The sequence below is a fragment of the Miscanthus floridulus genome, chromosome 4 (assembly GCF_019320115.1).
Source record: "Miscanthus floridulus cultivar M001 chromosome 4, ASM1932011v1, whole genome shotgun sequence".
Lineage (NCBI taxonomy): Eukaryota > Viridiplantae > Streptophyta > Magnoliopsida > Poales > Poaceae > Miscanthus > Miscanthus floridulus.
Genome location: NC_089583.1, coordinates 6,481,841 through 6,551,975, shown reverse-complemented (window position 1 = coordinate 6,551,975; position 70,135 = coordinate 6,481,841). Strand labels below are relative to the sequence as shown.

Below are 70,135 nucleotides of genomic sequence, written 5' to 3'. Positions count from 1 at the left end.
CCCACCAAAAAATACCTTTAGTCCCGGCTGGCAACACGAGCCGGGTCTAAAGGACATTTAGTCCCGGCTGGTAAGATCAACCGGGACTAAAGGGTTGGACCTTTAGTCCCGGTTGGTATTACCAGCCGGGACTAAATGTCCTTTAGTCCCGGCTCGTGTTTCCAGCCGGGACTAAAGGGTCGCAGGCTATATATATCGAACTTCTGTTCTGTTCATCTTCGATCTCGCCTCCGTCGCTCAGCCGTCCGCCTGGCCGCGCCATCCGCCGTCGTCGAGCTCATCTCTGCCGCGCCACCGTCGTCGTCTACCCCCGCCCGGCCGCGCCATTCTCCAGGCCTGCATCGCCGCATCCCGTCTCCGCCGCCGCACCCGACCCCACCTTCCGTCGCCGACGCTTCCCGCGCGCCCACGCCGTACGGCCTCCGTCGATCGAACTCGATATGATCTGCGCTGCTCTCGATCGGCTTTTTTTTTAGATTTTTTTTTACAAAGTCTCGGCTGTATGTTAGATTAAAATAAGTACATGTAGTTTATTGTTAGTTTTTTAGTTATTTTTAGATAGTTTTTGATATATTAGATTTAAATGTATTAAAATTTAATTAGTATTTTATTTAGATAGTTTTTTTTAGATAGTTTTTTATTATAGTTTTTGATATATGTTAGATTAAAATGTATTATCTTACTAGTTTATCTAATTTCATGTTAGATTTATTTAATTGGATTTAGTAATTATATATTCTATCTCTTTATATATATTATATCTAGAGATAGATTCTATATGTATACATATGTACTTAATTATTTCTATATGTATATATACATGTACTTATTTTCATGTGTTGAGAGAGAGAAAATTGTATCTAGAGAGACATTCTATGTGTATCACATGCATATCTAGAGATATAGATCGACATATGCACTTATTTCTATGTGTTGAGAGAGAGAGAAAATATATTGTATCATTCTACGTGTATATATATACATGTACTTATTTTCATGTTGATGAAATATTATGTGTTATTATATTTAATTGGATTTAGTAATTCTATATGTGTTATCACATGTACTTATATTATGTACCATAGTAATTCTATCTATGTGTTATCTTGAAGATACAAATGGCTGCTCCGAATGATAACTTGAGTGATGACATAATGGCGGATATTATCAACGCCGGTACCAATGTGGATGTAGATGACACGAGTCAGTACTTTGCTGATTATGAGGATATCCTGAATATGCCGGTGGTTGAAGATCAACAAATTGTCGCGCAAGAAAATACTAGCGAGGTATATTCGATTATCTATCATCTCTTATAGATGCATGCGTACGTATATTTGTTGTTAATCATTGTGTTTGTACTCATGTAGCCGGTCTCTGGATCTACATCAACCACCAACAAAAGTAGGAAAGTCCGAGGGCCAAAAAAGCCATTAGAGGGCCGTTTCATAATATCAGAATTCGACACCGACACCGGCAAACCATTGGGACCACATGCTCAGACATATGTCAATCAATGTGGGTTCGTTGTAAGGGATAGGATCCCAGTTAGTGCTCATGAATGGAAGCAGAAGATATCCGCTCCTAATGTTAGTTTTGTATCTGATCGTGACAAGAACCTAGCTTGGAGTGATATCACTCAACATTTCACATTACAAGCAGATGATGCTTTGAAGGAGCTAGTGAGGGATTGGACAATGAAGAAGATGGCAACATTGTTCCAGAGTTGGAAGAAGACATTGTATAAAAAGTTTATCTTGAAGAATGCTACGCCGAATTTCAATGCTAAGGCGTTTGTCAAGTTGGAGTCCCATTGGGATGCCTTCGTAGAATACAAGACATCCCAAGACAGTGAGGAACGTGTGATGAGGAATCGGCAGAATGCCCGACAGAAGCAATACCATCATCGCATGGGATCAGGTGGTTATAAGAGTGCTATTCCCAAGTGGCAGAACCTAGAAGCAGAGATTACTGCCAAGGGAATCATACCTGAAACAATAGAGAAGAACTGGCCTCAACGCGCGAAGAATTGGTTCTACGCTCATGGGGGAAGCCTAGACCCAGACACTGGCAAGCTAATTTTCGGCCAAAAAATTGAGAGAGCAACACAGAGACTAGCTCGTGCTAGGGAAAAAGCTGATAGTGGTGTTTTCAAGCCCAACAGAGAGAAGGATGAATTGACATATGCACTAGAGAATCCCGAACACGGTGGTCGAACAAGAGGCTATGGGGCGGTTCCGTGGCTACACGCATTCCCAGCAGACAAGGATACCTACAGAAGCCGCCAAAGAAAAAAGGATGAGGAGGCAGAACGAATCCGTGCATTGGAGCAATTTGTTGATGAGTCACGACAAGCATTGCTTGAATCACGTGAACGAGAAAAATCTCTTGAGGCAAGAATGCAGAAGGAGATCAAGAGGCAAGTGCAGCTAGTAATGAGTCAAATGCAATCGCAATCAACGCCGGGAGTCACCATTAGCCCCGTTGGTCAGATGAAAAGTAGTTGTGCTTCTACGGAGCTGCCAGTTATTCAAGACGACGCTGGGTTGCGCTTCCCTATTGATGACATTACTGAGCCTCTAACAACATGTGAGCTGCACATTCCAGATGGTAATAATGCATCAATCATGGTGGCTGTCGGGGTTGTATCTCCAATAGACCGAACGAAGACACCAAGAATCCATGGGTCAGTTATTCAACCTGGATATGCTAGCGTCTCGGTCGATAGAGTGCTCAAAGGTTACAGCAATGTTCCTCTTGACATTGAAGGCGGTGATGGGGAGAAGACACTAGGGGAAGCAGAAAAGATATTTATTCAATGGCGCAAACGCTTCATCATCATTCCTGGGGCGCCACCGCTTCCCCTACCTCACCCTAGGTACGAATGAAAGTGAATGAAATATTATTTTCCATTAATTTTCTATTGGCTTAAAAAATAATTGACACACAACTTGTTTTTGTAGCAGGGTCTCCCCCCAGCCTAGCCTAATCATTCATTCCCCATCTCATCACAGCGTCGCGGGGGGCGAGGCGACTTCATCCCCACGGCGATCGCCAACTCCTACACCGGCCCCATCGCCTCCACAACGATCTCCAACTCCTACACCGGCCCCACCGCCTCCACAACGATCTCCAACGCCTCCATGCCGGTCTCCACCAACACCGGCCACATCGCCTCCACGCCGGTCTCCAACACCGCCCCCACCCCCTCCACAGCGACGCACTACAAAGACGTCTAAGGTCCCGGCGGCAAAGAAGACCCCGAGAAAAAGAGTTATTTCTCAAGAAATACTTTCTAAAAAAACTGATGAGCAAATAGCAGCTGAAGAAGACAAAAAAGTGAAAGATTTTTTTATAGATACCAAAAAGAAGAGTCAAGCGAAGCTTAAGGAGAAGCCGTACTTTTACCTACCACGAGAGGAGCTGAGGCAGAAGGTCGATGCTCACAAGAAAAAGATGATTGAACTTCGTAAGCCTTCGCCACTATCAGACTATGACCGCTCCCTCGTGAAGTCACATGATGCAGATAAGAAAAGGAAAAGAGCATCAGGGAAGGATGTCCCATAGCTCGGACAACAGAAGCAACCAATGCAAAATCTTGTTGTTGCTAATCAATATGGTTCCAACATAGAAGTCTATCGACCAGACAACTCTGGAGAAGTGTCGGTTCAAGCCCTTAATGCTTTTTTTCAAGATACTGGTTTAACCTTGGATCAATTGACGGGCAAAGCTCCAATCCAGAACCTGGAAGTTGATACCTGGAAGACTTATAAATATGGCAAAAGTCTGTACAACCCTGCGGCTCTGAATGAATTGGGTACGCAAATGTACTTGCTCAACAAGTGGTACATGCAGACGTGTGGCAGGGGTGAGCAGTGGATCTTTGTCAGATTTAGAGACCATCATTACTTCCGTGGCGATGACATCTTACATATTAGTTTCGAAGAATTGCATCAACTATACCATATGGACGCTCTGGACAAATCAATCATTAGCTCCTTTTGTTTGTAAGTGATTCTTACTTTTATTTAATAAACTCACTTCCATGCGTACGTGTATATAATTATCCTCACATGTAACTTATATTTATATACAGATTCCAGATGTCAGAGCTCCAAAGAATACAAGACACCAGTGTTGGCTTCATTGATCCTTATATCGTATTCAAAACCGGTATTATTGTCAAGGAGCGATGGGTATCTGAAGCACAGGAGAATATCATAATGTTCTTCGTGAAGCAGCACGACAAGACAACAATACTTTTCCCGTACAACTTTGAGTAAGTGTTAATAATAATGTAGTCTACATATTTTATGTAATATCAATACAACTTATATGCATGTACGTGTGTGTATAAACCAATGCAGTTTTCACTGGATACTTATTGTCATTGAGTTAAACTCAAGTCGGTTACTAATCTTTGACTCGTTGAGAAAAGAACGGGCACTATACCAAGATATGATAGACATTATCCAGGGGTAATTTCGATCTCTCGCGTACAACTATTATTGAATAGACTTTGCCATAATTTATATATTAACGATCGTACATTATTGGTCGCACAGGGTTTGGAAAGAGTTTATTCGGCAACATCGTAAGGATTGCAAGGCACCACTTAATGTAGTTGAAATACCAGTAAGTTGTACTATATACACTTCCCCACGTGTTTAATTACTATATCGTACTTCAATTTACGTGTGAGATGATGAGAATAATCTTCTTCTCGTACAGTGGTGTTTGCGGCAGGAACCAGGTAATAACTTGTGTGGATACTACGTTTGTGAATTTATCACTGCGCACATAAGAAGAACTCCTAAAGATGTCCTCAGAGTACGTATATATCAATTTTTATTTATTTTTAAATGAATATATATACATATATGTGTATTAATACTTTTCCTTTTATTTCAAATGCAAGACTGAATGGTTGAAACGAAGGGTCATGCAAAAAGACCATCTGAAAGCAGTTCAAGAGTCAATAGCAGGATATCTTCTAGAAAAAGTGCTAAATCCCAACGGCGAGTTCTACTTTGATCTTAAGGAATAAATGATGTAAATTAAATGTTTATTAATATCGTTATTTTCGAGAACAAGATTATGAAAGTGTTGTATATATACATATATATATATATATCTATAATATATATAGTTTCATACTTTATTCGAATATAATAATGCTCAAGATGAGAATTAGATGTAATTATACGCATGCGTGTATTTATATTAGCAGCGTAGAATACATACATAAAAACATATTATATATTAAACAAATACGTATAACTGAACTGAAAACAAATTAAACAAAAAAAAAGAAAAAGAAAAAGAACCTTTAGTCCCGGTTGGGGTTACCAACCGGGACTAAAGGGTGAACCATTAGTCCCGGTTGGTGTTACCAACCAGGACTAAAGGATGCGTCAGGTTCGCTCGGCTGGAGGGCCTTTAGTCCCGGTTGGTGTTAACAACCGGGACTAAAGGTCCCTCTTTAGTCCTGGCTCGATGACCCGGGACTGAAGGCTCCACCTTTAGTCCCGAGATTGTTGTCCCGGCGCGGTAACCGGGACTAAAGGCTGTTACCGCCCGGGACAACAAGTCCATTCTGTAGTAGTATATAAATATATTTCAGAGATCAATAAAAGAAACGGTTCTCCCAAATCTTGTTTATTTACATTCAAATTTTAACACGTTATCAGCACTTTGCTCTACGTGAACAAGGAGGAGAACGCTGTGCCTCTGTACCATCACCGAACTCGATACCGGAGATGAAGTCAACATCGATGATGCAGAGCCGTCCGTCCTCGAAGGAACAGTGCCGGCGTCATGCTCCTTCATCATTGTTTTTACGTCAGAACAAGGAGGCAGAACTGGATCCTGCCGGCCTCCATGTTCGATGCAAGCACACAGGGCACGCAGGCCTTCATCGTTCCAAGACTGGAAAAGAAACGAAGATCTGTTCTTCATCTTATCCATAGGAAACTAATGCGTACATCATGATGGCTGGCCGAACAGTCACCATCAACATGGATCGACAAAGAAATCGATGACCGTTTTCATCGCAACACCGTGGTCGTCCTCCACATCGAAAGAAAGAAGATGAAAGACGCACTCAGAACAAAAGACGGTAACCACCGGCTATGATTTTTCTTCAGTTTATCATGTTCTTACCTCTCTACGGCAATGGCCGCGAGTCCGCGCATCCGATAGGTCGTGGTGGGCCTGCTCGCTACACCAGCAGCGGCGCTCGCGTGGGCCAGACCAGAGACGGGGTTGCGTCCCAATCCTGCAGCGGTGCCTGTACACTTGGCCGGCGGCAGTTGCCGCGTGCCTGCCCGTACAGCAGGGCTGCGCGCCAGGCCGGCCGCAGAGCCCGCACGCGCCAGTGGCCTCGCGCCACGGCCGGTGGCCCCGCAGCGGCCTAGAGACGGCCCCCTGCTGCTCCACGCCGAGCGGCCTGATACTCCTGCTCCCTGAGGCTCGCGGCCGGCAGCCTCCGTGCCCCCCATAGTCGGCGGCCGGGCCTTCCCAGAAGCTGCCATCGGCATCATCCTCACGGTCTCTCGGCCTAACGACAATTTTCTCCCGAGGAGAAACCGTCGTGAGAAGGACCGGTCGACTGGATGGATAAGGCTGTGCAAATTTTGCAGAAAAGACCTTACATTTTCTGCGAGTTAAATAATTATCCTTCTAGATAATTATGTTCCGTGCCTTTGTGTTATAGCCAAAGGTTACAACATTAATCACACAGCCTATTCAATATTTCACTATGCTTTATTTGCCTCGTGCAAATATATTTTCTGGAGCCTTAAGTATTCAGAAAATTTCATAAGTGATAAGTTTTGTTTGCTTCTGAGCCCTCGGTTCAACGTAATTTTTTTAAAAAAGTTACAAGCAAATAAAATTGTTGTTTTAGATTGGAAATTGTTTCAGTTTAGAATTGGTACTGTTCAAAGAGTTTGCCCTATGACATTTCAAATAAACATGTACTATTAACATTACATATTCATAGGGCTTGTTCAAATTGATAAACCCAATAAACATGTGTTATTATTACATTGTTCAAAATGTTTGTCCAAATTGGCAAACCCAATAAACATGTAATATTATTATCACGACCTTTGCATTGCAACTACTTTGTTATTTGCAAAAAAAAAATCATGTTAAGCCCATTCATGCTTTATTTAAGGCTCATAGTGCTTACATTATTAATGCAAAATTCATTAAGTGTATTACCTCATTATTTATATATAACACAAATGTTCCACATTGTATGTTGGCCATATACAAGGTAGCGCCATAGTTGCTACTGTGGGATCTACACTAAATTCTTAGTGACTATCCTCAATGTGCGTACCCAACATCATAAATTAGAACATACGGTCTACATCTTTTCACAAGATGACTATCATTAATCAGCATTCCTATTGGCCATACATAAGGTAGCACCATAGTTGCTACTGCAGGATCTACACTAAGTCCACAACTTAGTGACTATCCTCAACGTGCATACCTAATTCGTTTGCGGATTAACTAAGGTCTACATCAATCTTTTGATGATTACCTTAAAATGTGTTTATACAAATTGCATACACCACTTGGCATCTACTGTTCAACAGACTATGTCCATATTATTAGAGGTCTACATCTTTATGATGACTATCTTTAATGTGTTAGCATAAATGAGGTTTACACTATTAGTGAGATAGATCTTGTCTCCTATTTATTTTGCATTAATTAATACAGCATCACCATAGCAATTTTAAATTTACCCTTAGCGTAAATTCAGAAAATTTATGGTTTAAACCTTGTTAGAATAATAGCCAGCATAGAGTTTGATCTCTTGCTCTTAATGGCCATCATTATCTAACATGGTCAATGGACGTAATGTTAAACTTAATGTTCTATGGATTCATGGCAATATTTGATGCTCCTCATAAGAGAGCATCACCACTTATGATCAATTTAAATACGGAGTTTTATTTAAATAAAACACCATATACATCCAGGTCACACGTATGCTCAATGGGTGCAAATCGAAGCACTATATGGCTACCTTTCAATGAGTGATACGAACAACACAAGGCAGTCATTCTGTCAAATGCCAACTATGATTGGCCATAACTTTATCTCTAGGATCTTAAGTCCACTTGAGAATATAATTATGTTGTTCCAAAATATCCCCAACATTGCGTTTTCGCGAAACCACACAACTTACCAAATGTATTCTAGATTAATTCCTACATTACTTTAGGTCTAAGTGTATGATAAACTCTTATCGAGGAATCATCATTAGCATTATAGTGATGCTCTATCATCTGAAGTATATTGAATTTTTTAGAATCATACAAGTTTGATGCCATGTAATAATGCCATCCAAAGAACTTTAATGGTAAAATTTAACGCAAAAAGAAGTAGCAGCCCCGTGCATTCTTTAGGATCAAGGCATTTCCCAAATATGACAGAACTATATTTTGTCCCAATTGTGTATGTTACAGCCACACAACTTGAAAATATCATGCCTAAACATTTAATTGATCGGTATTACAAATCCATTAGACATAAATATCCGGCTCAACTATAAAGATATGAAGCATGCTTCTATCTTCAACCTGACACCACCAGGAAGGCCAGTTGTTCACAACAAGTTTCATGAAGAAACCAAGTAGCAACCAAACACTTAATTAATAAGTGGGTCTTATGAGCATGGAGAGCACGATCATCGAATTTTCTTCGCTTGATCCATTTTGAGGACCAAAATTTGTCTCCCATTTATAAACATACCTAGTATCTACGTCCCATTTTGGTGTTGTAATATAAAATGTTGTCATCAATTTCAATAGAATATCACAATAATGTGCCATCACATTTGATATTCCATTAATTAACCTGTATCCAATGTTGCGTACAAATAATTCTCTCTTGATGTCAACAAGACTTGGCACATTTGCCTTGGTTATTCAACTATAGAGATAACTTGAGAATTATTGTCAATTCTATTGGTCATAGCACCAATATGAGCCACTCCATTTCTTGAAGAAATTCAAGAACATACATGTGACTCTATTTACCATTTTATGGACCATAAAGATACTATGTAATGCACATTTATGCATCTATAATATAGTTCCAGGTGTGTCTCTTAGTCATGAGAACCATCACTATACCAAACTCATTGCTCAAAATCTTTAATTTAGAGCAAATTATCCTGGACGCGGGATCAAATCCATTTTATATGGAACTGTTTGGTTTTTGGGTACTATATATCAAGTACCTTATGTCCATACCAATAATGGTTTTATTGAGTCTCTTATTGAGAATCAAATTGCATGACATATTAAAATAGAATTATAATTACCAAAACTAAGTTGTTTTCATGCGGCCTTACACACCTGCATCGTTAATTCAAATTCATCAAGCTGCACTTATACAACTCCCTTCGTTGCAGTATGTACGTGAAACTTTGGCCACAGCCAAACATTTCCCATCTGCGCATCGAGTATGTTTTCACATACCCATATCACCACCCCAACATACCAATGGGCATTATGGATCCCAAGAGGTAACTCTACATGGGATTTATAAATTGCCCGTATGTTGATCATATTTGAGGATAATTCTAGACATTAGGGGGAGATTTATACCACATTAAGAATGCCAGGAATCAAAAGAGCAATCCTCACATCCACGTACCAAAAATTCTAAACCTAATCATTTAGAATGTCTTATATTTGCATCATATTGCAAAGAATCTGCCAGAAACATTTACTGATAATAAGGGTGTCACAAAATCCTCTTATCCTACTTATAATGCGCCCGAAAGAATGGAGGTACTAATTAAAACCATTCAACTCCCACTTCCAACGAAGAGGGGGAGAAGTACGGTCGCTCCTAAGGATAATGCTCCAAGTAAGCGTCCGAGGATACCAAGGACAATATCCTCCAAATCAGTAAATTCAAGCCAACCTCAAGTTGGTAGACACCCAAAATGGATGAGCATCCAAAACCCGGATCAAAATCCATCCGGATCAACGGTGCACTCGAATTCTAATCCTAGGACATTGGAACACCCTGACTCCATATGAGAAATGACTCAGAGTCCAAAAGGATTAACATTTTTACATGCTATATTGATTTCAAGAACTAAATCAATCATTTAAAGACTACAAATTGTCGCGGCATATACTCCTCAAAGATTGCCTTTTTATCTTACTGGATTCAATGAGGAGATTGCTCTTATTCAATGATGAGAAGTATTACCATAGTAATATCTTCCCTCACAGAGTTTCTTTTCAGAAGCAAGGTGGTGAACAATGAGAGCTTGTAGCATATGGTTTCATGCAGAGACCCAGCATAGCATACCCTATGGTATGTGTGAAAATGAAGTTTTCCAAATTCAATAATTGGCGGATCAAATGAATTTGATAGATTTGGACGTATAAGTCCCAATGGACTTCATATTCTGAATCCAAATACAAATCGCAACATATATTGTGTATAATTAAGCATGATTGCGTATATTGGTTATTTTGATATCATCATGATACAGAAATAATTATGCAATCATTTGAGATACAATTTCCATCATGTGGATTCGAGATGGAGGATTTGGGTAAGACCAAATATTGCCTAGGCTTACAACTTGAGCACCGTCCTTCAGGAATTTAGTGCATCAATCAGCCTATATCCAGAAAATATTGGAGAAATTCAATATGGACAAATCATATCATAACAATACCTCGATGGTTGTTCGTTCTTTAGAAATAGAGAAAGATCCATTTAGACCACGAGATATTGGAGAAAAGATATTGGGACCAAGGTTCCATATCTTAGTGCCATTGGAGCACTTATGTATCTTGCAAATAGCACCAGGACTGATATTGCATTTGCAGTGAACATACTAGTTAAACATAGTGCCAATCCAACTCATCGTCATTTGACGGGAGCGAAGCATATCCTCAGATATCTTAGTGGCACAAAGGATCTTGGTTTATTCTTTAAGAGAAATCATGATCCCAATATGATTGGATACACGGATGCTGGTTACTTATCTGGTCCCCATCCCAAACTAGATTTGTATTCTTACATGGAGGTACAGCTATTTCATGAAGTCTTCTAAACAGACTCTGACGGCGACCTCTACTGATCATTCTGAAATTATTGCTCTATACGAGGCATCACGAAAATGTGTATGGCTTCGCAGAATGATTAACCACATACAATAGTCATGTGGTATTGGTTCAATTGAATCACCTACAATTATCTATGAAGATAATTCCGCTTGTGTTACATAGATGTAAACATGTTACACAAAGAGCAATATCACTAAGTATATTGTTCCTAAACTGGTTTATCCCCATGAATTACAAGAAAGTGGGGAAATAAACATCTTGCAAATCCAGTCATGTGATAATCTTGCTGGCCTATTTACTAAGTCCTTACCAACTTCTATGTTTCAAAAATTGGTACATAGAATTGGTATGCGTCGACTTTGAGATTTGCCAGAATCAGGGGAAGACATCTCCTAAATATTGATCTGTACCAGCATCATATTATACTCTTTTCTTTCACAAGTTTTACTTATAAGGTTTCTTGTCAAAGTTTTTAATGAGGTAATATTAACATAAGCATGTGTCATATTTTCTATTTTCCCCACTGGGGTTTTTGTGGGAAATATCAAAGACACATATTGCCCTCACAACTCATTCATGGTTTTTCCCTGAGAAGGTTTTTCATGTGAGTTATCCAAGAGGCAATACCAATAATATGTCGTCATATTTTCTCCTAATTTTCCCACTGGATTTTTACAGGAGTTTTAGCGACATATCACTTTATATTGCTCCTCATATTTTTCCTGAAAAGGTTTTTGGGGGAGTTATCTTTATATCGTATCTTCAATATTTTTCCCCACTGGGATTTTTAATGGGATACCAATGACATAGTGGTTTATTTAAATCACAAATAAATATGCTATTTTCTCCTTATTTTCTAATAAGGTTTAAAGGAGTTTTTATGGCATATCATATATTCCTCAGATTTTTCCCATTGGGTTTTTCAAGGAATTTTCAGCTTACAGCTGCATTGATCTCAAGGAAGATTCGATCAAGGAGGAGTATTGTGAAACGGTGTCTCTCAACAGACACCTGTTTACGAAGTGATCTCATCTATCAATTACAAGATTAGTGGATAGGATTAGACAGTTAGTTTTACTTCAAAGGGCATGTCCTTTGGGAACAGTCGTATCCCTTCGTGACACCCCTTCACTTATATAAATATATTTCAGAGATCAATGAAAGAAACGGTTCTCCCAAATCTTGTTCATTTACATTCACACTTTAACAATTCCAACTAAAAAAATTAGCCATGTTTTTCAACTCCTTTTGGCAGAAAGCATATTCAACTAGAAGCGAATTCATGCGACTAGAGTTAATTAGCTAAAGTAGAGTTTAAATTGAGCAATTAAGGGCCTATTTCGATACAACTAGTTGGGACTAAAAATTAGCTCTAATTAGTTTTAGTTAGCTAGCTTTTAGCTCGCAATTATCCAAACAGGTCCTAATTCGAGAACGTGTAGAAGATGATCGTCTCTTTCTCGGCCCACAGCAGATGAACAGCGGCCGATGAGGCCACTGGTAATCTGCCTCGCCCTGAATCGAGATCGTTTGTCTCGGCCCACAGCAGATGAACAGAGGAATTCGGCCTTTGAGCCCACCGATAATCTGCCTTCTATGGCCCGAGCTAATCGCTGCCGACGTAGCCTATTTACCATGGTCAAGTCAACGCTGGGGCCACTGCCGACCCCGTGGACCCGGTACGCCTAGACCAAAAGATACAAGTAGTGAGGGCTTCCCCATTGCTTTTTCTAATAGCCCCAAATGCCATGTAATCGAATATAAAAAATAAATGCTATATACATGTCTTAGTGGCTTTCAAAAGCTACATAGAGTTAGGAAGAAGGTGGTACATGCTAAAAAAGAAAAGAGAGAAAATAAAAGTGAGGTATGATAAAAAAAAAAAGTTTGTTTGTAAACCACAAATAGTAATAGTACACTTAATATTTTCTAGTCTATATGAATCACTTTATTTGTACTAAAACCACTAAAAATGGATGACTTTATTTGTACTAGAACCACTAGGAGTGTTAGCCTGTATTAGCCTCCATTGCCCTGAACCACATCACAACAGCAACAAACTTAGTCTGAACTGAATCCATCTATGTTCTCTGGTGAGTTTCTATTGAGAAGAAAATATTCTGTCTGTTACAGGATCCTAACCAAATGTTACAGGAACCCAAAATCACCAACCACATGGCCCTGCATCTAAAGCTCAGTTTCCCACCCTCATCAGCAAAAACAGGTCAAACGACTAGACTGCTCCATTCCGAGCACCGACAGGCTCACAGGCCAGGACACCCCAGCTTCCCTTGAGCCCGAAACTTCGGCATGTAACCAGAGGTCAAACTATGTATGTACTACATCGGTCATGCCGCGATGGATTTCCTGGCCCGAAAACCAAAAGTTCTATGTACAACGGTGGTGTGCCGTCCCCTCCTAATCCACGTTCTGGATCTCGCCCATCATTATACGGTTGCTCACCACGTTGAACCCCAACACCGCCGCGCTCACCTTCTTCCCCTTCTTGCCTTTCTTCTTCCCGACGCCATCCAGCTCCACGTCCGCGCTCGTGCCTCCTCGGGCTGCAGCGGCAGCGTTTGCACGCCCTGCGCCGTCACCGCGGGTACCGTGCGTGCTGGGAGCTTGGAAGGCCATGTCGATCACATCTGCTGACAGGAAGGCCTTGTAGTTGACGAACTTGTCGATGAACTGGTGGCTGCGGTCAAGAGAACCAATGTTCTCGTGAAGGAGCATTTCCGCTTCAGTAGTTGATTGCTTTATGCAGAACTCAAGGAAACTTATATCTGAAAGGGGAAGTAAATATCAACATTAACAAAAGTATTACAAAAGATTGAATTATCCTAACTTGAAAGAAGAGCTAAAGGCACAGTTCGATACCATTTGTTCCAGTGAGCCTGGCCCATTCACTCTCACACCAATCTCTGAAGTCCATTGCCTCTGCATAATGACAGTTGTTAGAACTTTGAACGTGATGGTAGTCTTTAAAGAATGCGACTAAAAAGCTTTAGCTATACCAGTCTGCTTGTTTGCAGCCTCTGCTTTCCCTTTGCCAGATTGGTTGGCAGTAGCAGAAGAAGAAACTGGCAATCTGCCTGCCTGAGACTTTTGACGATTCAGTGGAGATTGATCCTTCATCATGGAACTTCTGCTCTGACTTGACAGAGATGGAAACTCAGACCTGGTAAAATAAAACATAAAAATTCTCAGAAACTATGCAGATCCATGTATCCTTCTTTTGCGATCCAAAAACACCAATGAAAATAGAAATAGCTATTAAAAGGATCTTAAGTCTCAAACAGACTAGATAAGGGAAAAAAGCTTAAAGTTCAATTTCAAAAGAGATACTCTCTGCAATTATTTTCAGTCTGTAGTTCAATCATATTTTGCTAATTTAGTTTATTAATAAATTCACTAATCCTTTGTAAGCATAAAATCCAGAACAAAACGTGTAATAACATCTTGAAAGCAACACCAAATAAATTAATTCAATTGTAAGAGCTTCTGCTAATTTAGTTTATATTAATAAATTCACTAATCCTTTGTAAGCATAGAATCCAGAATAAAACGTGCAATAACATCTTCAAAGCAACACCAAATAAATTAATTCAATTGTAAGAGCTGCTGCAAGACATACTGCTTTTTATCTTGTTTGGAGTGCTCAGAAGGGCCCCAAAACAAATCATCTTCAGCACTTGACTTGGAACGACTGGGAGCATTGGAACTCATTTGGACAGGGGCAACTGCCTGTGATGGAGATGATCCAGAAGCTTGCCAGGAAGAAGTATTCCCCTGACTTTTTTGGTTCGGGGCCACCTTTGCTGGAGTTGGTGAGGGTGCTTGTTGCTGGATAGAAGCGGTTCTCCTTTCTTGTTCTCTCTGGATATCTCTCAAAGACAAAGGTTTCTGCACCTTTGCTGAGTCACTAGACCACGCTGGAGCAGGCACAGAGCTAGTCTGATCACTCTTCCAAAGAACAAAATCTCCAAAGGATGGACCACTTGGTGGAGCTGGCAACATTTCTAACTCCTGTTGTGCTTGCTTGGCAGACTTTCCCTTTTCAGAGGGCATGGAAATAGCTGGTGGATCAAAGGAACCAACAGGTGATGGAGCTTTCACAGTAGAAGCTTTGGCTTTTGCTGCCTTCTTTTTGTTCTTTTTGTCCTTGGCCTCAATGAAGTCATTATCATCAAGAGCAGGAGCATCAGGCTGAGGCTGAACAGCAGCAGGCGACAGAGGGTAAAATGCATCATTGGCATTACCTATGTTCTCATTATCTGCAATGCTTGACCTCGCAAGAACTTCTTCTGCCAGCAAATCATGCAACTGGCTTCTTTTATTCCTCTCACCAGCACTTTCCATGCTTCCCAATGATTTACTTGAACCCCCATAATGTTGCTCGGAAGATATTGCCATGCCATTCCAAGGAATTGAACGGACTGAAGCTGCTGGCTTAGCAGTGTCAGTAGCTAATCCTTTCTGTGCACGCAATTGTTCCTCAGCTTGGATTTCCAGCAGTGACTTAGGCCTGAGACCCTGAGTAGGTTGTTTCCATGAACGCTGGCTTGCCATGCTATGAGGATCAGATGATAGAGAACTAAACTGCGATTCAGCTTTGTCAGCATCATATTCCTCTGGAAGACTTTTGGGGGGTAAAATCTCATTTTGCACTCTGATAGGTGAACCCCAAAATAGCTCCACTGTATCATCTGGTAAATCATGCTTATTACCACCAAGATCAGAACTGTCAACCTCAGTTTCCTGCCTTGGCTGCTGGGCTGAAACCGCCTTTGATGCTCCTTTGCCAGCATCTGCAGCAGCCTGTTTTTTCTTTTGCTTCTTTTTCTTTTCTGCTTTCTTGGTCTCCTGTGTATCAGTAACTTTTACTTCAGTTGCCACAGCTGTCGCAATGCCAGAAGAGGTATTTTCTGCCGACAGATACAATTCTTGAACCTGACCAGAAATATCAGATAATACATTTTCTGACTTTGGATCTAGTGGTGGTTCATGTAAATCCTTAGCTTCATCTGAAGCACTCCCAATGATCCTAGTAGATCCAGAATCTAAATCCTTTCCAGACATTTTGTTTTTTTCTGTTAAAGTGCCCACTTCGTGCGATTTAAACCCCTCGTTTCTATCTGCAACTTCCACCAGCTTTGAGTTTACCATAGTTGATTTCAATTGTAAGTCGACATTCGCAAAATCTTCCAACATTCCAGGACGGGAGTGATGCTCTTTTGGAAGTGCACCCACAGCAGTTTCATGGGGCACCGGCAGTGTAGTTACAGAGATTTGCGATAAAGCTACACCATCCATATTTCTAAAATTCATAATTGACTGACTAGGTTGTTGCCCCACCTGCATACCATGGACAGGCAATTTTCGATCGACTTCGATAGCCTCTTGCATCCTTCTAAGACCAAGACCCATAGAATCATCAGACGGCACAGAAGTATGCTTCAATGTATAAGAATCATCAGTGTGCTGATTGGGATGCACGTGAGGTACCATCTGAGAAAGTAGTTGCTGCTGCAACAATAGCTTTTGTTGCTGCTCCAGCTGCAGCTGCTGTTGCAGTTGTTGCTGCTGCTGCTGTTGCTGCTGAAGTTGCTGCTGCTGCTTGAGCAATAACATCTTGTCCAACATAGAGAGTTGTGGCTGAGGTGTCAAAGGTGTCTGTGACTGTGACTGCAACTGTAGTTGTGACAAAAGATATTGCTGATGAAGCATATTTAACAGCTGTGGATCTTGAGATATCTCGGCAAGCTTCTCAGGTGGCAAATGAGCCAAAGCTGGTCGGTTTTGTGGCATTAAGTTGTTCTGGGAGTTCTGCAGATCTTGACGCATATTAAGAGCCCCTTGGGCAAGATCTCCACCATGCATGTTAGGATTAACATTTCTTGCTTCAGGGTAATTGGGCCATAGTGGCAGTCCAGAATTACCAGTAGCAACTTGAGGTTTCTCCTTTGGTTGCAGCATGGCTAGTAAATCAACATTCTGAGATTGCAAAGATTGGCAAGATGTATCAGCCATGGGATGTGCTTGTGATGCTGGAGCAGCATCTCCTGTCCAATATGAAACAGGGTTTTGCAAAGAATTTTGTCTCTCCAACAGTCCTTTCTGTGCCAAAAGATAGTTCATATTGACCCCGCTCTCACCTCCACGCACAGAAATGTTGCCAAAGCTACTACTGCCAAGTTCATTCATACCTAGTTCAAAAGAAAATAATGTCAGACAAGGAAATGACAGGTAGCAAAGAAGGTTAAGGAACTAATATGAAATGAAATAAGCACAAATAGAACTCTTCATGACAGTAACGAACCTCCAGTTATAGAGATAGTATCTGCCGAAGCATTCCGCACACTATTGGACATAAGTGACTCCAGGAAACGATTTTGAGCCTCAACAGCATTGTCTTTCCTGCTTGGCCCATTGTCAAATATTCCGATGCCAGCTGATCCTGCTTGCATGCTAGAGCTGACAAACTCCCCTGTAGGTTGGGTCTCTGGAGCTAGCATATCGCTTGGCTTTGAAGTGGCAAATCCTGGTGGGGGCCTTGCCTTTGCTCGTAGGTGAGGCATAACATCCCCAAGCATTAAGAAAGGAATATCAGGGGGTGCATTCACTGGACGGACCAGCAAATCAATGCCAAAATAACCTGCCTCAAACCAGCCAATAATGTCGGCACCAGAAAAAGGGCCTTGAATTTGACCTTGTGGATCTTTGTAGTATAGAGAGAGGCTTTCTGGATTAGGATGAGGCTGCACTGGACTGGCAAAGTTATCAAAACCCATCATGCCAACAGTTTTAGTTTCTTGATTTAAGAAACTAGGTATTTGATGCCCAAATTCAGATGGCCCAAGCTTATGTTCTCCAATAAACTGAGACCTTTGTGGAACAACATAAGTAGATGTCCCAGGACGCATTAACTCCCCTCTTGCTGTCGAATCAGTATTTCCAGCAACACCTGTTAAAGATAAATATAAACAGCTTTTAAGGGGATAAGAACAATTGCAAGCTTCAAACTACATCAACACTATGCTACAGGAAATAGAACAAATGAGTTATTCAGTAATGTTATTTTCCTCATCAATTATACTTTTGTTTTTCTTTTATATGTAAGGGCCTTGTGTGAATCAACAGCTTAAAGCCAATTATGAGATTAATAATATTCGAAACACAAATGCTCAAAACATGAATAGTAGTTCTCAAATATGCATGGCCACTCTACGTGATCTCTTAAGCTTGTTCAGACATGTGAGATGATGTAAACAACATGTGTAAAAAGAACCAGGCAAGGCACCTGAGATTTCCACACCTCCTGGCTGCTCTTCTCTACCAGCTGGAGAAAGTTAAAAACAGCATTCAGTGAGAAACTATGCAGTAAGTAGTATATAAACATGCCAGCGTATCAAAAATAAATAGATAAACCATTTCTCAGTAAAATTTTGGCTGCTTTGATGCCATGATTACCTTTTCCAACAGAACCATCTTTAGAAGCCTGATGGACACCACTGTTTACGATATCCCCTTTGTCAATTGCTTTTAGAATGGCCTACAAATTTAATTCAACAGTGAGATAAGAATGTTTTGATACAACAAAAATAAGAAACTACTGAGGAAATAATAGCATAATTACCGCTTCTTCAGCAACAGGAGCAGATAATGCTAAAGGTTCCAAAACATCTTCTTGCATGAACACAGAGAGTTCCTCCAAACAATCAACAGATAACTTAAAATCAGTGACATCACAACTTCTGTATATGTCAAGCAACTTCATCCTACTATATCTGAATGCCGAACGATCTGATACACCACCAGGTCTGTCAGAAAGTAGACCAAGATGGAATGGTCGTGAAGATCCACTACTGATTGCACTTGTACCAGATGTGAACTTCCCACGGTTGTTTGGAAAATTTGCAATATCATTGTCTGGCTTCCCCCTACCATATCCATAAGTAGCAGATGATTTCTGCGAAGTCTGAGAAGGATAGTGAGGCAAATCTCCACGCCCACGGCCCGCAGAATAACTAGATTTCCATGAACGAGAAACATTGTCATCCTTTTCAGTATCCTTTTCGTAACTGTTGCCATCCTTTCCATAGTGAGAGAAACCTTTTCCACGGGAAGCATCACCCTCTTTACCTGAATCCCCCCACTTATCATTGGTACCCCAACGTGCAGCCCACTTCTTCTCACGGCGCTGGTCATAACTCCCTTCCTTATTATTGGAATCACCCCAGCGCTCCTGTGGAACACGATGACCATCCACAGAATGCTTGGAGGTGTCATCTGACCATCTTTCCACTTTGCGTGCATTGCCATGTTCCTTATCTGTCTCCCTCCAGCGACTCCACCGATGGGTCGAATTTGGTTCCCTTTCATCATCGCGCCAGCGGTCACGACGCCCAGTTTCACTATCAAGCACAGGAGCCCTGAAAACATCCTTTTTCTTCGTGTTGTAGCCTGGGTCTTCACCAGTTCCTGATGTCTTTGAAACATCTGAGCGGATACCCTGTGAAACAGGATCCTGCAACAAACAAGCAATCATATAAATCACTGTATGATATTAATATACACCTAACCAAGTACCCTATTACTGCAATCGTCGTGTATTAGTAATAGTATGATTTTCTCCTCGAGGACTAACCTTGTTTTCTCCCACCTTCATAAGCCACTGAGGAGAAAGGGGTATTTCAGTATCAAGGCCTTGCTTCTCTGCACCAACCAAAAGCTACTTCAATATGACAGGAGAGAAGTACTATAGTATCAAAATAGCATTAACAATGAGGAAGATTACGCTATAAACAACTTATTATTATTGCTGATGCAACCTTCATCTATTCTAAGTTGATAACCGATACTTTATCGATTCATCAGACAAGAGAAAGATGTAGTAAATCTTCACATATAACTGATATGCATATATTTGGACAGAGGAGATTTGCAGTGTGTTCTATAGTTCAAGCAGATTCTTCTTTTACAATGAGAATGGTATAAATAAATTGTAAAGGTAGTTTAAAAAATCCAAGCGCAATCTAGTACCTTCTGTACACACATCAAATGAATAAGCATTAACTAAAACTGCCGTAGACGTAGTACCACAACATAAAGCTACAGAGAACACGGCATGTTCTAAGAAACAGGGCTGAGACATTGGTTTTCAGCTACATTATGCATCCTAAGAATATTAACGGGTGCATCAACATCACCACACCGATCTGCATGTAGTGAGCAATACACACACAACAACAAATCTACACAAAACATATAGACATCAAACATAATAAGAGGGATCTCTACCAGCATCAACAACAAAAATCAGAACTATTACTGACTGAAACGAATCCAATCAGTCAAATCAGCGCCCCAAAATCGATACAGAAGGCAACCTGACCATCGCATCCAGTCCACCCAAATCGAAGCGAACTCCCTTCACTATCCTAGCACCACCCCCTTGACGCATCTAAACACCTGGCGCCACCGAGCATCAATGGCCCAGCCACGAACCCAGCACCTGCAACAACAGCACCAAAACCCACGGGGGCGGCGCCATCCAACACCCGCCGAAAAACCCCGCAAACCCCAAACCTACGGCGCGGATCGAAGGGCTGAACGAGAACCGAATCGAGACCAACCCGAGAAGCGGGCCTGAGCTAGGGTTTCGTGTGGATCGAGAAGGGGGAGGAGCGGTTACCTCTGGCGATCTGGGGCGGTGGAGGAGTGTCGACGGCGAGGCGGCGACGGAGGTCGGCATTGGCGCGGTCCGGAGTGGCGGCCATGGGCGGCGGCGGCGGCGGCGGCGAAAACCCTAGAGCTGCTGGTTGGGAAGGTTTGGGAGCGGAGAAGCGGAAGCGAGCAGAGGAATGGGGCTATTCCTTCCACTAGGATAAAAAACCGGGCGCAGACCACACGGCACACGATTCCCCAAGGACTCTTTTGCGTCCAGGCCCCTTGGTATTCCGTAAATAATTTAAGTATTTATCTTTCGTCTTCGTTTTGATATTCTTTTTCTCTTTTGTGTATAAATAAAAAATGCCAAATACTTTTATTTATTAATGTTTTACAAATAGGTATTAAACATTATTTTTATTTATGAGTGCATGTAAGTAATGTATCTATGTTTTGAAGTTGACAATGGAATTATTACCATGTATTGATGTTTTTTTGAAACATAAGATACATATACATATGATGTGGCGGATGTTTCGAGTTGGACTCGACAACATTCTTGAATATGGGCCTTCAAAAAATAGAAAGAGCCCATATTTGGCGATTTTATAAGAATAGCTAAAAGGGACTTTTACTGTATAAGCCAGCTAAGTGGGCTCGGTGACTATCCTTAGCCTGCGTGTGTGCTAACTAAAGACCCACGTAAAAGGCTACGAAAAAGCCCAATGTTTTGCGCATAGGGTTTGTTTGCTTCAGACTCTGGCCTAGACAATGCTGGTAGGCAGCTTGATCCAGCCCAATGTCTCGGAACACTACTTGGGCCAGGCTCATTTTATAATCCACGAAGCAAACAAAGCCCATAAAAAGCGAAGCCCGTCCACTTTTGGCAACGTACCAACAATCGCTAAAGTTAATCTAAAAACAATCGTTAAAGTTGGCCAATAGTTCTACCTTTAGCCTATAACTTTTACACCCATTTGTCTTTTAGGTCACTTGTCTAGTTGACTAGATACTCAGGAGGGCGGGGCAAGATTGAATTTTAGTTTTGACCCGCATGTGCCTGTTAGACCCCAACTAAACAATATAGACTCTCTAGTCCAACTTGCAATCTTCTACACATTACTAGTAGTCAACTCTATTGTGTTAACGAGTTAACTCACAACTTGACGATAACATGCCTTACGGGTCATGGGTATCAAGCCTGTTCGGGAGGCCGTAAACGATCGTGGATTATTTACTGCTGACTGGTTTGGTGTGAGAGAAAAATATTGTTTCTGGCTGGAAATTTACGATCGTTTACGAGCAAGCGAATAGGCTGACGGAGGATGAACCCGATCAACAAGCCATGGGATGGTCCGAACCAATGACTTTGAGTCTGATGTCTACTCGAGGAATAACCAACTAACCTCACTACGCCACACAATCACACCACTCCTAAATGAAAAAAAAAATCAGGAACAGAAGAAAGAATTGAATGAAGGTCTTGATCCACCATCCACTTGACCTCATTTATTGCTAGAGGTGCATCCGCTGACAACACAAGGGAATTTTCCCTCGCATATCCACCCAGGCCTTGTTTAGATGCCATCCAAATTCTAAGTTTTTTCACTCTCTCTCCATCACATCAATTTTTAGCCGCTTGCATGGAGTATTAAATATAGGTAAAAAAATAACTAATTACACAGTTTAGTTGGAAATCACGAGATGAATCTTTTGAGCCTAGTTGGTCCACGATTGGACAATATTTGTCAAATAAGACGAAAGTGGTACTATTCATCGGGTTCAAAAAAATTTGCAAAGTGAACAATGCCCCCACACTCCATATGGGCTAAAATTAGCATGTGGGTAGGGCATATTCATCAGTGAGCCATGGTGGGCTCGAAGGCCTCCTACCCGCCGCAAAGCCCCTCATTGTGCCCCTGCTCCATTTTTTATGCATAGAAGAGAGAAGGGGCTGGAGGCAAGATGTTGAAGATGAAGCCGCTACTTCACTTTGAGGGCCCGTTTGGCACGGCTCGCAGCGGCTCCGGCTTATCTGACAAAAACACTGTAGCAACACTGTAGCAAAAAGCCAGTTTTCTCTCTCCTCCCCTCCCCTCTCACTGACATCGGCGCTGTTCATCGAAGCCGGAGAAGCCAGTTTTCCTGGCTTTTCCCCGTGCGCTACAGTGTTTTTGCTACAGTGAGACAGAAAAGGAGGATAGAGAAAACCGGCTTTTGCTACAGTGTTGCTACAGTGTTTGTCAGGTAAGCCGGAGCCGCTGCGAGCCGTGCCAAACGGGCCCTGAGTCTGTGCCCACCCCTAAAGAGGGGAGAAGGGGCCATAATAAAGAAGACATTGAAACTTTTTTTCCTTAAATTGGAGAACTAAAATAATGCCACATGAGTAAAAGATTGTTTTGGCGACATTGTTGGTCTGCTTTGTACCAAAGGGAAAGAAGTTATTTGTGCTACTAGAATATTTTTTCTTAAAATTGAACATTACAATTTTGCTCCACTAAAAAAATCCACACGTGAGAGGCATATGGTACTGTCGTTATCCACTACCCAAGTGGAGCATAACGACTCCTGGCAACATGAACCATGAACAACATGGTTGTACTCCACTACACTTCTCTCCACTGCACAATAAAGATGGGGTAGTCGTGACGTGGCTTTCGCTGATGCCATGGCGCTAGCATATCACAGCCGCCTTCTCCTCCAAATTGATGTTGTCTAGGACCTTGATGCGCCATCCATTGGAGGTGTTGATCTCATAGACACAAGGAGTGTGTGGACCAATGCAAAGGCCCTGGGTTAGATACAACAACTTCACATAGAGGGCTCCACGCCTCCTTCATATAATTCAGATCCTTGGGTGTGTCCTCAAGTGCCCATGTCCATCCAGCTTAGGTACATGTGCCAATTTCTACGTGATAAACATTTGGAGAGCATGTCTGGTTATGCGTCTGTGTTCATTGGTGGCTTGTTGGGTTTCGTCAATAGCTTGTAAAATCTCTCTCCTAAAAGATAGAAGAGAATTCTGCGTCAGGAATCCTGGACTATTTATAAATCACGCTGAGCACCTTTATATTTTTTTTCTCTCTTATACATTTGCATTGGAAATCCTGCCCTCACTCTTATATCTTCCCTATGTCCTGCACTCTAGATTGTCGGATTAATACGCATGTGCATATTTCCCGCGTGATTGGTTTGATTTTCTAGGTGCATAAAGATTGAGAGTTATACATAAATTCAGGATTGAGAGTGGGTTCTGAGAACTCTCAGAGATGCTCTTACAAGACCAAAAGAAAAAAAAAAACAGGCGATGAACGTCCTCACGCACGTAAAAGGAAGGAGATGAACGTCCTTACGCATGTCCCACTCAACGATAGCAGTTAGCGCTCGCTCCCCACAGGAACAGGACGGCACGGCTAGTCGACAAGTCGACCGTGCACAAAAGTAGCAGTTACACCTGCACTTGCCCCGTGACGAATCCAAATCCAATCCACTACTTGCAGTCTCTTTTTGGCGTAAAAAACGTACTAGCTTGCGTCCAAAACGAATAGTTACTCCGTAGCTAGCTTGTCGGCACGCCAGGTGAGGAAACAGGAAACCACCTCCCGGAACTGGAACCTGGCTGGATCCTTGTATTTCCCGTGCGCCGGGAGCCGTACGTGCGAGAATAGCAAGTTTGGTTTGCTCTTGCATTGGAGGCAGGCAGGCGTCGGGGGCCCGCTGCCCGGCCGCGGGGACCGGAGGTCTCGTCGTCCCAACCGAGGCCGCCGCCGTCGCCGTGGCTGCGCCGCCGCCTTCCTCCTCCTCGTGACGACGGACGTGCCCGGCAGCAAGTTCGTTCTTCGTTCTGCGATTACATACACATGTTGCTGACCCTGCATTCCGAACTCGGCGAATTTTACCCAACAAATTTCGGGCTTGACATTCTTTCGGTTCTGTCCTCCCTTTGCATTGCTCTCATGATCTCATCAGCATCATCTGGTCCGTTCTCCAAGCAGATCGATTACACACATGCATGTGCCTACATCAGCAGACGCAGAGAGATCACGAGGATCCATCCGCCGAAAGCAGCCGCAGGCAAGCTCCGACGATCCGGTTCCAACCCGGGCAATCTGCACCATGTCCTCCTCCAATGACGACCCCCCCACGCCGTCGCACGCCGCGAGACGCCTGTCGAGATCGCACGGCGGCGGCAGCCATGGACACGGCGCGGCGGCGGCGTCGCAGATCGCCGTCGCGGCGGCCGGCGGAGCGGCGCTGCTCCTCGTCGTCCTCGTCGTCGCCTGCTGCTGCTGCTGCAGGAGGAGGAGGAAGAGGGACGCGGCGCAGCAGCAGCATCAGTGGCCGCCGCCTCACGGCGGCATGAGGTTCTACGCCGACTCCTCCGGCTTCAAAGGTGAGACGCCGACCGCGCGCATTGCTGGGCCTGGCCATGGATCTTTAATTTGACCATGGCAGGTGGCAGCTGCAATGCAACGCAATAACCAATGGCATGCGCGCGCAGGGAACACCTCGGGGTACTACTTGCCGAGCGGCGCTCGGCCGCCGCAGTGGCAGAACGGCCAGGTGAGTCCGGCGCCACCGACGGCGGCGGGCACGCCGGGCACCACGACGGGGCATCACGGCGGGCCGCTCCTGCCGCCGCCACCTCTACCGATGCCCGCGGACACGGCGGCGTTCAGCTACGAGGAGCTGGCGTTGGCGACGGGCGGGTTCTCGGAGGCGAACCTGCTGGGGCAGGGCGGGTTCGGGTACGTGCACCGCGGCGTGCTCTCCGACGGGAAGCAGGTGGCGGTGAAGCAGCTCAAGGCCGGGAGCGGGCAGGGCCAGCGCGAGTTCCAGGCGGAGGTGGACACCATCAGCCGCGTGCACCACCGCCACCTCGTCGCGCTCGTCGGCTACTGCATCGACGGCGCGCGCCGGTTGCTCGTCTACGAGTTCGTGCCCAACCACACCCTCGAGCACCACCTCCACGGGAAAGGCGGCCTGCCGGTGATGGAGTGGACGACGCGGCTGCGCATCGCGATCGGCGCCGCCAAGGGCCTCGCCTACCTGCACGAGGAATGCGACCCTCGGATCATCCACCGCGACATCAAGTCGGCCAACATCCTGCTGGACGACGACTTCGAGGCCATGGTCGCCGACTTCGGGCTGGCCAAGCTCACCAGCGTCAACCACACGCACGTCTCCACCCGCGTCATGGGCACCTTCGGCTACCTGGCGCCGGAGTACGCGTCCAGCGGCAAGCTCACCGAGAAGTCCGACGTCTTCTCCTACGGCGTCATGCTGCTCGAGCTCCTCACCGGCCGCCGCCCCGGCGACCGCTCCTCCTACGGCCAGGACGGCCTCGTCGACTGGGTACGTACGTAATAATAGCAAGAAAGCATGATAGATGTGTGTCTTCATCGTCGTCTGACCGACCTGTGGCACGACACGACGGCGTGCATGCAGGCGAGGCAGGCCCTGCCGCGCGCGCTGGCGGACGGCAACTACGACGAGATCGTGGACCCCAGGCTGCGGGGCGACTACGACCCGACGGAGGCCGCGCGCCTCGTCGCCAGCGCCGCCACCTCGGTGCGCCACGCCGCACGCCGCCGCCCCAAGATGAGCCAGATCGTCATGGCGCTGCAGGGGGCCATGCCGCTGGAGGAGCTCAACGACGGGGTGCGCCCGGGCCACGGCACCGCGTTCGGATCCGGCTCGGGGTCGGGGTCCGCCGGCTCGTCGGGCTCCGACTACGACGGGTCTGGATCGTCGTACACGGCGCAGATGGAGCGGATCAGGCGGGCGGCGCTGCCCAGCCCGGAGTACAGCGCCGACTACCCCGGTTCCATCCCAAAGTTCGGCCATCCGTCGCCGACCAGCAGCGCCAGCTCCGTCGAGCGGGAGGACCGGCGGCATCGGGGAGGCCGCCGGTGAGTGACAGCTGCCAGGTGTGGGCGTGCCACAGGTACAATTGGTCGTGCAGCGCGTTAGGCTTGCCGAGATCGGCCTTTTCGCTGGGCTGGGCTTCAGAGGAAAAAGAAAGACCGATAAGTTCTGGCTGAAATCAACGAGTGAAACTTGTAGGCATGCCTTGTCACCTGGGTTTTCTCTGTGTACATGGTCTTCGTATAAGTTTGTGACCTATGCTCCTTTGTGTTAAAACATGCCTGAATTTTAGCTTTCTTTTAAGTCAAAAAAATTGCTTTCTTCAGTTATTACATATATTTTATATTAAAATTGTAGCTTTAATTGTTGTAATTTATGTAGACAATAATCTGTAATTTTTTATTCTAAGAATAAAAAACTTGTTAGACAAAAGCATAAACTTGACAAAATCTAAGCTATAGTGGGATAAAGACAATTAACATTCTTTTAATTTACAATTGTTTCTATAGTTAGACAAGAACAAAATTTGATATGTTATGATACAAAGACAAATCACAAATCATAAAAGTAACAATTTAGTTGTACTAGTTGGTTGTGCAAGAGTGTTGTCTGAAATTATCTTAAAATTCAGACACCTAAAATATAGGAGAAGTGTGAAAATATATTAGGATCATGCCCGGGGCGTACGGAAACAAAATGATATTATGATAGCATAATTTGAACATGTGTTCTACTATTATACTTATCTAGTGTATATAATGGCAACCACAATACATGGCAATCTCAATCTCCGTGCACAATTTCTTGTTCTAAGTGTCATAACTCAATACGATCAGCATGTGCTTGCTAAATATAACAAGATTGCTGAATGAATTTCACACCTTTCCTAATCACATATATAAATTCTCATTAAACTGAATTGTTTGTCATGTCTTTCTACTTTTGCCAGTAAAAGTTCCATATGTATACTGAACATGGCCATACCAAGATATAAAAAATACCTTAGCTACAATATCATTATATTGAGCACAAGAATTTATTCTATATTTAAATATTATTTACGTAGTTGCTTTGGCAGCTGGTTGTGCCCATCAGGCATCAATGTATTGATGCCAACCACTGACTTGTCCCGGAGAGTTTACAAATGTTAGCCTTGCCAATAAAATTGCAACAATTTATAGGATCTGATAGTCTCATTTCACCTTTTCTCATTCTAAAAACAAACATCTTGAGGAATTTATAATGAAAATTCTCCGGGTGTTAGCTTTAATTATTTTGTTTTCAGATGAAATATGACTAAATAATAGGCAATATTCAAATATTTCGAATTAGTTAAGGAAACCAACTCGATTTTAGAGAGGTAATCAAAGAGATGGTCTAGAATTGAGCGCCTTACGTCCTCTTTAGTGTTCAGAACAATCCAATCTAAGAGCTTGTTCACTGGTTCCTCATATTTTTCCCATTCTACGAAACAAAGAAAACAATAATTAGCATATACAAACACCGATAATTGCTTTCTGAATATGTTGTGTTCCTGCTAGAACCTTATGGAGTCTACCAAAAGAAAAAGACCGGATACACTCCATATTGTAATCTCCATTCTGATAGTTTTGATTACGTCTGGCAAAAGAAGGCTCACTTGAGAACAGTTTTGTGATTCCTGTAGTCCTCGAACCCAATGCCATAATCCACTTCTTTTACAATAGTAACATCCATCTCCTCTGCCACACGTCCGGAGAGTGGCATAGTTACCGATTTTTTTTACAATTTGGTCCTTTTTTAAAAGTTTCTCACGAATAGACCCTTGGCGGAAAGAATTCAGGAAATGGACCCTTAGCTCGGCGCCATTGATGTTGGCGCCAGCGTCTCTAGCGCCGAGCTCGTGGGCACGATCGAAGACCTGCCAGGGGTCTCGGCGCCAGAGTGACTGGCGCCGAGCTCGGCGCCGTAAATCTTGGCGCTGAGCTCGGCGCCAGTCACTCTGGCGCCGAGCTCGGAAATATCTAACGGGCCCGCGCCTTACCTCTCTTCTTTTCCCTCTCTCGCCCTAGCCGAGCACTGCCGCCGACGCCGCCGCCCTTGCCCGCGCCACCGCCACGCCACCTGCTCTCGCGCCCGCGCCCGCCAGCGTGCCCGCGCCCACGCCCCGAGGCCTCCCCCCGCCTCGCGCCGCGCCTCGGCATGCTGTAGCGCTGCGCCGCCCCCCGCGCCGCGCTGTTGCCCGTGGTTGGCCGCCGCGCCGCGCCGCCTCCGCCGCCCTCCACCGCTGTCCTCGCCTTGCCCTCCACCGTCAGCCGCAGCCCGCCTTGCCGTCGGCCTCGCCCCGCCTTACCGCAGTCCACCGCCTCCTGCGCCTGCATGCCCGCCTTTGCTAGAGCAATGAGCTCACTCAATCTGGCAGTGTCGTCCTCATCCTCGTCTCCCTCATCAGACAACACAATCGGTGATTAAATAGTGCGACCAGCTCGCAATCTATGGTCATCTAACTTCTTCTCCTCATACCTTGCACAAGCCACCTCTGGGCATGTTCCCCGCTGCAACCAATCCCTTCATGTATAAAATGCAATCGGTTAGCAACGCGATTATATTATATTTAAAACCAGGCAACGAAAAAAATGTTTTCAAGCACTTACTGACACATAATGTAGCAACATGCTCGTTCAAGACCTGCATCTGTACTCTTGTCTGCTCCCTTGCCTCATTCCTTGCCCTCTCCTTCTCTAATGTCATCCGCTTCCCCAATTCCCATTTGTTAAGCCCAACATCGATCGGGTTACAAATACCGCGCTGTCTAGTAAACTCACGCATCTTTTCTTTGTGATGTTTAATGAATAGGTTGACTTAGTCAGGTCCATATCCCCTCTTCCGTGCAATTAGTTTCCCCTTCTTCAGTTCATCCAAGAACTTAGCTTGATCATCATAACATTCTCAACTGCATTTCCTAGTGCTCTGTTCAAAAGAAATATTATATCATATATGTCTTAGCAAAACAAACAAAATACGATTTCATGTTTACCGAAAAAATAACGAACCTCATCATACTCAATCATATAGCCACAATAATGGCCTATTCCAAGCTCCGAAGGGACTAGGCCATATTTGGATTTTACAGCACATTCGCACATGACAGGAGGTGCTTTGTAGATTACCCTTTCTTTCTTCTTTTCCTTAATCCTCCACGGTTCTTCCGCCCATTGGTTCTTAGGACCATACAACCACTCCTTAAAACGACACTTCGCCATTGAAAACACCTAAATAATGAGACATTAGTACATGAACACATATAGCTCAAGATTTCAACACATACACTTTGCACTTACTTCATGCTTGTTTGGACACACAAACTCTAACGTATTCTTAGGGTTTATCACAACTCGATCTCCGCAATCGCACAGAGGAGGTTCCTCGAGTCGTCTAACTGCGGCTATGTGCTTCTTCTTAGCCGTCATTGGCGGAGGGTCAGGGGGGGTGGAACCCACCGCTTGAAGTGCTCACGTGGATGTCTCCCTCTAAACCAATCGTCAAAAAAGAGGTACCTAGGATCAAACTTGTCTACACCATCGATCCACTGAAAGAAAAAGCACCTCTCATGATCCTACACAACAAGATTCCAATAAAATATTAGTAGCATACTTACACAAATACAGAAAAATGATAGTGCAAACAATTTCTTATATTAAACCGACTACATGTGTAGAAGCAACGCGCCGCTGTGTCCGGATGTTTCGATTAAAAAACATGGGCTGAGAAACCACAGTCACAGTTAGGGATAGGGAGGTCAGGAGGGACGGGGGCATCTTTGCTAGACGCGTCGGGGTATAATTCTCGAGGACGACCCCATTTTCGCCAAAACTCCTCCCGAAATATTTTTTGCATCTAACAAAACGGATGTAATTTAACAAACATAAATCAAAACATCACAAATAAATATCAATGAGAACCATAACTACAATACAACCAATTTCGTTCTAAGAACCGAAAGCAGTTAACATTAAACCATAAACCTAGGGTTTCTCAACAATGAACCCATAACATAACTACATGCGCCTAGGTTTGCTAGCTTTTTCCACGCCTTGGAATCAACCTACGGTTGTATAATACATATATTGAGGGATACAATGAAACCCTAAGTGATGACGATTCTTAGGTTCAAAAATCCGACTAATATATATCGAATCGATGCGAAAAAAATAAGGAGGGGAGCGAGGATACCTTGCTCTCAAAGATCTATGGATCAAATAAAGGTTTTCAAGGTCCAATATAACGATTCGTGAGGTAGGGTGAAGTGGGGAGAGAAAAACCCGAGAGGGAGGAGAAAGAAGAGGAAGAACGCTCGGGCAAGAAGGTTGGGCCAGAGTTAAATGCAGGGAGCTCAGCGCCAGTCACTACGGCGCCGAGCTCGGCGCCACGTCTTCGACCGTGCCCAGGAGCTTGGCACCAGAGACGCTGGCGCCTAGCTAAGGGTCCATTTCCTAAATTCTTTCCACCAGGGGTCTATTCGTGAGAAACTTTCAAAAAAAGGGCCAAATTATAAAAAATTCGGGCATAGCTACAACCCTCCAAGGCTGAGCGCAGGCAACCATGGAACAGATTGGGGGATATGTTCAACATAATGCAAATCAATCATCACAACTAATTGAGCAATAATGACATAAAAGAATCACAATCAAAAGTTACATTCAATTATAGATAAACCAAGATCACAATAAGCATAGCATTTCATCTGTCACAATAAGCATAACCTTTCCTCTGTCTAAGAATATTAAGGGGGTCACCAATTATTTCGACAAAATGCTTCCACATACGTGTTATAGAGAAAAAAAAAACCAGATATCGACAACAAATGACATAATGTCTACATGATCAAAAGCGAATGTAAACATTTGAGTAAATTTCATGCTTCTGTCTATATTAGTTGTGAGGAAGCTAATCAACAGTTAATGCGAAATTACAAAGATGACACCCAATCTGTACTTTAAAAAACAAAGAGGTCATCCACTAATGATACCATGACACATCGATATGTGGACTACCAGTGTTTGCTTTGATATTTCCAAGCAACCGATCGATCCATTTAGTTTCTATTCATGATGATAGCTGCAAGTTTAAAATTAGCATCAGGTCTATGAGACAGCCTTGCCAATGTTTAGATTGATCAACAGTCAAATTTTCATATGAGATATGATGAAGGGCACGATCCAATACGTCGCTATGACGCGAACTATTTCAACTCGTATGAGCACTGGTCATATAAATCCGGACGAAAAAAACTCTCCACTACCCGATGGCTAGGGGAAGGTGGATAACAAAATAAAATAAAAATTTTAGCTCTTTAGTATTAGATATAGATATAGTATAGATAAGATTTAATTTATCCTAAATCAAATTTATCTAACTATAAACAAGATTATAGAAAAAAAACTCCGGATGAATCAAATTTATCTAACTATAAACAAGATTATAGAAAAAAAACTCTGGATGAATAAGAGTATAATTTTTTTAGGTCTTTAGTATTAGATATAGATACAGTCCCTTCGTTCTTTCTTCTTCTTTTCCCTTTCCCCGTCGCGTGCGCTCCAGATCCCGTACCTCCAGGCCGGTGGCCCCGGCAGCGGGCGTGGCACCGGAGGCGAGCACGGCTCCTCCTTCGGATCGGAGCGACGGACGAGGAAGAAATCGCCGTGAGGTAGGGCTTGCCATGGCCGGCGCCGAGCAAGGAAGAGAAGCCCTCCATGGCCGGCGGCGGGTGAGGAAGAGGAGCCACAGTGCTAGTCCTCCATGGCCGGCGGCGGACAAGGAAGACAACCGCTTCTTTTAAAAAGGGGAGGCGCCTCTAAAAATCATTTTCTGTACTAGTGAATTAGGATCCAGATTCTCTCAAGAAACGTTTCAGATGATGAACCGGAACTACTTTATGAATTCGTTTGGCTAGTAGACTAGATTTTGATTCAAAAAAAAGTTTTTAACAAAAAAATATATAAATGAAAATATTCTTTAAAAAATTCTGAATCTTTTTAGGCAAAGAACAACTTATACACTGCTCATTTTATCTTATTGTATTCAAAAAGTATTAACTGAAAAAAAAACAATCGCTGAGAGGAGAAGGAGAAATCACCATCTAAGCTGTCCGAGTCTTTAACGCATGAAAAGTGAATCGTTCCGGCTTCGAATCCCGCGTCCGTCAAACCGTTTGGCACCCATTCTGCTGATTCACGTGAGAAACCGAACTGATTCTTGTGTCCAAACACACCTTTAGTGTATGATTACGCATTTACCATCCACCCCTTTTGGATCAGTCAAGCTGATTATTAATTACCATCATTTGCCCTTGATTATTTGCATAAGAAAAATTCATAGTTTCTTCTTTATATCTTCTGATAAATATACATCCTTAGGATTTTCCACTAATCTGATCCATTTATTAGTAAACCATTTCCACGTAGCATTCTCCGTGTTATGGTGTTTTCATAAACACTAAACGGTAAATAATTAGTCCATTAAACAGGCTAAACCATCAATTAAACGAGATAAATGAATGATTGAACGGAAATGACCTATCACTGTGTACCATTTACATGGTGTTTAGACGTGCTACACGACTATTTAGGCAAACAGTGGTGCTAAGTCGTGCGCCGGATGTTTTGATTTGTTGTATGTATGTATGATATCATAATAAAAATCCTAGTTCATCCACCTTTTTCCCTCAAGAAAAATGATCGTGAATTGCTTTACACTAGTGGGATAGTTTTTTTTTTCTCTCAAACACGCAGAAGAGTCGTGTGTATCTTTGTATTATAAGAAAAGAGAGTGCTCAATACAAGAACCCCTCTTACTAGGACCAAAGCAAAAGGGGGTACTAACGGGGAAATCATTTGGGAACTAATCTAGAATGCAAACCCAAGTTTCGGGTACGCGGAGACATGGCTTGATGGCCAATCAAATGTAGCACAATAGCTACTCCCTACGTCCATCAATATAACTATATTTTTTTCATGCAAGAAACTCTTTAATTTTTCTTTTATGTTGTAATATTATATGAAATTTTTATCGATCGTTAAAAAATCACATAATCTTAACACTATTTTCAGTGCAAATGGTTTGATGAATTTTTCTACATAAATGTGCAAATAAAAGTAAAAAACTTATAAAATTTGACTTTTGTATATCAAAGCATGCCTTACTTTGATGAACTAAGGAATATCCATTTTGATTGAGGAAATAAACATGGTTAAAATTCCCATGAACTGTGATAATCGACATGTAATTGCTAATTGAACAGTTCTGACGATAACATGAAGTCATCTGGGCATGTGAAGGGACGGTTAAAATCTGTCAGAAAATTATGAAACTCCGGAGTGATAACTTTGGACTATGTCCACACATCTAAGAATCTGGGAGATCAATTCACAAAGGTCTATTACATAATGTGATAGAAGGTGCATTGAAGGAGATGGGCTTGAGACCCACATGAAGTCATTCCGTAGTGGTAACATGTTCTTTGTGATCGGAGATCACGTAAAATAGGATGGTGAAACAAGCTAGTTGATTGATTGTGATGGAGAGGCTCTTTATATCAAAGGTCCATATCATTTGAGATGCATGTCTCTCCTATACTATATGGCAGGTTTGAAGTTACCTTAATATGACCCGAGTGGCTTGTTTACAACAAAGATGTTGTCCTAAAGAACATCTTAGAAGGAACTCAGATTGGGCATTCGGTTTAGACCGAATGTTTAGTCGGTTGTTTTGGTTTTCAACAATGAAGAACCGATCGGTTTGTTCCTAAACTAGAAACCGCCAGGGTTCGGTTTTGGTTAATTAATTTTATTTTTTGTTTAAAACCTAACCAACTGAAGTGTACTGTATAAAAAGTAAAAAATGGAAAACAATGTCGTTCGACGTCCTCCCTTCCCTGCTCGCAGCACCTGCTCCTTGCACTGCGCCAAAATCGAAAACCGAAAAAACCGATATGTTAGTCCGTTTCGGCTTAGTTCGCTTCGATATGCGGTTTTTGGTGATTTTTTTTGCCAAAACTGAGAACGAACACATCTGTATGAGTTCGACTGCTAGTCATAGACTATAATATTTGGGTGGTCTCTAGATACTCATGAATGACCGAGGAGTTTGACTTGTATGCTCCAACTAGAGGTGATGTTTTTGCCAGCCTAGTATCAGTAAAAGAACTTTGAGAAGCTTATTTCGTACAAAACTATCAATTCAAGACATAGTCCATTATTTAGTTTTGAAGAAATGTAACCTTTGTACTATGTGGATGTTCAAGTTAACGGCCTCCATCGAAAAACTGGTATATCAAACATCAGTAGAACTGAGAGCATTTTCTATGCCTTAGAATTTGGTGGGGATTGTTGGATTTAATTTGGTGTACTTTGTTGGGTCCTTTAAGCAATGTAGCTGACAGTTTGATGAGTGTTAAGTGCATGATGACCATTATGTGTTAGTGGATCATGATGACTATTATGTTTTAGTGGGTCATGATGTTTTAGTTGTTTCCGTTACTAGTAGTAGACAAATAATTTGTCAGTTTCATAAGTTACTTGTAACAGACAATGTCATGATGGAACTACCTCTTCATGTGCCTGGCTCTTAATCTTCGTCTTCCTCGGTAGCTGCATAAAAAGGGTACTACTTCTCTTGTTCAGGAGAGAGAAGACACAACCAAGAACACCACCTCGCTGCTATCGTGCTGCTTGAGCTTTCCCGTCCCGGTTCTTGCGCACACAGGAACATGGAGAGCAGGCCTCCGAAACCACATCGACAATCAGACTTTTTGGGGAGCGTCTTCAACGTGATTACTCGATCATTCTTCCTGACGGTTGTGACTTCTTCCTGCTACTTCCCGACGGGCCGGTCTCTGATGGTGATTGGCATTGCTATTTTTATGCATTGCGATGAGCGGGACGACTACATCAACAAACGCTGTGTCGACAGCTAAAAATGGCTCTAGTGCCGCTAGGTATGCTACTGCAGCAACCATCTTTCTATTTTCTATGTTTGTATCCATGATTGGTATGATGCTGATCACACATGTACCTCTCTGATGTCACAAACATGCTGTTATAATTTTCTGGATTAATTAGTAGTAAAATTCTCTAAATATCTAATAAAAATAGCTCCTCAAAGTAGATAAAAAGCTAAAATGTCTATGATACCCTGATTTATTTTTTTCTTTTTCTTTTGTTTTCTTCGTCTATTTTCTTTCTTTCTTTAACTTCAGCTTTCTTATCCTTATCCATCGGAATTCTTTTTTACGAGTATCCATCGAGAATCGAGATCCCTTATCTGCACGCCCCCGTAATTTTTAGGCCTCGGTGCCTTCGCCTTTCTCGCGTGAGAGATATGTCTCCAGGGGTGGGGAAAAGGTGGACACGTACGCTAGGTGCATGCTGTGGCCGGACTGGTGCTACGTAGTAGCTGTTGCCTTGCGTTTTGCGTGCTTGGGGGATGTTTGTGCCGCGTATCCCTCTGTGAAGCCACATTCGTGGACATGGCACTCTCCACTCATCAAAAGTGCAAGAAGAAGAGTTCCCTCACGACAAGGAACGAACCAAGCAAGCCAAGCCACCCACCGTGAATTAATGCAAGCATGATTACGCATTTACCATCCACCCCTTTTCGATCGGTCAAGCTGATTGTTACCATCATTTGCCCATGATTTGTTTTTTGATAAAGACCACATATATTATGCATTATGACAATTACAACTTGTTGGGAAAACCTTTCCCAAGATACAAACTTGGTACCATGTTTGGTATAAAAGATACAGTCCAAAGAAGACTCATGCAAGGGAGCTCCACAACATAAGTCCGGAGCAAACTAGTAAAAGGAGATCGGCATCGGCGCTTCAGCAGATACAGAGGATGTCTTCGTGGGGGGCGCTAGGCCTTAAGAGAGCAGGATTCACGGCAAAAACATCGGGATTCTCATTGTTCACTCTGATAGTACAGTTAGCACTGTTCGAGGATGTAAGGTCTTAAGCCGTTGATATGTTATAGGCTTTACCGGACTCAAGATATCAGTTTTGCATATACCAATGTCAAATCTGAGCACCAGCATCGGCGAACCCGAACAGCGGTAGATGCAGTGCCACTTCTTGTCTGCAAGAAAAAAGAGGATCAGATCAGCAGTAGAGCAGTATGTATGATGCCAAAATAAATATTCTAGTCTCTTTACCTTTTCCCTGAAGACAAATGATTGTGAATTGTTTACACTAATAACGGGATAAATCATAGCGGAACAAATCTAGAATGCAAACCCAAGTTTTGGGTACTGCGAGACTTGGCTTGTATGACCAACCAAATGTAGCACATAGCTACTCACTACGTCAATCAATATAATAAGTATATATTTTTTCATGCTCTTATTTTTCTTCTATAACGAATTATATGACTTATCAGAAACTTTTAAAAATTCAACATAATGTAAACACCATTTCCAAAGTGATTGGTTTGAAGATTTTCTCTACAAAAATGTGCACATAAAAGTCCAAAACTTAAAAGTTTGACTTTTCTATATCAAAACATGCATTGCTTTGATGGACTATAAGGCGTACCATCTATTTTTAGAAAATAAAATAAACACAGTTAAATTTTTTCATAATCATAAGAATTAAACTAATGCAAACAAAATCGCAGAAGAAAGGAATAAATCAACAAAAGAAAAATAGCCATGGCGCAACTATAGAGAATCTTTATAAACCCTATAAGGGCAAAATGGTCCCAACAAAAGCCCTGCTTCCCGAGAATAAACAAAACGACCTCCCCCTGCCAACCTCCCCCGCCGTCGTCTTCTCCACCGCCGCTCTCCTCTCCACCCACGTCCTCCCCGCAACGCCGCCAAAACCCCTCCGGTTCTCCCCACGCGCGCGCCGCCGCCGCGAGATACGGGGCGCGATGTGGCGCAGCTGCGTCTCGCGGGGCCTCTCCAGGGCCAAAGCCTCCGCCTCCAGGCTCTTCTCCACGGCATCGGTACTCCTGATCTACCTCACTCCGCTCGATCGACCCGGTTTACTTTTTCAGAAATTTTGTCCCTTTTTTTGTGTTCGTTGATCGTGGAATCGGCGATTTGCTGTTGTTCAGACGGATTTATTTGGATGGGAAACTTGCCTATTTTCGGAGTATTTTGGTCTGTAGTGTGATGCGATGGGAATTGTTTAGTTCCGAAAATGCGAGGATTGACTCCATTCGTTCATGGGGTTTGCCCGTCTGCAGTCGTCCTACACGGTGGTGGATCACATCTACGACGCGGTGGTGGTGGGGGCCGGGGGCGCTGGGCTACGTGCGGCGATCGGTCTCTCCGAGCACGGCTTCAACACCGCCTGCATCACCAAGCTCTTCCCCACGCGCTCCCACACCGTCGCGGCACAGGTGAGGCTACGCCCTGCAGCATAACTTTCCTACTATGGCTGCTGGTTCAGTGAAAAATGGAATATTGTTTTGTGCAACAAATCAGAAGTGCAGGTAATGAAATGGATATTGTTTTCCGTTGGCATGGTCTGTTGATAGCTATTGTCTGCTTCAAGTAATCACTACTGTTTTGTTAGGGTCCTCATTTGGTCAGTGGAATGATTTTAGGGTAGTATGCTAATTGAATGATTTTAGTTGTCTGGATCTCAGCTACTACCTTGATTGCATACATGCTGTTGCAACTAGTAGAACAGAGACATGGGCCATCTGCTCTTAATCATACACTTCCTTGAAGAGGAAGGAGGATGTTGGCCTTCAGAACTCGCTGTCAGTTATGGTCAAAACGTTATGCATAGAGTTTTCAGTTTTGTGTGGAATAAACAAAGCTGTTTCCCTATATGATATCTGATTAGAATATGGAAGTTTGTATAGTCTGCCACCTGAATCATTTTGCCTGCTGTTTGTACTTTCAAGCTTCGTTGCTGCCATTCTTTGTATAAACGTAGTTGGCATGCAGGGGCAGGAACCGTTGTGTTATCAATGTAGGTGTAAGAATGCATGGAAGTTTTAGCTTTTAGTCATGGCACAGTTTGCTCTGTTTGTATTCCCTACCCTAGAAGATCAGAGTTGCCTGTAATTAGGTGACAATTGTTTTCTGTGGACATGTTTGTTGGCAAATATTTTTTGTTGGGCTCAATTTGGAATGAGACTGATGCAACTACCATTTGATTGTGCTTCTCATTTGTTCAGTGCCATGATTTCTTTGTAGTGATGTTCTAATTGAATGCTTAAGGCCTTGAGCTTGTCAGATGTAGTTAACTGGTGCTGAACTGCTAGCTTGAGTAGTAGCGTGCATCTATTTTGTTTCAAGGAGGAATGTGCCATCTGCTTTTAATCCAGCATTTCCTTAAGGAGGAAGTCTGGTGTTGGGGTTTACAATTGGCATTCAGTTACGAGCGTAAAATATGATGCACAAAGCTGATATATATTTAAATCAAAATTAGTTCCAATTTTCCACATATTGTTTACATGTGACTAATGTATGTATGGTTTGCCATCGAGTTACTCTTGTACTCCATTGTTGTGCCAGTTATTTCTAGTTAGGACTTTTCTTTGTTTCAGACTTCGTATAACCCTACTTCACATTGGTCAACCCGCAACAACATTTTTTTTTTAAGTTGGCCTAAGGTTGCACAAAAGTTTTTCAGCATCGGTGCATGGTATATTTTCCTCTAGTACCATGCACTGCCAATTTATGAGCTTCAGTTGTGCTCTAACTTGCAAGAACATGTTATGCAGGGAGGCATAAATGCTGCGCTTGGAAACATGAGTGAAGATGATTGGAGGTGGCATATGTATGACACTGTTAAGGGAAGCGATTGGCTCGGTGAGCTACTTCATCACGATTTTACCCCTCATCTATTTTTATGTTTTAGTGGAAAGGAACTGACATCTTTGGTTCATAATATATTTTCCTTAGTAAGAACAGGGAAAATCTTCAAGCAACTATCGAATTGTCCTATGTTTTGACATTCGTTTTTTATTTGACATTCTCATCCGTTTCCAGGTGACCAGGATTCTATTCAGTATATGTGCAGAGAAGCACCAAAAGCTGTTATAGAACTTGAGAACTATGGATTACCATTTTCTAGAACTGAAGAGGGAAAGATATACCAACGTGCCTTTGGAGGACAGAGCTTAGATTTTGGCAAAGGTCGTTGTCTGTAACTTGTTTTGAAAAGCACCCTTTTACCTTTTGTATTCTGCATTTCTGCTTGCTCTAACTGTGTATTATCATCAGGTGGACAAGCCTACCGTTGTGCCTGTGCTGCTGACAGAACAGGACATGCTATGCTACACACACTATATGGTCAAGCGATGAAGCACAATACTCAATTTTTTGTGGAATACTTTGCATTGGACCTTCTCATGGACAATGAAGGTAAGATATTTTGCACTGCAAGATCTATAAGGTCAATCAGAGGAGCATGTCTTGAAGGCCCTGTTAGTTGTTTTATTTTAAATTTCCCAGCATATGTGCTCCTTACCCCATTATTGCTATGTTGGCCTGTTTCAATCACTATGCTTTTTTCATGAACCTTGGTTTGCTTATAATTGTTTTCTTTTGTGGTTGTTGAAAGCCAGTAGTTGGCAGTACTTGGTTACTCCTATGTAATTGCACCTTTGTTCACAATGCAATTCATGTCCCTGTATTTTTCCTGCTGCTATTTTGATTGGATGATATAGGAAGCTCATTGCAACTTTCAAGTATGGTTATAATTCATATATTAATTACTAGCAACAATATTCCAGGAAAGTGTCAGGGAATCATTGCCTTAAACATGGAGGATGGAACTCTTCACCGTTTCCGTGCTTCTAATACAATTATAGCCACAGGAGTAAGGGGTCTTCCAATTTTGAAGTACTATTTTTTTTTGTTTGCATCAACTCTGGTGATGAATTCTCTTTTGCTTTATGAACGCAGGGTTATGGCAGGGCATATTTCTCAGCAACCTCAGCACACACTTGTACTGGAGATGGCAATGCCATGGTGGCACGTGCTGGTTTACCTCTTCAGGCCAGTCTTTTCATCCAGGGTTTCATTACTAGTTATTGGTCCATGTTCCTGTCCTGATCATGCTTACCTGATACATGCAATTGCAGGATCTTGAGTTTGTACAATTCCATCCTACAGGCATTTATGGTGCTGGATGCCTGATTACTGAAGGTTGTATATATTCAACCCTTCCTTCCTGTGCTTAGCTTAGGCAATTCATTTGTTTGTGAACAATTAGTCCCTTGATAGTGAAGGTTTTCTTTTACTGAGAATTTGTGTGTCCTGTTCTCATTGTGTCACCAGGTTCCCGTGGTGAAGGTGGCATCCTTAGAAATAGTGAAGGTGAACGGTTCATGGAACGATATGCTCCTACTGCAAAAGATCTTGCATCTCGTGATGTTGTTTCAAGATCAATGACAATGGAAATTAGGGAAGGACGTGGTGTAGGTATGTGCTACAGAACTAGATTTGTGTTAGGTGCCTATTTTTTTTCTTCCTCTGCTTGGACTTGGAACTTATCTTTTGATCTGATTACTACAGGGCCATTGAAGGATCACATTTATTTGCATCTGAACCATCTGCCGCCTGAGGTTCTCAAGGAAAGGCTTCCTGGTATTTCTGAAACTGCTGCTATTTTTGCTGGTGTTGATGTCACCAAGGAGCCCATTCCAGTTTTGCCTACTGTGCACTACAATATGGGTGGTATCCCAACAAACTACCATGGGGAGGTTTGTATTGAGCATGTAATGGACATGATTAGTATGGGTCAAAACCTGCTGGTATTATAATAGAAAATATTCTGCTATTCTGCATAATAGGTAGTGGATATCAAGGGTGATAATCCAGATGCTGTTGTTCCTGGTCTAATGGCTGCTGGTGAAGCATCCTGTGCATCTGTCCATGGTGCAAATAGGCTAGGGGCAAATTCGCTTCTTGACATAGTTGTTTTTGGCAGAGCTTGTGCAAACAGGGTAGCAGATATTTCTAAACCAGGCAGGTTCCTTATCTTTACTTGGTTGTTTGTTTCCTTTTGCTCTTCCTATGCTCCTAATATCCATGTTGCACTCTGACTCTGTTATAGGTGAGAAGCAGAAACCTCTGGAAAAAGATGCTGGAGAAAAGACCATAGCCTGGTTGGACAAGCTGAGGAATGCGAATGGGTCATTGCCAACTTCCAAGATCCGTCTCAACATGCAACGTGTTATGCAAAATAATGCTGCTGTGTTCCGTACACAAGAAACACTTGAAGAAGGTATTGCTCATGCTCTTTGTGTAGTTCCTTTTACTACTATTACGAGCACTTGAAGGAAGCATGATGAAAAAATAGTATAGATAAATAAACACTGCTAGGAGTGCTTTTTGGGAAATTTATTCACCATGTGTTCTCACTGACCTTCTGTCTATTAGGTTGTGAACTGATTAGCAAAACATGGGAAAGTTTCCATGATGTGAAGCTCAGTGATCGGAGTCTCATTTGGTATGTTCTTCCTCATGACGAAGCGTCAAATTCATTTGATTTTCACTGTTGCGTTTATGATCCATTTTTCTTCCTTTGTAATTTTGTTATTTGTTTTAACAGGAACTCTGACCTGATAGAGACCCTGGAGCTGGAAAATCTTTTGATAAACGCATGCATAACTATGTATTCGGCAGAGGCTCGGAAGGAAAGCAGAGGAGCTCATGCTCGTGAAGATTTCACGGTTTGAAGCTATTCTTTTAACTATATTTTGATGTCATGCTTCTATGTTATATTGACAGTAATTTTTCTACTTGCTTGCAGACAAGAGATGACGAGAAGTGGATGAAGCACTCACTGGGGTAATTATCTACTGTTCACTAAGCTACCAGAAATAATAATATCAATAAATTTTCTGCTGTTAGTTTGTTGCACTGTTTGACATGCCTTGTCAGTATCATAGAAGCCAATCTGTAGACACTAGACAAACCATAGATTGTGTAATTTGTGTTTGAGCCATGGTTTTTGAGGCGCTGTGGCGACGCGTGGCGCCCTACCCCCTTCACAACGCCTAGGCGTTTATGGCGGACGCCGGCGACGCCATATGATCATCTTAATATATAATGCTACTAAAATTCAGAAGCAAATCATACCTTAATATTGCCAAGTCTTAGCATGTAATACCATAACAAATAATGCTACCAGTACCAGAGTGCTAGTGCACAACGTAAAGTAGCAAAATAGCAAATCTGAAATCTCTCATCACTCAATAAGTCAATAGCAACAAATTAGTCTCTAATAACATAATATAACTTAATGACTAGTGCTGCTAGGGCAAAACAAATATAAGTAGCATAACTGTAGATCTGAAATCTCTAGTCAGTATCATCTAGGGATGATTATTCAAGCAGTTTTCCATCTCCACTCTAATTGCAGTCGTAGTTTTCATGCACTTCCTTGTATCTCCAAAGCCACCCGCCAGATGTTTCTTCAGCCTTTTTTATCCCTCCGGTAAGTGAGGCACCACATCTTTGTCTTGAAGGTTTGGCCAGTACCCATACTTCCATCCTGGATCCGTAGAGTTTCCCTTCCGAGCTAAATCAGTCCTGGGATCATAATTGCTGATGATGGAAGATGGACTTGCCATTGTGCTATCAGCTGTAAAAACAAAGAACTCGAGCACTTCTGGTCACCTCTATATAACAAAGCACGAGAGACAGGGAAAGAAACAGAGGAAGAGGGAAAGAAGCAGAGGAAGAGGAGGGAAGCAGAGGAAGAGGAGGGAAGCAGGGCTGCAGAGGAGACCAGAGAGTAGGCAGGGAGCATACGAGGCGGACGGCGGACGGGCAGATGGTCGACGGAGGTGGGCGAGCAGGTGCGGACGGACCCCTGGTGGACTCGAGCAGCCAGGCGGAGATGCAGGGGCGGACTCGCGGGAGGTGCGCACGGCCGGTGGACTCAGCAAGGAGCGGTAAGCCTCCGCCTCTGCCTCCGCCGCCAAGAAGCAGGGCCGCCGCCACCGCCGCCTCTTTTCCTCTCCTCTCTCCGTGAAGCTGCAGCGGCCCACATCCGCGGTAAAAGCCCCTGAGCGGGAGATTTGCCGCGCAAAAGCATATATGCGGTCGATTCCTGCCCTTTTCCTTCTAGCGCGGACGCGACGCGGTCGATTTCCCGCCCAGCTTTCATCGCGCTCGGTCGATTCCTGCCAGTTTTCATCGCGTCCGCTCGATTCCCCGCCCGATTCCGCCTTCCTCTCGACTTGCTGCTCCGGCGTCCACCACAGGCCTCTAGGCGTTCGCCCAACGCCTTTCCATGCCTAATCGACGCCTAATCTCATATGGCGGACGCCATACGCACGCATGCCGTGGCGACCCCGACGCCCAGCACCCTGGGCACGCCATGTCGCCTAGGCGACGTCTAGGCGAAGCCTCAAAAACAATGGTTTGAGCAAATTGAAAATGTAGGAGTCCCTGTGAGCGACTAGTAACTAACGGCATGCATGAAAAACTTGGCACGTAAATAAATTCAATAATTTGTATCTTTGGTGGCAGAAATGCATGATCTGAAATATACTGCCCTTTCAGTAGCGTTATCCTGATTCACTGATGTTACCTGTACACAGATACTGGGAAAACGAGAAGGTTCGATTGGCATACAGGCCGGTGCACATGAACACATTGGACGATGAAGTAGAGTCATTCCCGCCAAAAGCACGTGTCTATTGATCGATTCAAGCCTCACACCTCAGGAATTCCCTGTAAGGTGTTAATAAAGCAGATGTGCATTCCTGGCTGAGAACATGACCTGAATTTGTGTCCCTCATTTTCTGTGTTTCTGTATTGTTTAGTTCGCTAGAAATAAAGGGTAAGATAGAATACATGCTAATGCCTGACTGACATTTGTGTACATGAATCTTTGCATGGGTTGATACTTGATGCTCTGCCTGGTTTTTTGAACTCATGATTTATGAACGTTTGGTGATTAATGTATAAATTTGTTAGAGCAGAAAACCAGCTCTCTAGTTTAGACAGTATATGTATTCCTTGTGGAGAGCTGCTGCTACGTACTTGTACAACAGCTACAGCTAGAGACTAGAGTGTATTTTATTGGAGCAGTGCTTGGTTGAGAGTAGTCAATCTAAGATCGTTTTTTTAGCAGAATCTTAGATCGTTTTTGTTAAATTAAATGTGTAAGGCGGGGAAAGTTCACTTTTAGGTCTCGTTCGGTTATCTTGGAATGGACCTGGGAATCATTCCAGCTTGATCAAGCTTATTCAAATTTTTCTAGGAGATGGTTTCTGCACAACCGAAGCCTTAGCCTTAGCCTGTAAACAAGTATTGCGAGAATATCAATCGTCTGAACATTGGAAGTGGTACCTGGTTTGTACGTAAGGCCAGCGACTCACTGCTGTTAAAGTATTGAGTCGCTGTTAAAGTATTTACTGCTGTTAAAGTATTTCTTTTGTAGGTGATGGCCAAACCATTTCTTATTAGTAGTTCCAAAAAAAAGGTACTGTTTAAAAAAAAGGTACAGTGTGGGTAACTAATGCTCACAGTATCCATTATTCATACAACAAACATAAGTAAGAAAGGCCAACACACGAACACTGCCTTTTTTTTTTTTGAAACAGAAACGGTCCAGCCCAATTGCATTCAGCATCACTAGCATTGCACGCCACTTTAAAATTCAGTAACTAACTTATATTTATCCGCATATTTACACAGTTTTCATCAAAGGACACATATCGGTACTGGTAATCACTAAGAAGTAGTATCAACAAGCAATTACTTTAATTGACAGTAATAATCCCATGCATGGAGGGAGGTTGGGCAATCCTCGCCATTGTAGTGTTTATTTCATCATTCACTTTAGCACTGTGCAAATCTTTAGTCATCTTCTCAAAGATTTTCAGTCCAGTTGTCCCGCCATCATTACCTTCTTCAAACATCTTCTGCAAATGGTTTTGCTTCAACTTTAATGCCCCCAACTCCGCCTTCACTGTTAACAGTAATTCAAGTTCATCGGCATCGTCGTCCATGTTTACAGAATCATCCAAACTTTGATACTTAGGTTCATAGCAATAGATTTCAAGATTTGGATTTCTCTCGATCCCCGGTCGCTTGATGTCATACACAACTTTCCAAATGGTAACGTGCCATCTGTTCCCCCAGAGGCCACCCATTCGGGCCCCTGGAAAAATAACATGAAGTGTAAACTATAGCACATAATAAACTTGTTAGCTGAAAGAAATTACTAATTCAGCTGAAAATTTCCTTATGATTTCTAATTCATCACAACTGTAGATGGAAATTATATGCATAGAGCATAACCAAATATAAACACGGCTCAATACTGCGTGTGTGCAGCAACAGCCAGCAGCTGCTGCCGATCAGTGCCACGGTTTTCTGCTATGAAAAAAGCAGCAGCTGAAGCCACTTGTAGCTATTCGTACAGTGTTTTTGTGAGAAATAAAGCATGCAGCCGCTGCAGCAGCACAACAGCTTCTTTTTAGTGCAGCCGAGTTAGAGAGAAAACCGTGTGTATTAGCTAATTATTTGGCTCATTTACTGTTGATGGCAAGCTTACTCGCTGGCCCTCTGAAATGTGGTAGGTATTATACTATTATACCACTTAGCACATGAATTAGAGAGAAAGATGCCTGGGACAAGGAAGACAAGTATGGTAAGAAGAGAACTGATAAATTTGACGGACATGGGAAGAACGATAAGGAACAGGAATCTAGCAATGGGGTGATCAAGAAGGAAAGACTGTTCAGCAAGAGAAGCATCAGGACGACATTCATCCAATTGCAGCTTTTCACCCTAAAATAGGAATGGTCAGTGGCGGAACTGTGTGGTGGATCTCCACGCCATTATTTAAGCGCCTAAACAATCTGTATTAGGCCAACATACCAATATTTTATAGAAGCAACGAATAAAATGCATAATTTAGAAGGTATCTCAAATATATGCTTCATTATTCAAGAAATTAGATAAAAAATAAGATGTTGTACAAAATAAGGCTAGCAAGGAATTTACCATGCCCAAAGCTTGTACAAATGTGTTTTCTCTTTTTGGGTACATAAATTGTACATCACTCCATTGGAAGGCCTGAACCTTGAAATAGGTTAGCTGCAAACACAAACAAGTTGAAATTAGGAGGGGAATGTGTTTTTTTAATGTTAAGTGGAGTATCTAAAAACAGATGCATTTCTAAATTTAATACCTGTCGTCTTTCACTTGTTTCAGGAACCCCATGCAAACACATGGATCCTCTAGACGTTCCCGTTAAAAACCATGTCATCTCTGTTGTAACAATTTACATCTTTCACAAAAAAAAACAAGCAAAAACAAAAGAAAGATATTGATATACCTGAAGAAAAATACTGAACTCAGATTTGTGCAGTGCTCATTTAAGCTAACACTTCGACGCCTTGGTTTATGGTCATCCTGCTCAGTTCTTTCTCTAGAAGTCAATTTCAAGATATTGTTAGCTAGCGAATAGGTGTAGACCCTCACCCTCAACCTCACACACATGCACATTTGATAAGATAACAGCAGATTATCTAATACATACTAGGGTTGGTCAGCTGCTAAAATGTCTTGTGCACAATCCCATATCCTCAGGATTCTCCTATTATAAGAACCATTTCAGTTGCATAACATTATTTCTTGGCATATTAGTGATACAATAAAACCTTACCCAATGCCTTCAAGTAGATTTTCGCTGTTATTAGAGCTCATCTTCCTTATGTCTGGACCAATTTTGCTACAAGACCATATCAGCCGTCGTACATGGCACCAAGTTAGTCACTGAGGGAGGTAAATCAGACTTTCACACTAGTTCACGGAGGTCAATTAAACTTTATAAATAGTTTGTAGAAATAATTTTTCATAGAATAAATATGCATTTAACAATACTAAAATCTAATTTAATATTAGAAAAGCATAGATAATTTGTTTTAATCAGAAAAATATGAAACACATTTCATTTTTTTTTCTAAAATCATGCTCCTAAAATTTGTATAAATAAGTTTTTAAAAAATTATCCAAATATTTTCTACAACAAATATGTATTTAAAAATATTAAAATTTGATTTAATGTTAGAAAAATCATAGAAAAATTATTTCAACTTAGAAAAAATATAAAACCAATTATATATTTTTTTCTAAAACCATGCTCTATATTTTTCTGAACTAGGTATCATAATCTAGGTCATGATTTTAGGAAACGCATAAAGTCCAACATCTAGAGACCGTCCAAATTGCTCCCTGTTGAATCATGTGTTACCGGTGCATGTGCAAAACCTACAACGGCGACGACGAAAAAGGAAGTGGTCGCGCCCATTTGGATATTGTCAGCCAAGTCACAGAAGTAGGTTTGGGAGGCTAAGAAGTCGCATGCTAATTGTTGTTGATGATTAGCAAGGCATTTCCATCGAGGATTTTTTTGTAGTTTGCATGGCGATCCACACTGCTGTACACAATAATTTATCTTGGTTCGTATCCTCCGTGTCGCATTTGACCTAGTTTCAAATTTTAGAAGACAATAAGATTCAAATAATTCTAAGAATGGAAAAGAAGGTAGAGCATGATTTCATGAAAAAAATAAGAAACTGGTTTCGTATTTTTCTGAGTTAAAACAAATTTTATAATAACAAATTAGATTTTAATATTTTAAATACATATTTATTATAAAAAGTATTTGAATAATTTTTTAAAAAATATTTCTATTATTATAGAGTAAAATGCACGCCAGGACCTTAAACTTTTGGGGCATTCCCAACTGGCATGGAAAAAAAGAAACTGGTTTCGTATTTTTCCAAGTTAAAACAAATTTTATAATAACAAATCAGATTTTAATATTTTTAAATACATATTTATTATAAAAAAGTATTTGAATAAAATTTTAAAAAAATATTTCTATTATTATAGAGTAAAATGCACGCTAGGACCTTAAATTTTCAGGGCATTCCCAACCGGGTCCTTAACTAAAAAAAAAAAGCGACCATCTGTGTCCCTAATTTATTGACGCCGCTCACCAATGGTCCAAAACCCGCCATGCCAGCGCCAGCATCAGACGTGGCCATGCCACAGTGGCACCTGGATGCTGTGGCCACGTTGGGGGCCTATAGCGCGTTGCCGGGCACGGGACAGCGACGAGCGCCGGGTGGACACCGCGCGCGGCGGAGCTGTACGCCGGCATGTCGCCGCCCTGCTTGAGCGATAGCGCGTGTAGCTGGGACAACGCATGGCCGGGTTGACGGAGCCGAACAGAGCGATAGCGCGTGTAGCTGGGACAGCATGACCGGGTTGACGGAGCCGAACAGGTCCGTGTAGTCCGGTACAGTCCTGGCGCGCGCCGCGGCGGGCAGCGGCGAGCCGATCCCGCCGTCCGACCCCAGCTGGCCCTCGGTGACGACACCTTGTCGAAGAGCTTCTGCTGGTACTGGTCGAGCGCGAGCAGCTCGAGGTCGAGGTGGGCTGCATCTCGACGGTCCCTGTCGGCGGCGGGAGGACCGTCGAGATGCAGGGAACGTGGTGCTAGCATTGGGGCGCGGGAGGAGGTTCCCGGCGTGGTGCCCCGAGAAGGCGAGCCGGGTGGTCCCGGGTGACGCCCTCGGGGAGGAACGCCCTCCACGACCAGTCGGAGCACCGCATGTTCACCACGGACGCCACGCCCTCCAGTCTCAGCTCGGCCGCCGTGCGCTGTTCAGTCCTCCCCGCCGAAGTAGGGCTGCAGCAGGACGATGCCGACGGAGGCAGTGGCTGCGCCCGCGCCCGCCTGGCGGCGCGCCACGTGGTGCGTGATGTTGCCGCCGGTGCTGTCCCGGCCAGAAAGCAGCGGGAGAGGTCGACCGGGACGGCCGGCCGTCGGGGAGGCCGCCGTTCGCGAGGAACCGGAGCACGTCCGTCCCGTCGTCGTAGGCCGCGGGGGTACCGGTGCTCGATCGGGGGCGAGGCGGTAGTTGACGGACACGACCACGGCGCCCAGCTCGCGGCAGAACCGGCGGCACAGGCCATCTTAGGGCGCCGAGACGCCGTGGAGAGCAGCGCGAACGCCGCGAAGCCACCGCCGTTAGCAATAATCCCTGAGCATGTTCTTTACTATTGTTAGCTAGTTAGTTTCCTCCCTGTTTTTAGTCGTAGCTGAAACTGCGGCACGTCCCAGGCCATCGGGATGGCGGTGACTGCGCACGAACGTGCCGCGACGTTCTCGGCCACTAGGGCCATGTTTAGTTTCCCTGTTACTTTAAATTCAGTAATTAAAGATCAGAAAAGCTGCCGCTTAGCAGCACAACTTGCGTGTGTCCACTTCGTGTTCGTGTGCGTAATCCTCTCGCCAGTTCGGATTCTATCAATTGGTACCGGAGCCACGGTTACGCCGTCGCCATGTCGCAGCCACCGCCCAACAAGCAGAAGGCTTTTGGCGACAGCTCCGGCGAGAAGAAGGAAGCCATGCCGTCGCGTTCGCCGCCTCGACGTCGGCGCGGTCGCTCCAGCCGCTCGCGCACCCGGGACACCGGGGAGCGCATCATCGAGCGCGTCATCGAGCGGCCGTCCGCGAACGTTGCGTGGCCGATGCTCACCCGGACAAACTACTCCGAATGGGCGTTGGTGATGACGGTGAACTTCCAGACTCTCAGGGTCTGGGAGATTGTCCGGGACGGCATCGACGACGACCACGACAACGACGAATACCACGACGATCGAGTTGCCATGGCCGGGATCCTGCGCTCGGTCCCCACAGAGCTCTGGAGCACCCTTGCCCGCAAGCCCATGGCGATGGAGGCGTGGGAGACCATCAAGAGTCTGCGGATCGACGACGAGCGCGCGTGCGGCGCCAGCGCGCAGCAGCTGCGCCGCGAGTTCAACTCCATCTCCTTCAAGGAAGGGGAAACCGTCAGCGAGTTCGGCCTCCGCATCGACACGCTCGCCACCAACCTCCGCACGCTCGGGGACGAGATCACCGACTCCGAGGTGGTGAAGAAGCTCTTGCAGGTTGTCTCGGAGAGTCTCAACCAGGCGGCGGTCTCCATCGAGATGTTCATGGACTTGAACACGGCCAAGGTGGAGGACGTGATCGGGAGACTGCGTGTCTTCGAGGAGCGCAGCAAGCCGAAGCAAGTCACGGATGCCATGGGGCGCCTGATGCTCTGCGAGATCCAAAAAACGACTGCTTAGACTTCGTAAAGATCGAAACCAGCTAAACGCTGCCGGCCTCGGCCAATTGTCCGACTCGCCCGAGGCCCCATCGCCGCGAGCCTCGGCCGACCCTCCGCTTCGCCCGAGGCCCCTCACCACGGGCCTCGGCCGATTCCCCGTCAAAGGCCTCGGCCGGGCCACCGACCCTCTGTCTCGCGCAAGGCGGACTCGGCAGCACTCCGCCACCTCTTCCTTCTCCCGTCCCTCTGGCAAAACGTCGTGTCACGACAACTCAGCCAACTGCTGCCCCTGACAAACAGCCGCACGCCCGGCACAGTACAGCAGAATGGCCGATGGGACAGGAGGCAGGACTGGGCAGGGGTTACCCGCCACTGTACTAACCACCGTGACGCCCATGCCTCACTATGCTGCCAACTCCTGCACCGAGGACGATGCAGCGTGGGGAGCCACATCTGGGCTACTGTAGCCTCGGAATCAGTACCCAAGGCCAATAACTCCCCCCAAGGACCTCGACAGTTTGCTTCACGGGCTCGGCAGCCTGAGGGTCCATGACCACCGAGCCCCCCGCGATGGCTCGGCCTCGGCATAGCCGCTGCCCCCTACGACGTCATTACACGGCAACCCGCACGTCGCCCGCCATGTCCTGCCTCAAGCCGTACTGGAGCCCCACGACGCACAAGACCGAGTACGACCAGCATGTCACTTCCGCACGTCCCATCGAGGCGCTCAACCACTCCGACAAATCACACGACGGCGCAGTGCAGCGACGTGGCAGACCAGACGTCCGTCACGTCAGCACCCTGCCATCCACGACGGGACTGTGCAAGGGTTACCGGCTACTGTGCTGCCTAAACTCCTGCACCAAGGACGGACACGACGCGGGGAGTCAGAACCGGGTTCCTGTGACCTCGGGGCCAGCGAACCGACCGCTCTGCCCCGCTCGAGACCCCCGATGAGCCTCGGATTCCGCCTCGCCCGAGACTCCCGGTAGGGCCTCGGGCGAACTGGCCATGCTCCGCCTCGCCCGAGGCTGGGCTCGTCCCGCAATCTCGTCACCTCCACCTCAAAAGTCACTCTGGCAGGCTATCGCATCCAATTAATGCACCCAGCTGCCCTCACTACGAAGGTCACGATCGGCAGTATGCCGCGACAGGACAACGGTCAAATCGCCTTTTTACCATCCCTTACTGACGATACAGGGCACCGTATCCTGTAGACGCATGTTCGGCACTGTTCCGCCCAAATCAACTATCGGCGATGGCCGCCCAGACCTCACATTGCCACCCGCTAAAGGCCTCGGCACAGCAGGCCTCAGCACAGTGGGTCTCGGCCTCAGCGCGATAGGTCTCGACACAGCCTACTACAGCAGCCACCAGGCCTCGGCATTTCACCAAGTCAACAAAAGTACAAGAGCGCAGCATGTCGTCAGCCTTGAAGACCATACCGACTAGACATCGACTGGAACTCCCACGACGCCATACTGCTTCAGGGAGCGGAATACGTCAGCAAATAGTAGCCTTCTCATGTACCTCTCGCTTCCTCCTTGTAACTATAAAAGGAGGTAGCCAGGGCCATTTCTGGGGGGGCAGAAGGAAAAAACACACCGATAGAATCGCACACTTCCACGCTGCTTGGGAGCAACGTCCCAAGCAGTTCGCACCACCCTCGCCGAGACCTGGGGCTAGCTCCCTCTCTCACTCAGCTTGTAACCCCCTACCACGAGCACTCCGGTGCAAGGAATACAAGATCAATCTCTCTGACTGGACGTAGGGCCTCGACTGCCCGAACCAGTATAAACCTTGTGTCTCTTTGCATCACCATCCGGGATTAGGGACACGCAGTACAAATTCACTCGTTGGTTGAGGGACCCCCGGTTCCAAAACACCGACAGTTGGCGCGCCAGGTAGGGGACTCTGCGTGTCAGCTTCGTCATCCTAGCAAGTTCCGGATGGCAGACCACATACGACCATTGCGCCTCGGCACCATAGTTTGGTTCGGGAGCCTAGAGTTCATGTCTCTAGGGCATGAGTACGACATGGTGCTCCTCGCTCCTCGAACCCCACCGTCCGACGACGAAGTCGCGCCCCGGCAGCCCAGGCGTAGGCGGCGTCCGGGCGGCCGCTCTCGCCACGCTCGCCGGGCACGGCGCGAGCAAGGCCACCCCGACGCTACGCGAGCCCAGGGCAGCACGACACTCCCCGCCGATATCCTGCGACCAGCTGTTGGTACGGGGTCCCTGACTGGGGACCTGTCTGACCTGAGCCTGGACAAAGGAAAATCGCCGGGGGCTTACGACGATGCCCAGTCATCTAACCCCGCTCCGCCACTCCCTGAAGAACCGACCCCGGCGGGGCAGAATCCGGAGACGGCCCCGTTCCCATACCCCTTTGGGTTGAGAAATGCCGCCACCTCCTACGCCTACGCTTACGCTGCCGCTCACGAGCACCCCTCGGAACGCCGCCAGCGCTTCGCTCTCGACCTGAGCACCCACTCCGACCCCTCGGACGAGGACGAGGCGTGGCCCGGGGTGGATTTCTCCGAACTCCACAACCCTGGGGCTTTACGCCAATTCTTGGCCGCAAGCGACTACTGCCTCGGCTATTCCGACTCCGACGACGAAGGGACTTACGATCCATCCCATGAGTGCTTCCACGTCGGGCTCGGGATGCCAACGGTGGGCGAAGAGGAAGAAGGGACAGGCACTCGTTCACCGCCCCGGGCGGGGACGGGTGGTGCCACGCCTCCGCGTCTCGTAGCCCCGGCAGCACGGAACGAGAATCTCGTCCACGGGGGGCATCGTCGCCCAGACCTGGAGCAGCTCCGCGAGCTTCAGGCCAAGGTCGAACAGGACCGACTCCTTCTGCAACAGCTCCGGGACACTCTCGAGCAGGAGCAGCGAGGGCGCGGTGAGGGCGGAGGAGCCCGAGGGCGGGCCCGCGACGTTCATCACCGCATTAACGACAACGAGGGCGGAGAGCCACCCCCAATCTTTAACCGCGCTAGCCAGAATGTCGCAGCTGCTGCGATGCTGATCCGAGCGATGCCCGAGCCCTCCACCACTGAAGGGCGACGGGTCCGCGGAGAGCTCCGCGACCTCCTCGAGACCGCAGCAGTGCAGCAGGCCGAAAGTTCCGCCTCCCGCCGGCGCGGAGGCACTTCGGAGCAACCCACGGCGCGACCTCGCCAAGGCCAGGATGCCTCGATCCGTCCCGAGCCCGCTCGCGCGCCGACGGTCAACAGGGCCCCCTCGGTGCGCGACCGACCTGGACACCAACGCGAGGTACAAGGCGACCACGAGGTAGTTGGCAGGCGACGGCGCCACGACGACGGAGCCGCCCGAGGCTACCACCCGCACCGAGGCGGTCGCTACGACAGTGGTGAGGACCGCAGCCCCTCCCCTGAGCCGCCAGGACCTCGGGTCTTCAGCAGGGCCATCCGCGTTGCTCCTTTCCCCGCCCGGTTCCGACAGCCGGCCAACCTCACCAAGTATAGCGGCGAGACGAACCCTGAGCTATGGCTAGCCGATTATCGCCTGGCTTGTCAGCTGGGTGGCGCGGACGATGATCTGCTCATCATCCGCAATCTCCCTTTACTCTTGACGGACTCGGCGCGAGCCTGGCTTGAGCATCTCCCCCCCTCGCAAATCCACGACTGGCGCGACTTGGTTAGGATCTTCGTCGGGAACTTCCAGGGCACTTACGTGCGCCCTGGGAATTCCTGGGATCTCAAGAACTGCCGCCAGAAGCCGGACGAGTCTCTCCGAGACTTCATCCGGCGCTTCTCCAAACAGTGCACCGAGCTACCCAGCGTCGGTGACTCGGAGATCGTCCAGGCTTTCCTCTCCGGCACCACTTGTCGGGACTTGGTCCGAGAGTTAGGGCGCAACGTCCCGCGCTCTGCCGCCGCGCTCCTCGACATCGCCACCAACTTCGCCTCGGGCGAAGAGGCGGTGGGGGCCATCTTCCCCAACAACGACGCCAGGGGGAAGCAGAAGGACGAGGCCCCCGAGGCCTCGCCCACCCGCGTCCCTAAGAGAAAGAAGAAGGGCCGCCCAGGAAAGCAGGAGGTCCTCGAGGCCGTTCACGTCGCCACAACAGATCGCAGGAATCCCCGAGGCCCCCGCGGCCCCGGGCTATTTGACGACATGCTAAAGAAGCCCTGTCCTTACCATCAAGGCCCGGTGAAGCATGCCCTCGAGGAATGCACCATGCTTCGGCGTTACTACGCCAGGCTCGGGCTCCCCGACGACGATGAGGCCAGGAAAAGGGGCACCGGCGAAAGGGACGGTGATAAAGATAATGGGTTTCCCGAGGTACGCAACGCTTTCATGATCTTTGGCGGACCCTCGGCATGCCTCACGGCGCGCCAGCGAAAGAGGGAACGCCGGGAGGTCTTCTCGGTCAGGGTAGCCACCCCCCGGTACCTCGATTGGTCTCGGGAAGCAATCACCTTTGACCGGGATGACCACCCTGATTACGTTCCAAACCCCGGGCAGTACCCACTGGTCGTCGACCCGATCATCGCCAACACCCGGCTCACCAAAGTACTCATGGACGGAGGCAGCGGCCTCAACATCCTCTACGCCAACACTCTGGAGCTCCTGGAGCTCGACCAATCACGGCTTCGGGGTGGTTCCGCGCCCTTCCACGGCGTCGTGCCAGGGAAGCGCACACGACCCCTCGGACGCATCGACTTACCCGTCTGCTTTGGCACCCCATCCAACTACCGTAAGGAAGCCCTCACCTTCGAGGTAGTTGAATTCAAGGGGGCTTACCACGCCATCTTGGGGCGCCCGTGCTACGCCAAGTTCATGGCGATCCCCAACTACACCTACCTCAAGCTCAAGATGCCAGGCCCCAACGGCGTCATCACCGTCGAGTCCACGTACGAACATGCATACGACTGCGACGTCGAGTGCATCGAGTACGCCGAGGCCATCGTGGTGTTTTGACTGTGGTGTCGTCTTTTCCTCTGGGAGAGATAATCCAAAACCGGGAGGCCTCGGGAAGAATAGCCAAATGGGCTGTCGAACTCATGGGGGAGACCTTGTCTTTCGCACCTCGGAAAGCGATCAAATCACAGGTCCTGGCCGACTTTGTAGCCAAGTGGACCGACACACAGCTGCCACCCGTTCAAATCCAATCAGAATGCTGGACCATGTACTTCGACGGGTCTCTGATGAAGACTGGGGCCGGCGCGGGCCTGCTCCTGGTCTCGCCCCTCGGAATACACATGCGCTACATGATCCGGCTTCACTTCGCCGCCTCCAACAATGTCGCCGAATACGAGGCCCTCGTCAATGGCCTGCAAATCGCCATCGAACTTGGAGTACGACGTCTCGACGTACGGGGTGATTCGCAGCTCGTCGTCGATCAGGTGATGAAAGAGTCAAGCTGCCACGACCCCAAAATGAAGGCGTACTGCGCGATGGTACGTCGTCTGGAGAACAAGTTCGACGGTCTCGAACTCAACCACGTTGCACGAAAGTTCAACGAGGCCGCGGACGAACTGGCAAAGATGGCGTCGGCACGGACCCCGGCCCCTCCGAACGTCTTCGCCAGAGACCTCCACAAGCCGTCCGTCGACTACGCCTCGGCGACGGAAGAGGACCCATCGGCCGAGCCCACCGCAGGGCTCGAGGCCCCCTCTGCCGCCGAGACCCCGCCAGCCGAGCCCGAGGCGATGGCGATTGACGAAGAACCTCCCAAGATCGACCAAGGAACGGACTGGCGAGTCCCTCTCCTTGATCGCCTCGTCCGAGGAGAGCTTCCTGCTGACAGAACCGAAGCCCGACGGCTTGCGCGACGCGCCAAGACTTACATCCTCTGCAACGGCGAGTTATATAGGCGCAGCCCATCTGGTATTCTCCAACGATGCATCACCACCGAGGCTGGCCAATCCTTACTTCAGGACTTACACGCGGGAGTCTGCGGGCACCACGCGGCGCCTCGGACGCTCGTAGGTAACGCCTTCCGCCAAGGTTTCTATTGGCCAACAGCGGTGGCCGACGCCACAAAGCTAGTACGCACCTGCGAGGGATGCCAGTACTATGCTCGACAGACGCACCTCCCGGCCCAAGCCCTCCAAACCATCCCCATCACATGGCCATTCGCTGTGTGGGGACTGGACATGGTTGGGCCTCTGCAGAAGGCACCCGGGGGCTATACCCATCTGCTGGTAGCTATCGACAAATTCTCTAAATGGATCGAGGCTCGTCCGATCGCTCAGATCAAATCCGAGCAAGCGGTGCTGTTCTTTACGGATATCATCCACAGGTTCGGGGTTCCTAACACCATCATCACTGACAATGGGACACAATTCACCGGGCGCAAGTTCCTAACGTTTTGCGACGACCACCACATCCGGGTGGCCTGGGCGGCCGTAGGGCACCCAAGGACGAATGGCCAAGTAGAGCGTGCCAACGGCATGATCCTACAAGGCCTTAAGCCAAGAATATTCAACCAGTTGAAGAAGTTTGGCAAGAAATGGCTTGCCGAACTCCCGTCAGTCATCTGGAGCCTAAGAAATACCCCGAGCCGAGCCACGGGATTCACACCGTTCTTCCTGGTCTATGGAGCCGAGGCCATCCTCCCCACTGACTTAGAATACGGCTCCCCGAGGCTACAGGCGTACAACGAGCAAAGCAACCGCACTGCCCGCAAAGACGCCCTCGACCAACTGGAGGAAGCCCGCGACGTCGCGCTACTACACTCAGCCAGGTATCAGCAAGCCCTACGACGCTACCAAGCCCGGCGCGTCCAAAGCCGGGACCTGAAGGTGGGCGACCTAGTGCTGAGACTGAGGCAGAGCAACAAGGGCCGCCACAAGCTGACCCCACCCTGGGAGGGGCCGTATATCGTCGCTCAAGTGCTGAAGCCCGGGACCTACAAGTTAGCCAACGAGAAGGGCGAAATCTTCACCAACGCTTGGAACATAGAACAGCTACGTCGTTTCTACCCTTAAATTTCCAAACGTTGTTTACATTGTTTCTCGAAATAAATAAAGAAGCGTTCTTTAATTGTTATAATCTTTCGAGGAACCCCCTTATAGACAAATCGGCTGTATAGAACCCAAGGACCGAAAGATCGTCTCAAGGGCGAAAAGGCCGGCCGAGTCGTGAGAACGGCCTATGCCTCTGGGCTACGGCAGCTCCCTCACCACCGTTTCGCCCAAAGGACAGCTTAGGTTCCGAGGAAGTTCTTTGCAGAGAGGTTGTCTATCGATAGGGGCTCGACGTCACTATAACGCAATAAGGGAGACTCGGCTCTGCCTCTGCAAAGTCGAGCCTCCCTCGGGGGCTAAAAAGGGGGAACCCCCCTAAGTCCCGGACACCATTTCTCAACCGTTTTTCCGAAAATTTCCACGCCAAACTCTCTCGCGCTCCGACGGGACCTTCGCAAGAAACCCAAAGACCAAAAGCCTGTCTGGAGGCCAAAGGGCCGGCCGAGTCGTGAGAACGGCCTACGCCTCTGGGCTACGGCAGCTCCCTCACCACCCTTCGCCGAAGGACGGCTTAGGTTCCGAGGGATTTCTTCGCGATCGAGACAGAGGGCACGAACTTAGAAATAGAATGGAAAACGGTTAAGAAGCACACATACGCAAATACTTTAAGGGCCTCGACGGCCACAAAAAACGTCACGATTCGGCAACTAACTCGATCCGGTTACATGGCCCCTTTTGGCCCAGGTCAAAGCTCAAGGATCGGCGGCTGGCGCGGGAGGGACCACCTCTTCTTCGAACAGCTTGGCCAACGCGGTGCCAGGTGCCTCGGCCGCCTCCAACAGCCTCACGACCTCTGCATCAGCCTCCTCGTCATCTTCTGGCAACACGTAGCCGTCGCTGACAGCCTCGAGGTTGATGGCGTAGTGCGAAGAGACGACGGCCAGGGCGCGCTTGACACCCGTGTGCAACACCCCTCGGAGTCTCTCGCGGACGTGGCCGCTCAACGCGATGAGGCGGCTCCCAAGGGAGCTAGCTGATTGGACCTCCTCGACGTCCAGAGCCTCGCAGGCAGACCGGACAGCGCTGCGCAGCGCCTCGTGCTCCCGGACCTCGACATCCAGCGCTGCTTGCGCCGCGACGGAGGCCTCAGCCGCCTGGGAGGCCTCTTTCTCCAGATCTACGTCGCAACAAGGGGTCAGGAGTCAAGCGCGAACCAGGACAAAAAAAGCAAATGGAACGAGGAACATGGTTCAGCGGAACTTACCCTCGGCCTTGCCCTTCCAGGCTGAGACCTCGACCCGAGAGGCCTCGGCTGCCTTGGTAGCCTCTGCCAGGGCGACTTTTGTCGCCTGATGCTCGCTCTGCTCCGCACCCAGCTGCCCGGCTGTAGCCTTCGCAGAGGCCGTCGCTTCTTGGGCCCGAAGCCTGAAGGAGTCTCGCTCCTCCTCCAGTTCCTTGATCTTGGCCACCAGAGGGGCGGACTGCTCCTTAGCCATGGCCAACTCCGCCTGAATGTCAGCACAACAAAGGCGGAGGTCCTCCACTTCCGCACTCCGCGCCGACAATAGTCCCTGGGCATCGGCAAGCAAGCCCTTCTGGCGCCGGAGCTGGTCCCAGATATCCCTCTCATTTCGCAGGAACACCGATTTCCCAAGGGATCGGGTCTCGAGCTCCTAAGGAGGCAAAACAAAAAACACACGTCAAAACACTGCGAGCGGGCTCGGAGAGAAAACAACGCGGCACGAGAGGGGAAAGTACTTACCCGCGTGACACCGGGCAAGTCCTGACCCATAATGGTCATCGCTGTCTGCAGCGACCGCACTGCCAATTGGCGATACTCCTTGAGGGTATCCCAACGCCCCCCTCGGCGACGTCCTCAAGGGCGAACACAGGCTCCCCCTCGGGATCAGCCTGGTCCCGCCAGAAAACACGCGGGAAGTTCCACCCGCGAGGCTCGGGCCGTAGCCGGACAAGAGCCGAACTCCCCTCGGCGGGATCTGGGACTGGTTGCTCCGCGGTACTGGCCGCCTCGACGTCCGCCGCCTCCTTCCCTCGGGAGGAATCATCAGACGAGATTGTCTGAACCAGGGGCGGCGCCAAAATTTGCCCCGTCTCCACCTCCATCGCCTCGGTCTCGACGGACCCGAGGGCTCTGGCCTCCGCCATCTCTACCTTGATGGCCTCGGCGTCCACCGCCCTGACGTCGGAGGTCTTGGGGGCTCCGGCCTCGTCCTCAGTGGCCTCGGCAATGGCAGACGCCCCAGCCTCCTTCGCGGCCGCCTCGGCCCCCTGTTCCTGGGCAGCCTCCTCCTCCACTCGCTCCGCGGCCGCCTCGGCCCCCTATTCCTGGGCAGCCGCCTCCTCCGAAACGGCCTCACCCGACGCCGCGCCGCGTCGCACGCCTGCCTGCGCCTCCGCTGCCTGATGGGCGGAAGAGCTAACGTTCACCTTGAGCGCCTTACGGGGCGCCAAGGGAGGGTCTCCCACCAGAAGCGTCTGGCTGCAAGAAAAGACACTCCCAAGGTCAGCATGCAACCAAGGGGCAAACAAGAAGCGGACTCCGCCAGGAAAGACGCTTACCGCGAACGGGGATGCAACCGCTTCGACACCGTCCGCCTCCTCTGCAACGGCGGCGGTGGTGGCAGCAGCGCGGCCTCGGTGTCCACCAGCGCCAGCTGGTCCCCGTCGGACCCCGGCACCTCCTCGACCCTTCGCGGAGATAATGGGGTCGCCCCCACCGTCACCCGCTCAACCTCCACCGTCGAACCCATCGGGCCGACGGCACGCTCCTCCGACACCCGCGCCTCGGGTGTGCCGGCCTCGGCGCCGGGACGGGCCACCACTGGCCCCGGGACACCTCCTCCTCCTCCTAGGGGCGTCAGGCTCCTTGCCGGCGCCCCGGGAACCATCTCCCTGATGTCGGGGAGGTGTTCCAGGCAGGCCGTCCCCACCTCGCGCTCACCGCCGTCGCTCGAAGAATCCGACACCGACGACGAGGGAGACGGCTCCAAAGGGAGACCGTCGAGCCTCTGGCGCCGGCGACGGGCGTCCAGCTTTTCGCGCGCGAGGATCTTCTTCGTGCGCTTCGCCTCCTGGGCATCTTTCTTCTTCTTCTCCTCCTCGGCACGCGCCCTGTTCACGGATCGCCGCCGGGCGTCCTCAGGAACGGGCGGCGGGGAGCCTCGCACGTCTCTTATCCCCTGTGAGAACGACGAAGTAAGACAACAGACCAAAAGGGCGAAAAACAAGAAGGACGCGAAAGCCTCGACAACATCCAACTTACCAGCGAGACATACCCCCGCGACGGGCGCATCGGGAACGGCATCAAGTCATCGAGCCTCGGCTTCCCGTCTACCGCCTCCCTCACCCGACGCAGGGTCTCGTCATCGGTAAGGGCGAAGGCGGACATCTTGATACCGGCGACCGGGTCGCTCGGCGTCATCTCGAACAGCCGCCGCCGCCGGGCCATTAGCGGCAACACCCTCCGGCGGTGAAAGGCCGCCACGACCACGGCCGCCGAAAGGCCGCAGTCACGCAGCTTCCCCAAGGCCCTCAAGAGCGGTTCCAGCCTAGGCTGGTCGACCTTGATGACGCCGTACCCCCATTTCTCCGGTTGACTCTCTACAACCCGCCCGGTATAAGGGGGAAGTCCTCCGCCGTCGTTGCGGAGGTAGAACCAGCCGTCATACCAACGACGGTTGGACGTTGACAGCTGGGCCGGGATGTAGAGGGACTGCCGGTCTTGGCGCACGTGGAGGGTGCAGCCGCCGGCCCTCTGCGCCTTCCGAGCCCCCCTCGTTCCCCCCGGCTTGGAGGTGAACGTCGCTCGGAACAAATGGAGCCACAACTCCCAGTGGGGAGCGATCCCCAGATACCCCTCGTAGACGGCGACGAAGATGGCCGCCTGCGCGATGGAGTTGGGGCTGAAATTGTGCAGCTCCACGCCATAGTAGTGCGGGAGTGCCCGCATGAAGCTATCCGCCGGCGACCCGAAGCCTCGCTCGTGGAAGACGACGAAGCTCACCACGTAACCGTCGCGCGGCCTCGGCTCCGACTCGTCCCCCGGAGCAATCCACTCCGGCTCGTCGGGGTCGGTGATCGGGCGAAGAAGACCGGCCTCCACGAGCGACTGCAGCTTCTCCTCGGTGACGTCGGACTGCTCCCAGGGATCCGCCGGGAGGATGACGGGACCACCAGCCATTGCGCGGCGGAGGACGCTGCTACGGCGGTAATCTCTCTCCCTCTCTCTTTCGATCTCTCGCCCTCGCACTTCTCTTCCCCGGCGCTCTATGCTCTCAGCGACGGCACAGAGGCAGCAAAAGCGAACGCGGAAAAGGTAAGGAGGGAGAGGGCGAGGCTGTTTGCGTATTTATGCAGGGACGAATCGAAACCACCGGGCGACGAAATCGGGGAAGTTTCCCCCGGGAAATCCGGCGCGGTTATCCAGATCCGGTCTTACCGCCCACTCCCTCCTCATTAATTGTGCGTGCAGTTACGTTCCGTCGACTGACGCCATGTCACGCCCAACCTCAGCAGCAGCAGGCGCCATTCCACCTCCCCGAAAAAGCTGCCTCAAAAGGCGCGCCTGCCGTTGCTAACCGCAGGGAGAGAGGTAACCCCCACCCGATTCCTTTCAGGCAAAGGAACCAGGCACCGAGCCCGTTACGGTCCAGGGGTTCGAAGGCTGGGCCCTCAGGGGTTTCGACAGCCGCCCCAGGACAACAGAGTCAGGGGCGACTACGGGCGAGCCTATGCGAGGCCGAGGCCCAAGCAAGCGAGACGCTTGGGATGCCCTGTGTCGTGTCCGAGACCGGCAGGGAAGTCTCCGAATGGGATCCCACCGTAGGGAGGCACCGAGCCACCGAGGCCCAGCGAACGGCCTCGGCACCCACTAGAGAAACCCTCCGGTACTCTTGGAGCGCGTCTCTGGACCGCTAGCCGACCCCCAGCGAACGGGGTACGGGCCTCCACTCGGACTTACCCGATAACAGCTCACCGGAAATGCCGTCGCTCGCGCCCACCGAGGGTAGCGTGGCATCTTCCACCCCTCCTTCCGAGCGAAAAGGAAGCGCGAGGGTCGAACAAAAAGTCAGGAGAATCCCTGACGGCCCTCTCGCTCCGCGCAGAGGCTAAGGGACTCTTCCTGCAAAACGTTGCCGAGTCCCAGCGACCTGGGCTCGCACACGAGGGGACTCGGCAATACAAACCCTCCTTCCGAGCGAAAAGGAAGCGCGAGGGTCGAACAAAAAGTCAGGAGAATCCCTGACGGCCCTCTTGCTCCGTGCAGAGGCTAAGGGACTCTTCCTGCGACACATTGCCGAATCCCAGCGACTTGGGCTCGCACACGAGGGGGCTCGGCAATACAAACCCTCCTTCCAAGCGAAAAGGAAGCGCGAGGGTCGTTCAAAAAGCCGGAAGAACTCCTGATGGCCCTCTTGCTCCGTGCAGAGGCTAGGGAGCTCCTTCTGCAAAAAGACGCCGAGACCCCGCGACCTAGGCTCGCACCCGAGGGGGGCTCGGTAGTCAGACCCTCACACGCGAGGGGCGAACCAAAAGCCAGGGGACCTCTGACCGCTCTCTCGCTCCGCGCGAGAGACTCGGGGGCCCTCCTGCAACTTTGCCGAGACCCAGCAGCTCAGGCTCGCACACGAGTGGGCTCGGCAAACAGCCCCCCCCGTCCGAGCGAAAAGGACGGGCGGGGGACGGGCAAAAAAGACGGGAGGACCCCTGACCACCCTCTCGCTCCGTGCGGAGGCTCGGGGGCTCTTCCTGCACCCGAGATAAAGACAAGCGACCCAAGCCCGTTACGGTCCAGGGGTTCGAAGGCTGGGCCCCCAGGGGTTTCGACAGCCGCCCCAGGGCAAAAGAGTCAGGGACGACTACGGGCAAGCCTGTATGAGCGCGCCCTGTATCGTGTCCGAGACCGGCAGGGAGGTCTCCGAATGGGATCCCACCGTAGGGAGGCACCGAGCCACCGAGGCCCAGCAAACGGCCTCGGCACCCACTAGAGAAACCCTCCGGTACTCTTGGAGTGCGTCTCAGGACCGCTAGCCGACCCCCAGCGAACGGGGTACGGGCCTCCACTCGGACTTACCCGATAACAGCTCACCGGAAATGCCGTCGCTCGCGCCCACCGAGGGTAGCGTGGCATCTTCCACCCCTCCTTCCGAGCGAAAAGGAAGCGCGAGGGTCGAACAAAAAGTCAGGAGAATCCCTGACGGCCCTCTTGCTCCGCACAGAGGCTAAGGGACTCTTCCTGCGACACTTTGCCGAGACCCAGCGGCTCAGACTCGCACACGAGGGGTCTCGGCAAAACAAACCCTCCTTCCGAGCGAAAAGGAAGCGCGAGGGTCGAATAAAAAGTCAGGAGAATCCCTGACGGCCCTCTTGCTCCGTACAGAGGCTAAGGGACTCTTCCTGCGACACTTTGCCAGGACCCAGCGACTTGGGCTCACACACGAGGGGGCTCGGCAATACAAACCCTCCTTCCGAGCGAAAAGGAAGCGCGAGGGTCGTACAAAAAGCCGGGTGAACCCCTGACGGCCCTCTCGCTCCAGGCGGAGGCTAAGGGGCTCTTCCCGCAGCATCGTCGAGGCCCTGCAATCTGAACTCGCACCCACGGGCCTGGCAAACACAATGTAACTCCCCACTCGAAAGAGAAAAAAGCCCCTGGAGAAGTGGAATCACTCCTCCAGGGCCTCGGGGGCTACACCCGGCGGGTGCGCTCGCGCGCACCCACCGAAACCTCGAAGACAAAACACCATCCCGACAGGAACTATCAAGAGCCAATTCTCGTCAGAACCTCAGGGGGAGTGCCTCCACTCCCCCCAAGGCTCGGGGGCTACTGTCGGATACCGCGAGAAGGGGTACCCTAAGCAAGATCCAAAAAACGACTGCTTAGACTTCGTAAAGATCGAAACCAGCTAAACGCTGCCGGCCTCGGCCAATTGTCCGACTCGCCCGAGGCCCCATCGCCGCGAGCCTCGGCCGACCCTCCGCTTCGCCCGAGGCCCCTCACCACGGGCCTCGGCCGATTCCCCGTCAAAGGCCTCGGCCGGGCCACCGACCCTCTGTCTCGCGCAAGGCGGACTCGGCAGCACTCCGCCACCTCTTCCTTCTCCCGTCCCTCTGGCAAAACGTCGTGTCACGACAACTCAGCCAACTGCTGCCCCTGACAAACAGCCGCACGCCCGGCACAGTACAGCAGAATGGCCGATGGGACAGGAGGCAGGACTGGGCAGGGGTTACCCGCCACTGTACTAACCACCGTGACGCCCATGCCTCACTATGCTGCCAACTCCTGCACCGAGGACGATGCAGCGTGGGGAGCCACATCTGGGCTACTGTAGCCTCGGAATCAGTACCCAAGGCCAATAACTCCCCCCAAGGACCTCGACAGTTTGCTTCACGGGCTCGGCAGCCTGAGGGTCCATGACCACCGAGCCCCCCGCGATGGCTCGGCCTCGGCATAGCCGCTGCCCCCTACGACGTCATTACACGGCAACCCGCACGTCGCCCGCCATGTCCTGCCTCAAGCCGTACTGGAGCCCCACGACGCACAAGACCGAGTACGACCAGCATGTCACTTCCGCACGTCCCATCGAGGCGCTCAACCACTCCGACAAATCACACGACGGCGCAGTGCAGCGACGTGGCAGACCAGACGTCCGTCACGTCAGCACCCTGCCATCCACGACGGGACTGTGCAAGGGTTACCGGCTACTGTGCTGCCTAAACTCCTGCACCAAGGACGGACACGACGCGGGGAGTCAGAACCGGGTTCCTGTGACCTCGGGGCCAGCGAACCGACCGCTCCGCCCCGCTCGAGACCCCCGATGAGCCTCGGATTCCGCCTCGCCCGAGACTCCCGGTAGGGCCTCGGGCGAACTGGCCATGCTCCGCCTCGCCCGAGGCTGGGCTCGTCCCGCAATCTCGTCACCTCCACCTCAAAAGTCACTCTGGCAGGCTATCGCATCCAATTAATGCACCCAGCTGCCCTCACTACGAAGGTCACGATCGGCAGTATGCCGCGACAGGACAACGGTCAAATCGCCTTTTTACCATCCCTTACTGACGATACAGGGCACCGTATCCTGTAGACGCATGTTCGGCACTGTTCCGCCCAAATCAACTATCGGCGATGGCCGCCCAGACCTCACATTGCCACCCGCTAAAGGCCTCGGCACAGCAGGCCTCAGCACAGTGGGTCTCGGCCTCAGCGCGATAGGTCTCGACACAGCCTACTACAGCAGCCACCAGGCCTCGGCATTTCACCAAGTCAACAAAAGTACAAGAGCGCAGCATGTCGTCAGCCTTGAAGACCATACCGACTAGACATCGACTGGAACTCCCACGACGCCATACTGCTTCAGGGAGCGGAATACGTCAGCAAATAGTAGCCTTCTCATGTACCTCTCGCTTCCTCCTTGTAACTATAAAAGGAAGTAGCCAGGGCCATTTCTGGGGGGGCAGAAGGAAAAAACACACCGATAGAATCGCACACTTCCACGCTGCTTGGGAGCAACGTCCCAAGCAGTTCGCACCACCCTCGCCGAGACCTGGGGCTAGCTCCCTCTCTCACTCAGCTTGTAACCCCCTACCACGAGCACTCCGGTGCAAGGAATACAAGATCAATCTCTCTGACTGGACGTAGGGCCTCGACTGCCCGAACCAGTATAAACCTTGTGTCTCTTTGCATCACCATCCGGGATTAGGGACACGCAGTACAAATTCACTCGTTGGTTGAGGGACCCCCGGTTCCAAAACACCGACAGGCATCCTTAGAAATAGTGAAGGTGAACGGTTCATGGAACGATATGCTCCTACTGCAAAAGATCTTGCATCTCGTGATGTTGTTTCAAGATCAATGACAATGGAAATTAGGGAAGGACGTGGTGTAGGTATGTGCTACAGAACTAGATTTGTGTTAGGTGCCTATTTTTTTTCTTCCTCTGCTTGGACTTGGAACTTATCTTTTGATCTGATTACTACAGGGCCATTGAAGGATCACATTTATTTGCATCTGAACCATCTGCCGCCTGAGGTTCTCAAGGAAAGGCTTCCTGGTATTTCTGAAACTGCTGCTATTTTTGCTGGTGTTGATGTCACCAAGGAGCCCATTCCAGTTTTGCCTACTGTGCACTACAATATGGGTGGTATCCCAACAAATTACCATGGGGAGGTTTGTATTGAGCATGTAATGGACATGATTAGTATGGGTCAAAACCTGCTGGTATTATAATAGAAAATATTCTGCTATTCTGCATAATAGGTAGTGGATATCAAGGGTGATAATCCAGATGCTGTTGTTCCTGGTCTAATGGCTGCTGGTGAAGCATCCTGTGCATCTGTCCATGGTGCAAATAGGCTAGGGGCAAATTCGCTTCTTGACATAGTTGTTTTTGGCAGAGCTTGTGCAAACAGGGTAGCAGATATTTCTAAACCAGGCAGGTTCCTTATCTTTACTTGGTGGTTTGTTTCCTTTTGCTCTTCCTATGCTCCTAATATCCATGTTGCACTCTGACTCTGTTATAGGTGAGAAGCAGAAACCTCTGGAAAAAGATGCTGGAGAAAAGACCATAGCCTGGTTGGACAAGCTGAGGAATGCGAATGGGTCATTGCCAACTTCCAAGATCCGTCTCAACATGCAACGTGTTATGCAAAATAATGCTGCTGTGTTCCGTACACAAGAAACACTTGAAGAAGGTATTGCTCATGCTCTTTGTGTAGTTCCTTTTACTACTATTACGAGCACTTGAAGGAAGCATGATGAAAAAATAGTATAGATAAATAAACACTGCTAGGAGTGCTTTTTGGGAAATTTATTCACCATGTGTTCTCACTGACCTTCTGTCTATTAGGTTGTGAACTGATTAGCAAAACATGGGAAAGTTTCCATGATGTGAAGCTCAGTGATCGGAGTCTCATTTGGTATGTTCTTCCTCATGACGAAGCGTCAAATTCATTTGATTTTCACTGTTGCATTTATGATCCATTTTTCTTCCTTTGTAATTTTGTTATTTGTTTTAACAGGAACTCTGACCTGATAGAGACCCTGGAGCTGGAAAATCTTTTGATAAACGCATGCATAACTATGTATTCGGCAGAGGCTCGGAAGGAAAGCAGAGGAGCTCATGCTCGTGAAGATTTCACGGTTTGAAGCTATTCTTTTAACTATATTTTGATGTCATGCTTCTATGTTATATTGACAGTAATTTTTCTACTTGCTTGCAGACAAGAGATGACGAGAAGTGGATGAAGCACTCACTGGGGTAATTATCTACTGTTCACTAAGCTACCAGAAATAATAATATCAATAAATTTTCTGCTGTTAGTTTGTTGCACTGTTTGACATGCCTTGTCAGTATCATAGAAGCCAATCTGTAGACACTAGACAAACCATAGATTGTGTAATTTGTGTTTGAGCCATGGTTTTTGAGGCGCTGTGGCGATGCGTGGCGCCCTACCCCCTTCACAACGCCTAGGCGTTTATGGCGGACGCCGGCGACGCCATATGATCATCTTAATATATAATGCTACTAAAATTCAGAAGCAAATCATACCTTAATATTGCCAAGTCTTAGCATGTAATACCATAACAAATAATGCTACCAGAGTGCTAGTGCACAACGTAAAGTAGCAAAATAGCAAATCTGAAATCTCTCATCACTCAATAAGTCAATAGCAACAAATTAGTCTCTAATAACATAATATAACTTAATGACTAGTGCTGCTAGGGCAAAACAAATATAAGTAGCATAACTGTAGATCTGAAATCTCTAGTCAGTATCATCTAGGGATGATTATTCAAGCAGTTTTCCATCTCCACTCTAATTGCAGTCGTAGTTTTCATGCACTTCCTTGTATCTCCAAAGCCACCCGCCAGATGTTTCTTCAGCCTTTTTTACCCCTCCGGTAAGTGAGGCACCACATCTTTGTCTTGAAGGTTTGGCCAGTACCCATACTTCCATCCTGGATCCGTAGAGTTTCCCTTCCGAGCTAAATCAGTCCTGGGATCATAATTGCTGATGATGGAAGATGGACTTGCCATTGTGCTATCAGCTGTAAAAACAAAGAACTCGAGCACTTCTGGTCACCTCTATATAACAAAGCACGAGAGACAGGGAAAGAAACAGAGGAAGAGGGAAAGAAGCAGAGGAAGAGGAGGGAAGCAGGGCTGCAGAGGAGACCAGAGAGTAGGCAGGGAGCATACGAGGCGGACGGCGGACGGGCAGATGGTCGACGGAGGTGGGCAAGCAGGTGCGGACGGACCCCTGGTGGACTCGAGCAGCCAGGCGGAGATGCAGGGGCGGACTCGCGGGAGGTGCGCGTGGCCGGTGGACTCAGCAAGGAGCGGTAAGCCTCCGCCTCTGCCTCCGCCGCCAAGAAGCAGGGCCGCCGCCACCGCCGCCTCTTTTCCTCTCCTCTCTCCGTGAAGCTGCAGCGGCCCACATCCGTGGTAAAAGCCCCTGAGCGGGAGATTTGCCGCGCAAAAGCATATATGCGGTCGATTCCTGCCCTTTTCCTTCTAGCGCGGACGCGACGCGGTCGATTTCCCGCCCAGCTTTCATCGCGCTCGGTCGATTCCTGCCAGTTTTCATCGCGTCCGCTCGATTCCCCGCCCGATTCCGCCTTCCTCTCGACTTGCTGCTCCGGCGTCCACCACAGGCCTCTAGGCGTTCGCCCAACGCCTTTCCATGCCTAATCGACGCCTAATCTCATATGGCGGACGCCATACGCACGCATGCCGTGGCGACCCCGACGCCCAGCACCCTGGGCACGCCATGTCGCCTAGGCGACGTCTAGGCGAAGCCTCAAAAACAATGGTTTGAGCAAATTGAAAATGTAGGAGTCCCTGTGAGCGACTAGTAACTAACGGCATGCATGAAAAACTTGGCACGTAAATAAATTCAATAATTTGTATCTTTGGTGGCAGAAATGCATGATCTGAAATATACTGCCCTTTCAGTAGCGTTATCCTGATTCACTGATGTTACCTGTACACAGATACTGGGAAAACGAGAAGGTTCGATTGGCATACAGGCCGGTGCACATGAACACATTGGACGATGAAGTAGAGTCATTCCCGCCAAAAGCACGTGTCTATTGATCGATTCAAGCCTCACACCTCAGGAATTCCCTGTAAGGTGTTAATAAAGCAGATGTGCATTCCTGGCTGAGAACATGACCTGAATTTGTGTCCCTCATTTTCTGTGTTTCTGTATTCTGTCTAGTTCGCTAGAAATAAAGAGTAAGATAGAATACATGCTAATGCCTGACTGACATTTGTGTACATGAATCTTTGCATGGGTTGATACTTGATGCTCTGCCTGGTTTTTTGAACTCATGATTTATGAACGTTTGGTGATTAATGTATAAATTTGTTAGAGCAGAAAACCAGCTCTCTAGTTTAGACAGTATATGTATTC

The 70,135-nt window shown here is 47.7% G+C and overlaps 5 protein-coding genes and 1 long non-coding RNA gene across 6 annotated transcripts; 4 read left to right on the top strand and 2 right to left on the bottom strand.

The window, feature by feature from the left end:
• Nucleotides 1–13,190: 13,190 nt before the first annotated feature.
• Nucleotides 13,191–20,987, bottom strand: LOC136549358 (protein ESSENTIAL FOR POTEXVIRUS ACCUMULATION 1-like). The gene is made up of 10 exons (XM_066540606.1): nt 20,821–20,987; nt 19,774–19,841; nt 18,763–19,653; nt 18,597–18,678; nt 18,427–18,465; nt 17,446–18,090; nt 14,761–17,332; nt 14,141–14,304; nt 14,004–14,063; nt 13,191–13,909 (listed from the first exon to the last, which is right to left on the bottom strand). The coding sequence occupies exons 1-10, from the start codon at nt 20,903–20,905 to the stop codon at nt 13,542–13,544; spliced, it is 4,974 nt and encodes a 1,657-aa protein (XP_066396703.1). The 5' UTR covers nt 20,906–20,987; the 3' UTR covers nt 13,191–13,541.
• Nucleotides 20,988–24,223: 3,236 nt separating this feature from the next.
• Nucleotides 24,224–26,948, top strand: LOC136549359 (proline-rich receptor-like protein kinase PERK4). Its single transcript, XM_066540607.1, has 3 exons — nt 24,224–25,188; nt 25,297–26,150; nt 26,244–26,948. The coding sequence occupies exons 1-3, from the start codon at nt 24,804–24,806 to the stop codon at nt 26,709–26,711; spliced, it is 1,707 nt and encodes a 568-aa protein (XP_066396704.1). The 5' UTR covers nt 24,224–24,803; the 3' UTR covers nt 26,712–26,948.
• A 10,468-nt stretch (nt 26,949–37,416) lies between these two features.
• On the top strand, nt 37,417–44,753 carry LOC136549357 (succinate dehydrogenase [ubiquinone] flavoprotein subunit, mitochondrial). Its single transcript, XM_066540605.1, has 16 exons — nt 37,417–37,648; nt 37,892–38,047; nt 39,386–39,473; nt 39,654–39,800; nt 39,888–40,028; nt 40,400–40,485; nt 40,572–40,664; nt 40,751–40,814; nt 40,947–41,090; nt 41,184–41,371; nt 41,462–41,636; nt 41,725–41,895; nt 42,051–42,120; nt 42,223–42,343; nt 42,424–42,461; nt 44,222–44,753. Exons 1-16 carry the CDS (start codon nt 37,574–37,576, stop codon nt 44,322–44,324), a joined length of 1,860 nt encoding a protein of 619 aa, XP_066396702.1. The 5' UTR covers nt 37,417–37,573; the 3' UTR covers nt 44,325–44,753.
• A 531-nt stretch (nt 44,754–45,284) lies between these two features.
• LOC136550861 (uncharacterized) lies at nt 45,285–49,671 on the bottom strand. Its single transcript, XR_010782380.1, has 7 exons — nt 48,641–49,671; nt 47,302–47,367; nt 47,176–47,232; nt 46,972–47,064; nt 46,825–46,904; nt 46,638–46,730; nt 45,285–45,789 (listed from the first exon to the last, which is right to left on the bottom strand). It is a non-coding gene; the product is annotated as an uncharacterized lncRNA (long non-coding RNA).
• A 320-nt stretch (nt 49,672–49,991) lies between these two features.
• On the top strand, nt 49,992–50,783 carry LOC136547978 (uncharacterized). Its single transcript, XM_066539651.1, has one exon. It carries the CDS (start codon nt 49,992–49,994, stop codon nt 50,781–50,783), a length of 792 nt encoding a protein of 263 aa, XP_066395748.1.
• A 15,697-nt stretch (nt 50,784–66,480) lies between these two features.
• On the top strand, nt 66,481–70,049 carry LOC136549356 (succinate dehydrogenase [ubiquinone] flavoprotein subunit, mitochondrial-like). The gene is made up of 8 exons (XM_066540604.1): nt 66,481–66,607; nt 66,701–66,888; nt 66,979–67,153; nt 67,242–67,412; nt 67,568–67,637; nt 67,740–67,860; nt 67,941–67,978; nt 69,714–70,049. Exons 1-8 carry the CDS (start codon nt 66,514–66,516, stop codon nt 69,814–69,816), a joined length of 960 nt encoding a protein of 319 aa, XP_066396701.1. The 5' UTR covers nt 66,481–66,513; the 3' UTR covers nt 69,817–70,049.
• Nucleotides 70,050–70,135: the final 86 nt, after the last annotated feature.

Excerpts from the sequence above, each read along its gene's own strand:
- LOC136549359 (XM_066540607.1), top strand. The coding sequence starts at position 24,804 with ATGCATGTGCCTACATCAGCAGACGCAGAGAGATCACGAGGATCCATC. Across the intron at positions 25,189-25,296 it reads CGACTCCTCCGGCTTCAAAG|GGAACACCTCGGGGTACTAC; the intron begins GTGAGACGCCGA and ends ATGCGCGCGCAG. Across the intron at positions 26,151-26,243 it reads AGGACGGCCTCGTCGACTGG|GCGAGGCAGGCCCTGCCGCG; the intron begins GTACGTACGTAA and ends GCGTGCATGCAG.
- LOC136549358 (XM_066540606.1), bottom strand. The coding sequence starts at position 20,905 with ATGGCCGCCACTCCGGACCGCGCCAATGCCGACCTCCGTCGCCGCCTC. Across the intron at positions 14,305-14,760 it reads TCCAAACAAGATAAAAAGCA|GTCTGAGTTTCCATCTCTGT; the intron begins GTATGTCTTGCA and ends TTATTTTACCAG. Across the intron at positions 14,064-14,140 it reads GGCTGCAAACAAGCAGACTG|AGGCAATGGACTTCAGAGAT; the intron begins GTATAGCTAAAG and ends GTCATTATGCAG.
- LOC136549356 (XM_066540604.1), top strand. The coding sequence starts at position 66,514 with ATGGAACGATATGCTCCTACTGCAAAAGATCTTGCATCTCGTGATGTT. Across the intron at positions 67,413-67,567 it reads ACAAGAAACACTTGAAGAAG|GTTGTGAACTGATTAGCAAA; the intron begins GTATTGCTCATG and ends TCTGTCTATTAG. Across the intron at positions 67,979-69,713 it reads TGGATGAAGCACTCACTGGG|ATACTGGGAAAACGAGAAGG; the intron begins GTAATTATCTAC and ends ACCTGTACACAG.
- LOC136549357 (XM_066540605.1), top strand. The coding sequence starts at position 37,574 with ATGTGGCGCAGCTGCGTCTCGCGGGGCCTCTCCAGGGCCAAAGCCTCC. Across the intron at positions 39,801-39,887 it reads GAGCTTAGATTTTGGCAAAG|GTGGACAAGCCTACCGTTGT; the intron begins GTCGTTGTCTGT and ends TATTATCATCAG. Across the intron at positions 41,372-41,461 it reads CAACAAACTACCATGGGGAG|GTAGTGGATATCAAGGGTGA; the intron begins GTTTGTATTGAG and ends TCTGCATAATAG.
- LOC136547978 (XM_066539651.1), top strand. The coding sequence starts at position 49,992 with ATGTCGCAGCCACCGCCCAACAAGCAGAAGGCTTTTGGCGACAGCTCC.